The 72,089-nt window shown below is 36.3% G+C and overlaps 1 protein-coding gene across 1 annotated transcript; it reads left to right on the plus strand.

Annotated features, from left to right (window-relative positions):
• Positions 1 to 5,185: 5,185 nt before the first annotated feature.
• Positions 5,186 to 45,229, plus strand: si:ch73-62b13.1 (Carbohydrate sulfotransferase 1-like). Its single transcript, XM_028816016.2, has 3 exons — positions 5,186 to 5,305; positions 16,641 to 16,814; positions 43,809 to 45,229. The coding sequence occupies exons 2-3, from the start codon at positions 16,664 to 16,666 to the stop codon at positions 44,930 to 44,932; spliced, it is 1,275 nt and encodes a 424-aa protein (XP_028671849.2). The 5' UTR covers positions 5,186 to 5,305; positions 16,641 to 16,663; the 3' UTR covers positions 44,933 to 45,229.
• The last annotated feature ends 26,860 nt before the right edge of the window (positions 45,230 to 72,089 follow it).

The following is a 72,089-nucleotide window of genomic DNA, read 5'->3' on the forward strand; positions in this document are numbered from 1 at the left end:
TTACCCCCCGGATTCTTACCACTAGCTATAATGCCAGCAAAGAGTCTCTTAAGAGATGTGTGCAAAGAGAAATATGGTTGGGATGAAGAAGCGTAAGTCAAGCGTATTCAGAAATGGAAAAAATGGATGACTTACAGCTACTGATGAACTACTAAGTAAGTTGATTCATCAAACTTGTAGGCTTTGGAATTGTAAAGTATGCACAAATGCACCATTTTGCAAATGCCAGTGAAAGTGGAGATGGCACTGTCACATATCTTCTCTTGACTAACGAAAAAGACAAAAAATATTGTTCATTCCTAAAGGGAAAATCAAGAGTGGCATCACCATAGCATGTCACAACTCAAAGACTGGAGCTAACGGCAGTCGTTGTAGCAGTCAGAATGGATAAGATGCTAAAAGGTGAACTTCAAATACCCTTACAAGAATCTACATTTTGGACTGACAGCACCACAGTGCTAAAATATATTTTAAATGAAAGGATTCACTCTATTCAAGACTTTTGTTACCAACAGAATCACAGATCATTCACTACCTTCACAATGGAAGTATGTTACATCTTCCATAAATCTAGCAGATGAAGCATTAAAGGATCTAAGCATAGAAAGCTTCCTCAAAAGCACAACATGGTCACAAGGCCGAATGTTAGTTAATGAATCCAGAACAAGAATGGCCAAAAACACCAGATCAAGAAATTAAAATCCCTGAAGTTAACATGCTAAATTTAGAAGAGATTACTGAACCCGTAAATAAACCTATCACCTACTTCTCAGAATGGCTATGCTTAAAGAAAGCTATGGCGTGGTTTCTCAAGTTTAAAGACATACTGCTGCACTTAAAGGATGAAAGAAAGACACTTCAACTTGAAGTCAGTCAATCTGAAAGTAACCCAGAAAAACAAAAAAACGCTCATCACAGTGCATGTGAAAAGGTACAAACATGGAACATTGAAACCAAACCTGATTTCTTCAGAAGATTTGGCTAAAGCTGAAGCAGAGCTTATCCACCTCAGTAAACTACAAGAATAACCAGAAAAAATAATGGGTTTAAAGGAAATTGCCTGTGTAAAAAAGAACGGTCAAATCTTCAAACTGGACCCGATCATACAAAATGGAATACTAAGAGTCGGAGGCAGACTCAACAAAGCTGTTATGCCACAAGAAGCTAAACATCCTGAAATTCTCCACAAACGTTTACATATTGCTTCACTTATATTGTAGCACATCCACAAAAAAAAAAAAAATGGGACGTTGTGGGCGCAATTATATGCTTGCACAGTTGCCACAGAAATACTGGATACCTCATTTACCAGACAAATCATTTTAAAGTGTGCAACATGCAGAAGGTACAATGCAAAAGCAGGTAGCAAAAAATGACAGATGTTGTTACCTGACCAAACACCTTTCTCCAGTTGTGGAGTTGATTATTTTGGACCTTTTCAGGTTAGAAGAGCAACGAAGTCTAGTCAAAAGGTATGGAGTAATTTTCAGTTGTCTAACAATCAGAGCTGTACATATAGACATTGCACACAGTCTGGACAATGATTCTTGTATCAATGCCATATGTCAATTCATTTGCAGAAGGGGACAAGTTAAAAGCATGTGCTCAGATAATGTAACAAACTTTCTTGGAGCAGAAAGAGAGCAACATGAAGCAATTAAAAACCTTGACCAAGAAAAAATCAGCAACACTATGATGAAAAAAGAAATCAAATGGATTTTCGAAGCACTGTCAGCCTCTCCTCAAGGTGGAGTATGGGAAAGACAAATCAAAAGCAAAAGAAAGATTCTAAACTCAATACTTAACCAACAAACATCCATCCATCCATCCATTGTCCAACCCGCTGAATCCGAACACAGGGTCACGGGGGTCTGCTGGAGCCAATCCCAGCCAACACAGGGCACAAGGCAGGAACCAATCCCGGGCAGGGTGCCAACCCAACGCAGGACACACACAAACACCAAGCACACACCAAGCACACACTAGGGCCAATTTAGAATCGCCAATCCACCTAACCTGCATGTCTTTGGACTGTGGGAGGAAACCGGAGCACCCGGAGGAAACCCACGCAGACACGGGGAGAACATGCAAACTTCACGCAGGGAGAACCAACAAACACTTGATACTTAATCCAAACAATAATGTGGGAAGTTGAATCAATCATCAATAACAGATCCCTCATAAAGACATCAAATGACCCAAATGATTTGGAGGCACTGACACCCAATCAACTTACTCTTACTGAAGACACAACCCAACATGTCCCCCCTGACTCTTTTCTAAAAATGACCAGTACATTTGAAGATGCTGGAAGCAAGTTCAATTCATGGCTAATTTGATTTGAAAAGTTTTAATAGTAGATGATGCTACACCCCGCAACTCTTTGGTAATGGGTCAATTGTCAAGAAGATGCCATTTGTCAAAGGTGCAGTTAGAAGAGTTTGTGTGCTACAGAAACAGCTAATAACTGAAATAAGAAATTCTTAAAACATTGTTTGCCGATAAATTGCTATTCATTTGAAAATATTATTTACACAATAAGAAAAGTTCGTGGCTCTTTTTGAAGTGAAATATAATAACTGCCTATGCTCCAACATAAACAATTAGAGGCCGGAAATGTAAGAGTCAATCTTAGAAAGTTAATGTTAATGTTCAATTAACATCTAATTTCAGTTTCTCATACTTTGATTATGGTATAGTCTTTTACCCTCTGTAAAATAACATGACATAGAACTTTCTTTGCTGTATCTGTAAAACTGAGTATTAATTAAGCCAGTTAGGAAATTAGGTCTCACTGCTAGCATGGGCTGTTAGATAAGTTTGCAAATAGAGGAGATTGGCAGACAGTTTTCTGACTGTGCTTAACATTCTACACATTTTATGACTGTATGACCAAAATTAGAGAGAAATTAAACAAGAGAAATAAGCCTTAAACAGAATTATCCTTAAACAAGTATCTTTCTTTGTAATATTAATTTTTCTCTATTTTTGTGAGAACTGTTTTGCTTTGAATTTTTACTAGAACCTTTACAACATATACATTTGGTTTGTGGAATTATTTGAGAATGCATCATACTATTGTAATTTTGAACAAATGCAGCTACACAAACAAAAAATGATTTTTCTTCCTCCTCCTTTACATACAAGACCATAATCAAAGGGAATGAAAAAAAAACAGTTATCAAAAGTAAAAAAATGAAAAAAATGGCATAAGCAGAAAGGGCAGGGAAAAAAAATCAGTGAAACCCTATATATACAGGAATTCTACTGAAAAATCACAACACATTCGGTTTGCAATCTTTCCTTAAAAAACACCACACAGTCAAAAGATGGCCCCTGCTTGATATCTCTCAGTTTTATATGCCAGGCTCAATCATCTGACCAAATGCTAACGATGGCCCGGCATAGTTCATTCAACAACTCTTTTGTGATGTTCCACCCATGAAGCCTTATTGTACGAGGAAGTCTCCTATTTCCCAGTGTCTCTACTCACACGCGTATGTACGTGAATTACTGCAAGCATGCATATATGCACATGCCCTCACTTTCGGGTATCTTCCTGATCTTCACTTTCTCTTTCTCTCGGGGACTTTAACATTTTAAAGCTCCTCTTCTGCACAACCCACACACATGCATGCACTCTTTTCATGTCGGTAATTGCAACCACACTCAGTTATAGGCTGTCCTTCTTGGCATGAATGAAGTAATGACAGAATATTGGTGTGCCAGCACTCAAGAAATTCAAGACTAATGACAGGCCTCCATGCTTGGTATTAAGCCACCCAGTGACGCTTCTTCCCATGGTGTCTCGTCCAATAGATAGATAGCTCACTTTTTTACCATTACTTATTCACATAAATCTCCAATCCCCCTCCTGCCTTTTCCACACTATCTGACTATATCAGATGAAACCCATAGAGCACTCAAACAGCATCTGAAATAAGAAGATTAAGCTGTTTCTCCGCCATACCCAAAGTGCCACAGTACCTGGACTTGCCATGACTAGCCATGACTTGTGACTGTTCATCCAACTTATTTAAACGTGCTAGAACATTCCTTATGAGGCAGGTCAGATCTTAATACTGAACGTAGTGCATTATAACATAATACAGAATGTAATATTGTAACTGTGCTGGATTTGTTGAGGTCCTTTAGATATTTAAAATCTGTTATGCATACTTCTGGGGTCCTTGTGCTCTCTAGAGTATTGCTTGCACTTGCCATATTTCTTCTTGTACTGTTCAGCTGTTATTGTAGATAAGGCATTATACTGTAATCTTGTTAATTCTGTGGTGATAATACAAGCTCTTAATGTGCATATGTGAAAACATTGTTGATTTATTGGTTACGAAATAAAACATTTAAGTAGATATAATTAGTTTTACTTTTGTCTAAAATGAAAGCAGTATTAAATGTACTTTGAATGGGGGATTAAATGTTGATAACATTTTGCTTTGTATTATTACATCCGTATGTATAAACATATTTTTCAGTACATAATATAAACAATACATGTAGAACAATGAAGGGTTGCTGTATTGATAACATTAACTTTAAAGTAAACATTGTTTGTATCGTTCATGCATGTCAGTATTACATGTAGTCCTAAAAATTAACTTGAATTTTTCTGATGTAAAGTATACTGTATAATGGGAGATATTTTAACATTTAAATCTAGATGCGTCGTGACCTTTTAGCCTATCCGATGCCTATATCCTTTCTTTCATGTTAGCCTACCCCATCTTCTTTCTTTCTTTCTTTCTTTCTTTCTTTCTTTCTTTCTTTCTTTCTTTCTTTCTTTCTTTCTTTCTTTCTTTCTCACGCACATATATGAGCACTTGCTGAAATTTCATACGCAGTGTCACATATTCTCCTTTAAGTAGAATCGTCTTTACATATATTTCATTGTGTTCAGTTTTCTCGTGACAGACATGTGCATTTCACTTTATGACAGAAGCCTTAAACTGACGCCCAGCCTCGCGCGGTCATTTCCCCCGCAGCAGTCTCGGCATCTCCGCCAATCCCCAAACGGCATATTAATTATTACTGCATCCCCCGCCCCCAACACACACACGCGCGCGAGCCCACACACGCTCACACACACACACGCACACACGCTAACTTTCCATCCTTGTGTTTTCATTGGATTGACTACTCTCTCTAGTGATTGGTTCGTTTTGGTAATGTAGAGTACGGAGCAGTATTTAAACAGGTGATGAACCTTTATTGAGGAAAGACGTACATTTTAAAGGAACCATAAAGAGATGTTCAGAAATCTGGATGATGCCCGAGAGAAAACAAAAAGGTAGGAACGACTGTAGACTGCGTTTGGTGTCGTTTCTGTGAAATTGACATTAAACATCTGAAAAACATCAGCAAGCTATACGCAGGAAGCCCGCCAAGTTCATGGTGTTTAGAAGTTTATCTCGATGAATTATACATTTGGTCCAGATATGACAATTCATTATGTTTGTAAGTACTGTAATTCTGTGCTTGAGAGTATGTGCTATTTGTGTCTTTTTTCATGCACGATTTAATGCATATCCACGTAAGATGTCTCAAGTTGTCAATCGATAGAAAATTATGCACGTTAGTGTGTGCGCAAATAGGAAGAGGCAGCCGATTACGTGTGTAAAAGAAAGAGATGCTCAGTTTAACTGTTTACGAAATCAAAATAATACCGATTATAATACGTTATTAGCTCTTACGGCTTAAAAGCTTGGACCAGCTTGTGTTTCTACACGCTCGTGGTATCTCTCGGTCGCGTCATCAATGTGAAATTCTCCATAGTTATTCTTATATTAGTTGCGTTAAACCTGCATGCAGTACTTTAACTTAATTACAGATTCCAGTGGGGGATGCAGACCCATTTACTCATTCCTACTGATTAAATCACAATTATTTGTATACAACTCAAATACTCGGCTCCAGTCTGCAAGCGGTAATATCGTCACATTTCTGTCACAAGTTAAAACTGCGAGGAATATACTCGGATGTTAAATATCTGAGAAAATCAAAGAATTATTTTTAATCCACCGTTGGGATGCTACTTTAATTAATTCCTGGCGTGTTCGGTAGCAGTTCGAGGAATGTATTTAAAAGTTTGGTAGGATATTCGTGTCTTGAAAACTTGGAACTTAGTCGTACTTTTGGATCTCAAAATATTATTGTACAGGCTTAAACTCTGCGCAACTTTACATCTTAGCTTTTAAAATAAAGGATAAACATTACTGTATTGCTGATCGATTGAAAACAGCTTTAACTGTCTAGTAAGCGTTTATTGACCAGTTTAAAGGCCCTAGTGTCTCCGAAAATGTCTGACTGTTTATACTATATATACCATGTAATGTTAAATTTGCTTTTAATCGTATTGCTGAAGTTTGAATGAAATACAAAAGATCAACAATTCTTCAAAGTCAACAGTGACTCTTAAACTAAACCTGGAAAAAAATCATTTAATGATGTACATTCACATTGAAATTAAAATTAAATAAACAAATAAATAAATGCATGGCATCAAAATGCATACATTCATATTCTAAATCTCGTTTTTCCCATGATAACGTTTGTGTCAGGTCGGAACTTATTCCAACTATTGTGAGCGCAAGATAGGGATTACCTTCGAACTGCATGCTTGTCACAGTCTATTGCTTTAGAAAAAAATAGAGCCAGTTTAAGCTTTACACTTGCGTACAATGAAATCGGAGTATCTGAAGGAAAATTACGCAACACCGTAAAGCTCCACACAGGAATTATTGAGCGGACAGAGAATCGCACCCGCTCTCCGGAGCTTTGCAGCAGCGACGAGTGCCGTGGCTCTTCCGCAGCTGAACGATTGTTACATTTGTACTCCAAGTAAGCTGTCCAGTAAATTATCATTTCCACTGCCGTGTATATCACAGGGGAAAAGTCTCTACCCGCATCTAATTCAAGTACAATCAAAGAAAATTATACAGACATCAATTTAAAATGTGAGATGTAACCGCTGATAGACATGCACATGCCTTTGGAAGGAATGTTTTATGTTAAAAAAGGATAGACGTATGAAATTTAGCAATTTTATAGTAGCAAAAATGATTAGCAGTTAAACTCCTTAGAGTGTTTTCCGTGTTATTTGACTTTAATATTTTGAAGAAAAAAGCATTTCAGATTATTTTTTTTAAGTAGAACGCTATATAAGTACAGAAAGCTAAGAGAATAAGTTCTAATTTGTTTTCATTGTCATTGTTTTTTTCAAGCTGACTTTGCTGAGATGTTTAATCGTTTAAAAAACAAAATTAGATTGTTTCTGAATAAAAAATCTTTTGCCTTCTGTTTCATGTAAGCGAATGCCACCGTAAACAATTGTATGTGGGTAGTTTTGTTTCTATCATTAATCAAAATAAATGTTTATTTTTCATGGCATAATAAACTTATGACTTACAGTACTTAAAACTACTATGTGCCCTGCAGCATGTCCTGAAGTGTATTTATTAAGTCTATAAAGGAGAATAAAGCATGAGATTTGGTTACCAGAACTAGTGATGTTTCAGGTACTGTTCCATTAAAATTATATAATATATATTCATATAGAAAACATTAAGCTAACATTAATTAAAACATATTTTATGAAAGTGTCTGCTAATTTATGAAGAGTTAGCTCTGTCCAAGGTGCTGAAATTATACTTTTCTAAAAGAGTCGAGGCGTTAGACGCAGAAAAACTATTAAAAGTATGTGAATTCAGTGTTATATGAGTTCATGTTTATTTGCAAATATAATATTCCACTAATTATAGATTTTAAAAATTTTATATATACGTAGTTGAATAACATTATAACTAAGTGTCTGCTTTTTCATGAATCTCAAGTATGGTTTAAGATAGTCATAAACCAAATTGAAGTCTATTTAAAACACAATTTATATATAGTAAATGCTTAATTAGGATAAATGCATATGAAGAGGAAATCTCAAATTTCACAGATCTGGTAGCCCCACATCAGAATGGATTTAAAAAAAAGTTAGCAAACATAAAATTATATGAAATAGTCTTTAGGAAAATAATATCTACTTGATTTGCTTTCTTATGTATCAGCATATTAGTTGGATAAACCAAACATTTGACACAAATCCAGATTTCCAGGAAAAAAAAGATTGTTTATATGATTGGTTAAAATAAAAGAAAATAAACTACTACTAACTTGTTTTTGATTTTGTGGTGTGTAATACTCTGCAAAACAAATTCATATATAACAAGTAATTTTATGTGAAAGAAAAAAAATGATTATAACAGAAACACACTTTACAGTCTTGAATTGTTTTTGTCTTTCTGTGCATTGTGCACCTTGTTGCCAAGATACAGAGAGTTACGTGGAGGTGGAGCAGCTATGAAACTGGTTCCGGCCAGGAAATGGACCTGATTTAAAAAGGATTCATACTCAAGAGAGAAGAGTATCTGTGAATTAATAGTGGGCATGAAGATGCTGCCTACAGTGATAGCCCCTACTGGTTTCAGTAAATGCTCCAGAGGTGATTGATTGGGAGCACTAGATATAAGCCAGTGCTCTATGGAAATGGCAATTAGCCTGCTGTATCTCATCTTTGTCGGTTCAAAGATTATGTCCATGGGATTCCTCAGTATGGTGTTTTGGATTAGAAGACTGGTCCCAAGAAACTGCTTTGAGTAGGTCAGCAGAAGATGTGCTAATCCAGCAAAGAAGAAGAAGAAACCAAGAAAACAAAAAGTAAGGAGCACAGATGAGTGTTTTTCCAGAAGGTAGAATTACATATTTAACAGCTAGTCCATGAAATACAGTACATGCAGTAATATAGCTAGGGCGCTTATGGTAGTATATAGTATCCCTGCATCTTTCCATCTGGTTGGCAGCATACAAGACTCATTAAGACAATAATAGAGCTTTGCAGGATTCAGTACAGGGCTTCATTATAACTAGTGTTAATAAACTATTGTCATTACAGATACAAAGTGCAATATAGTACAATAATGTTTTGAATTAGTAGTCTCTATTGGTCATGTCCATGTTCCTATATAAAGTATGCCTCTTTACATTGATGTTAAGAATGCCAATATATTTAACCTTAAAAATGTTTCTGGAATGCATTCAGGTACTTGTTATATTTAACCACAAGCTGATGTGAAGGTTATACTTGAGACGCCAGCTTGCTCCAATGTACAGAAAAGTAAGGTGCAGCAATTACTACAGTCCATCACTCATTGTATTCTTGTGTAGTTCAGTTAAATCACCAGTTTTAAATTAGCTTTAGGGGTCATTCATGTATACAGTCTTGAAGTGGCACAAGTTGTATTAACATTTTTGGTACAAAGTGTGCAAGGATGCAGTGACATTGCTCTTAATATTTAATTGAATAGGCAGTGGTATCAGCTGAGTGCAAGTACTACAAAATGACCCAAAAATCTTTGCTATAATTAGTTTACCTTTGAAAGAATACAACAGAAAGAAATGTGAGATGAGTACTGAAAGTTCTTACATTGTAGCAGGTTTGCAGACTGTAGCTGTTAGTGGTGAAAAAATATAAAAAAATAACTTCTAAATAGTGATTACAATATTTATTAACTATGACTTTAAAATAATTACATAAAATACTAAAGTGACAGGTCTAGCTGTAACTGTAATGTACAGTAATTCCCCATTTTGTTTTTTGTGTAGTCATTTATGATTTTCAGAAACCAGCCCATAAGAGCTTTCCAGGATTTCCTGTTAATGTCAATGCCTTTAAGTTCAGCTTAACAGCACTCGTCTGTGTAATTTTCTGCAGTGCTAATGTTTTTTTTACTTCTTCCAAGCTCCAGCAACTTCCCCTTCAAACTTTTTTTGACACAATATGACCAAAATATTTTAGCCTAAGCTTATCATTATATGATTTATTTGTGCAATTGGGTTGACTTGTTATACACCGGACTGAACTGTGTATTTTAAAGTCCAGTCTTCTCGTATGTGTGACCTCAAAAATTGTGATATTCTTTTGTTCTCTTTACTGATGCCACAGCTTTCAGGGACATCCTTTGCGAATGAGAAGATCACTATTTGATGCCAATGCATCATTTCTGGATATTATTGTCTTGCCTTGTCATTGTTTTTGGTATCTATTAGAGGCATTGTCATTTTCCTTAAGTACAGTATTCATTTAAACCTCTGAGTGCAAAAAGATGAAGTTTTCAACAATCTTTTCTTTATTGTCTATCTTCACATGGTCAGTGAAGCCACCATTAACAATTTTGGTCATTTTTGCTGACCAAAATTCAGTACAGAATAATGCAACACAAAGAAATAGATAGGTAGTGTATAGTGAGATGCTGTCTGAGCATAAGAAAAGTTACCAAAAAATCATCTTCATAAATGGACATTAAACAAATGAAAGTGAGAATATTAGTTCATTCACATAATACTAATATATATTTGAAAAAGATCAAACCACCATGCACAGAATGTGAGGGTTAAGGTATACAATATTTTGTAGGGTGCGATTTACACTATTATAAAACTCCATTAAAATTATTGTAACTAAAATAATGTTTATTTTATGTCTCGGCAGATAATGCAATCTATGGATATTGGAGTGGAGAGGGAAAATCAGCCCTTTAAAATGCAAACAGACTGAGCATAATAAGTACATGAACATTATCAAGTTTAGTTCAGCCTGCTCACACATAAGATGTTTGCCCCAAATGGTGCAATTTTGGTTCTATAGAGCAAGTTAATTCAAACTTCATATGAATAAGAAAAGGATGCTCTTGTAACATTCCTCTGACCCAGAATAACATTGAAGTCAAAGTATACAAAAAGAACACCCTTTTATTAAAAATTAATGCAAGTTCGAGATTAAAAAAAATAGCAGATAAAAATACAAATGTAAAAGAGAAAACAAAAATTCTGCACTCCTTCATGCCTATGTTAACTGGTCTTAAATGCCTGCCTGATTTGTGAAGTAGCTCCTTCACTTGTACACCACAAAATCCCACACCAGTCACTCTTGTCTTCTTCTCTTCCACTCAATGCCACAAAATTCTAGCTTTTCCAGTTAGAAATTTAGTGATTGCCCTAAATAATTTCTGTAAGCCATCTAGGGTCACTTTCAGCCAAGTTTTGGAATCATTGCTGGGGTCCTTTCTTCTGCTCCAAGGACAACAGGTTAGACCTTTCTCTAGCAAAACCAGCTGTTGCTGCATGAACCTTCCAATGCCCTTAAAGTGTCAGGTCTCTAAGGTCTTGATTGCACTCTTCTCTATTAAAATGGCAGTAGTCTCATATGTTCCCTTTTGGGGCAAAGTACCCTCTTGTGGCAAGAAAGTGCTGCCACTCTTAACGGCTCCTTCTTCACATCACATTAACTCTAGTCAGAAGGCATCCATTTAGATTCTGTCATTTTTAAATTTTGTCTCTTTATAATGTGGAAGGGTACAAGTGTTGTTCACTTTTAATTATTGTTTATGTCTTTCAGTGTGAGAAGAGTGACCTATAACAAAACCAAAAAACACCTTTGTCCTACATTTCAATTTTGCATTTTAATACATGCCATGTATCAATTAACAATTGTGTGAAAGATACATTAAATTACAGTATAAAATGTTTTACAGTATGTGAGAAGATAATTTCTTACACAATGTTTGTTTGTTGTTATGTTGCAGTTATGGAACTAGAGTGCTTTACCAGTTTGGTGTAAACACCAATTTCATTTATGCAACTTCTGACTCCTTTGTTTTAGGTTAGATAATTTTATGGATTTTCTTATACATCTATGCTATCACTGTCACCTTGTTTCCAAAGTTGTTCTGAATTCAGTACAAATTATGTAACACTGTTAAACCTTCTTAATCCAATCTGCAACCAATGTGCAGAAGAGGGTTGCAGGGAGCCAGTGCCCATATGTGCAAAACTGAGAAAAAAGCAGGACCTAACTCTAAATGGGGTTTCAGTCTATTCTACAGGGTGGCCCACGAAAAAGTGGCCCTCCTCCACCAAGACGACTGCATTACGTGGTGAAGAGAAACATGACCAAATTTGTTACTCACATTTACAGAAGATGCTGAAAGTGATCTCCTTGTGTGTCAATTCATCACTGTGCCAGTTTTTGGCATGTTCACGTACACTCTTTGCACTCTCGGTGGAGGCGGGCCGCTTTTTCATGGGCCAACCTGTATAACCAACTTACACTGAAATCTAATGAATGTAACATGCATGCCATTAAAATGTGGTAGAAAAATGAGTACCTGAAGAAAAGCCCTCACAGACATATGGAGAATGCACAAACTACACACAAATGGCAAGTTCTACACTAGATGTGGGAAAAAGTAAGAAGAATTATTAATAAAAGATGGAAGACTCTGCTACAGGAGGCAACATCTGAATAGGATTTTGGGGTTTACAGTAGTAACATAGGCTTCTCTTCTAAGCAATTTGCAAAAGAGATTAGCCCTTAGGCTGTATTGTAAACACAGCAGAATACACATTGAGGAATGTTATGCTCAAACTATGTAATGCAAAAGTGAGATCATAACTGGAGTACTGTGTAGAGTTCTGGTAAGCACACTACAAAAAGGATATGACAGCACTTGAAGGTGTGCAGAAGAGAGCAACTAAGTGAACCCAGGACTTAAGGACATGTCCTACTACAACAAACCAAGTGATCTTACATTTGTTTAGTCTTGAGCAAATGAGGCATTATGGGGACCTAATCCACATCTTCAAATTCCTCAAAGTATATCCAGCAGAATTCTTTTGACTAAATGGTGAATCATGTACACAAGGACATCAGTGGACATTAAGAGGAAGTGTGTTTAGGACTGAAGCCAGGAAGCACATCTTTACACAAAGAGTTGTAGGAATCTTGAACAAACTACTGAGATGTGTAGTCGAAGCAGAAACCTTCACAACCTGAAATATCTGGGTGAGATATTGGGACAGCTTAGCTATTTACTAAACAAATGAGCCCGAGGGACTGAATGGTCCCCTCTTGTTTATCAAATGTATTATGGTCTTTTTTAACCTGGTGTACAATTCATGTCAAGTACACTGGATTCATAAGGCAGCATCCATAATCACTATGCCAGTGTACCACCCCATTTGAATTATTTATATTTAAATATTAAGACAGTTTCAATATGCCAGTATTGAAAATGGACTGGTTACACAAACATATGGCATTATGCTTTTCCATATCCCACCTACCCAATGTTAAAAATTAAAAACAATGAATAAAAGTGAATATGTTTACAGGTGGGACAATATAGGATAATTTCTTCTGGACTTGCTGATGGTCACATAGTGAATTATCATTAGGTATGGCTAAGTGCCTGAAAATCACTACTTAAAAAACAACAATTTAAAATACATGGTAGTAAAAACATTTGCAAATGTTCAATGCAAAATTATGAGAAGAGAAAGATATTTTTAGTTTTTTATAGGAATGCAGAACTGTACACCATGATGACAAATGTGGTGCCAGGACTGAAAGCAAGAGAGGTTATATTTAAAACTGCTATAGAATGAAGACAAAGGACTTGATGTGGGGTTTTATCATGCAACAACAACATTTATTTATTATGTACATTTTCATATATAAGTATAGGTCAAAGTGCTCTACAAGTAGTAAAAAAACAAAGTTATATTAGAGAGGTATGTGACGATGCGGGTTCCCATCTCTGTTTTGGGATCTCTTGAACCCGACACTGTCGATAATGTAACCAGATGAGCTGGACAGTGAGGACACAACGAAGCTAGGGAATGGTGCAGTTGTAGACGTGCTTTTATTAAAAACAATCAAAAGCAAAAACAGTGTCTAAAGTGCAATGCAATCAAAATGTCAATAAATAAATAATCCGTTAAAACCAGTCAAAAAGTGGAGGTTAAAATCTAATAAATAGATCCTTTAAAAACCTAGCTTAAAACAATGGCTGGAAGCAGTCCTTTCAAAAACAAAACCCGGTGCCTTCTTTCTACTGGCAGCTCCCCTGCTTCTCCCATCCAGCCTTTGCACCAGGGGAGTCACCCTACCTGCAGCTGTCCTCCCTCACATCCGTTTGCCTTTTGGTCCCTGGCTCCGTCAGACCGAGACTTAGGTTCCCCAAAGGCCAGGGTGCTTACACTGGGGTTCACTCTCTTAAGCCTTCCTGACTCCTGCTGCCTACCATGGCCTAATGTAGCGAGCCAACCACCTTCTGGGTCACTATAGCTAAATGACTGCTCAGCTGGAGTGACTGCTTCCTTCAGCCCCACCGAGTGTCGGCTAAACACCCTTTCCAGGGGGCTCTCCTTCCAGCTGCCTGCAAAACATCAGTGAATCTGCTCTCGATCTCTCACTCTCTCTATCTTGCACCGGCTCTTTACTTCTCCAGCCTTGCCTGTCTTCCTACTTCTAACCTCCGTTCGCTCCAATCCTTTTTTTGTTCCCCCCTGCACTCACGCTCCTACTATATATAATGGGAATGTGGCTCAGGTGTGGTGATTAGCAGTTCCAATTACAGATGTGGACGATTCCTCACCTGCGCACTTAAGCGAGGAAACGCCCACATCACGAAGCACACGAGAATCGCTCTGGCCACATTACCATGCCCCCTCTTTAAGCAGCGAGTGTGGCGATTATTTATTTAAAACTGGCCTTTTCTTTTGAGCCATGGACCCGCTATACCACAAGGTAGAGTGGAGAAATCCCCTATTTCCAAGTCCAATTAAAGTTAATGTCTGATTTCCTAATATTGCTCTATAGTTAAGTCAACAGAGAGAAGCTGAAAACAAACTACAGGTGGCACAGATGCTGAAGAAAGTAAAACTCTTGGGGGTTCCAAGGCCATAGGACTCACCACTCCTATGGAGACAAATGTTCACCATTTGCTGACTTTGAAAAATGACATTTAAGATTAAACTATAAGCTTCTTTAGATAACTCCACTCAGTAGAACTTCCAGATATTTGGAAACAGCCGTATATACAGTAACTTTTAAATTAACCCAAAATCCATACTGAACCATCACAGAGCAGCCCTTGAAGTCCATTGTAATCACATCTATAAAACTTGAATAGGATAGATGGGAAGTCTGCCTTCCCTGCTCATGACTGTCTGTAGTGACTTCTCAGTTAAAGGGGTCTTAATTTAATCACCAGAGTGAACAATAGTAAGTCAAATTGCTAATACTAAGTTGTTGAACCATAAACCACACAGTGGCCGACTCAGCCCAGACTTTGTAACTCTGAGATGTCATATAATCTGCCATATTTTACTTGTACAAATACAAAACAATTATAAAATGTAAATGGGACTTGGAGGTCATATTGGTTAAAAAGAATATGTTAAGTAATAATAGCATCTAACTGATAATCATCATAAGTACTGTGCATTCCCATGCAAAGGCTATAAAGTATGCTGAATATTTGTTCTTACTTCTTTTTCTCTTCAAGTCTATATCTCCTTGGGTAAAAGAGCAACTATATAATTAATAGGCTTAAGTGTAATGCCCAGTGGCATGGTGGCACAGAGGTTAGTGCTGCTGTCTCATGGGTCCAATGTTCTGGATTTGAATCCCATGCCTGATCATTGTCCTTGTGGAGTTTTTATGTTCTGCCTGTGTATGCTGACTTTAATTCCAGGTACTTTGCTATTGTGCCCATATCCCAGAGATGTACATATTAGAATTCATTGGGAAGCTGCAATTGACATTTCATGAGTGTGTGCAATAATGGGCCCTGCAAAAGACTGTCACCCATTCCGTGTTTGATTCCTGCCTTTCACCTGACACTGCCAAGTTAGACTTCAGTAGTGTGTCAGCCCTATAATTAAATTAAATTGGTACAAATAATTAATGTATGCTTAATTCTGCCCAACTTACTATGATCTTGAAAAGCAGAGGTGATATCCAAACCAAAATAAAACCAAAAAAAAAAGAAGGACTGGAGAGTGCAATACTTAACTATGCGCAGAATTTAAGAAATCATAAGGGCCACTGGCCAGGTTCTGTAAGTGAGAAAGTGGCGACTGATTGACAGCTTGATAACAGGACGTGAGCAGGCCCAGGGTCCTCCAGGGACACAAGTGGGATGCTGCAATGTTGAGATGACATTCAAAAGTAATTGCCAGTTTGAAATGGAGAATTGTTTTCCTTTCACTTTGCTTGCAGTATTCTTGAAAATATTGATCTGATTCAATCTAAAGGAAAATATACGGCTAGCAATTTCAGTACACCAATGATTGGCCATTTTAAAGTGTATGAAATAACATGGTTCCACTCAGAGCGAGTATCTGCTTTCAATAATGTCCCTTGTTCACTGAAAAGAAAGCACTCATTGGATTGCATATTAGGTGCACTCAGGCTCAAATTACAGGGAACGTATATGAACAAAATAAGGGATGAATAGTGGAAGAAGAGATGTAAAGAACACAAATGTTTGCTAGCACTTACCTATCATTGTGTAATCTAAATCTAAATTTGGCTTTGCTTCAATGTATTTACTGTACCCCAATTGCTTGTTTTGGATGTAACCTCCTGCCATGTTTCCGATGATGACACCAGACTTGCGTTAGAACCATATTTCTGGTAGAAATGAATGAGCATTTTACTTAAAATATTCTTATGGATTCTTTACAAAGCTTAACACTCCCTGTGCACCTCCTTTTTTGTTGTTCTGTAACAGGGTGAAGAATGTAGATAATTTGGATGTGTCTCAGCATGGAGTGCTCTTGGAAAACTGTCCTGCTTTTAGTGTGTACCTCTCTTGGGATCCAATATACAGCCATTCGCTCCCTAAGGGATACATTTAGCGCCCCTTGTTCAGGAGGGGATCTGTGTCAGCGCAGGGAAGTTAAAGGTGAGTGTAATATACAGTCAATCATTTTTAGAAGGGAAATGGGTGAGTGAAGTTCAGGGCCTTCTTTAAAAAAATAGCTTACAGTATTAGTAATCAGACACCATATCAAATTTGTAGTGTAATTACATTATTAGTAGCAGGAGTTGTAGTACAAGTAATAATAGTATTGTCACATGTACAGAGTTTCCAGTGGCATGATAAACAACAGTGTAATAAAATGAAAAGTAAAAACTTGGTTAGTGCTGCTTGCTTTCAGCCCAGGAGTTCTAGGTTCAAATTATATCCCAGATACTGAATGCATTAAGTTTACACTTTTCTTCCCTCTAAGTACTTGTATTTTCATGCCATAACTCAAAGAAATGTATGTTAGGCTATTTGCTGACTCTGAATTGAGGGTGTACCCTGTGGTAGACTGCCCTCTCTCCAGTTTTTCTGCCTACCCTGAGCATGATGGTGCTGGTAAAAGGTCTAGCCCTTTTCTACCTCAAGCTGGATTAAATAGATGGAAACAGAATTGTTGCATAATTTGTTTGATATCACCATAATCACCCAAAAAACATTTCACAGAGTTTTGGCAGAGTTCATGTTCAAATACTAAAAACAGGGCAAATTTTGAGCAGATGTGTCACAGCCTAAGATAGATAAATTGTTAAAGAGTGGAGGCATTCCCAAAATGTAAAGCAAGTTTAGAAATGTTCTACAGTTAGTGCAGGACATGTTTATCCCAAAATTTAGAAGCAGTAAGTAAATAAAAAACACACACACACACAAGATGATAAATGAAGAGCTAAAAAGAAGTTTTTTTAAGCTTCCGGATGAGATAGTGGGACAATTTAGCTATTAGCTAAAGATACGAGACTGATGGACTGAATGGCCTCCTGTTGCCTGTCAAAGTCCTTATCTTCTAAGGAAAAGAGACATATTAGGGATACAAAGACTAATAACTCCATCTCTGACTATAGGGCATTTGAGAGTATCAGTTAAAAAGAATATTAGGAAGACTAAAAGGCAGCTGAAGAGAAACATTTCAGAAAAGGTGAAAGGTGAAAAATTACCCAAAGAGATGCTTTCATTGTTTTCAGAAGTAAAAGAACAGTCAAGGAGGAGGTGACAAGTGTTAGGAATGGTAAGGGTGAGCTAGAATATACAGACAGTGAAATATCAAATGCTCTGAACTTGTATTTTATTGAAGGTTATACATGGGAAGAAGTCGATAATCTCCGAAAAGTAACAGGGACTACTAAGGAAGTACTTAACTGTTTTAAATTGTAGAGGGAGAATTACTGCTTAGCATAAATACAATGAAAATCTAAGAAATCATCAGGATCAGGTAACATTTTTCATCAAGGGCTTAAGGAAGATTGTGAGTACTTATATAAACTCTTGGCACATGTCCTTTAAAATTCTCTGCACACTGGGGAAATTTCAAAAAACGGGAGACAACAAATATTATTCCATTGTATACAAAGGGTAATCAGGTTGATCCAAGTAATTACAGGCAGGTAAGGTTAATAATGAGCATCATAGGTAAATTAAAGGAGGTAATTATTAAGGAAAAGAATGAGCAGCACATGGCATGAGCAAATAGTCAACATAGGTTCAGACGAAGAAGGTTGTGCTCTGCTAAGATACTGAAATTCTATGTGGAAGCAACTAAAGCATGTTATTAAATAGGTGCATATGATTTGATATATCATGATTTTCAGAAGGTGTTTAGTAGGTACCACATGAAAGGTTAGTGATCAAACTAAAAGTAGTGGGAATCCAAGGTACTGTGTGCATGTGGGTACAATATTGGCTCAAACACAAGCAAATGATTATGGTGAAGTGAACTTTTTCAGAATTGGGTAATGTTAAAAGTGTTATCCCCCAAGATGCTGTGTTGGGGCTGCTGATCTTTTTAATACACATAAACAATCTGGACAAGAGTATATTCAATAAGTGAGTTGCATTTGCAGATGATACCAAACTAGGTAGAAGGGAAGATAATGTAGAATCAGCTAAATTGTTACATAGAGATTTAGATAGCATACAGGTTTGGGTAGATTTGTGACAGGTGAAATTTAATGTAAGTAAATGTAAGGTATGACACATAGGAAGCAGAAATGTTAAATTTGAGTACACAATGAGAGGTCTGAAACTTAAAGGTATCCTTTTTGAGAAGGTTCTAAAAAGTCATAGTGGACTTGTCACAATCTACTTCAAGAAGGCTAATAGGGAGCTAGGTTATATAGCACAAGGTCTGGAGTACAAGTCAAGGGAAGTTATACTTAAGTTATATAATGAAGTAGCTATGTCTTTAGGAAGAGTAGGTAGTTAGGAAAAAACAAGCAATCAAGAATGAAATTTTAAAAAAGGGAACAGGAAAAATAGAAAGCAAAAGAATCAGGAAAATTTGTTGTCATAGAGCACAAACAAAAGAGCAAAACAAAATCAAACATCAAAGCCATAATGCTGTACAAGAGTTGTAATCAAAGTATTAGAAGCAAAAGGTTCTTACACTACTTGTTTTTTCTTTCGATTACTTACCACTAAAAGGTGAGGTTTGCTTTGACGTTAATTCAATGGTCTGTTCTGGAACATGTTGTTGAGTTCCTCCATCTTGTATAGGTACAGGGTGATGACATGGCATATCATATAATCTACTTTTCATGTGGCAAAAAGGGCCATAGCAACCATAAAAAGGATACACTGTTATTTGAAAACTACACAGAATGGTGGACATACAGCGGGTGGTTTTTGGTATGATATGGGAGTTTTTCCCAAACAAAATTTACAGTGGCCTCAGTCCCAGAACATACCTGATGGCTTCATGGGGAACAGACCCTCAAAAATGGAAACTGGCCATAACAGCTAATAAGTTCCAAAATACTGTAGCTAATGCCCTCAACAGAGAAGGGTTCTAAACAAGGGGTAGACAAAGAACCTTTAAAAAAATAAAAGATTTATTTCAAATCCGGTGTGAATGTCCACAAAGCTCGAAAGAGCACAAAAGGCATAAATGTATTTTCATGGAAGCAATCTGATAACAAAGTCCCAAAACAGAATCCAATAATCGTTGTCAAAACAAAGAAGACGTGATAAATCCAGAGAATCAAATAGTCATAATACAGTAACTCACAAACATCAAGAACTGACAACAATGAACTACATTAGACCAGTGGGTCTCCTCAGCCTTTGTAGGAATCTTCTTGGGTACCCCCACCTCCCTCCATACCAACTCCAACCCTTCCTGAAACCACTAAATTAGTATTTCTTATAACAGCTTTAATCTGAACAATAAATGTAAAAATAAATAATAAACAAAGAAACACACATCACAAACTTTTTGATTTGTTTCCTTTAGAAATGAAGGCATAATTAGTAATAATAATAATAATAATGGTCCTCAGTTATCAATGTTCTGTTACTCTTTGCTGCTTGATACAGCCAGAGTTTCACTTGCAACATGATACAATAACAATAAAAATAATTGTAATATTACCACTACTAATAATACTACTACTAATAATAATGAAAGATAATAATATAAAATACAACTACTATTACTACTACTTCTACTACTAATATTTAAAATACTGCTACTACTACAATAATAAACTAAAAACTAGTAATACTACTACTGAATATGCTTAATAAACTTACTTAATACAGTTAATACAGGGTCAAAATGAAGCTGAATATTTAAATATGTAAAAAACTAACATGTAAATACATCACCTACACTTGTGAATTTATCTAAACTTCATTTTGTCCTTCTAAGGACAGCAGATAGCAATAAGGCATTAACTGAATCTGTAATGTTATCTACCAATAAAATTAGCCAACAATTGAAGTTCACCAGAGCTATCTGCTCTGGTGTGGTCTTGATGACATTCCTCTATTTGCTAATGGAAAATTATTGTGACTGTCAACAATGTTAATTTGAGTATTAATGAAACATTAATAACCCCAATAGAGTCAAGCTGTGGATCTCCAGAGCTCCACTCTGTCGAGGAGGTTATCACTTTACATTACACTTCAGTGATGTTTACACAATATGCCTGGTTACTCTATGGTTAAAATTAGGGTAGGCCCTGCATACAGTATGTGCTCTGCGTACAGTAAGGGACAGCTTAGGGGCTAGGGATGCTTCAAACATGAAGAGACTGTTGGCCCTGCCTCTAGGAGCACCACCCACAAAGCACAAGGAACCTGAAAAAATATGTGACCTCACAATCATGTATATAATTAGACACATTGCATAAATAAATGTAATAAACATATATAAAATACTTGACGTTAAAAGACATAAAAAAGAAACTTAAACAAAGAATATAGAACACAAATAAGCAGAACCATGACAGTTCTGAGATGACATCACAATTAAAGCATTTACATGTGCAGCTCCAATGTTAGGATTATAACCTTGTTCTTGTGGAGTAGCTTGTTCTTAGAGGTATGCTGTTGAAACCATTGTGGTTCTGGTAGCATTAACAGTCATAAGTTGGTGCAAAAAAGGGGACTAGACAAAAAACAATCCAATATTAGAACCTTATAATGGTTTTTAATTAAATCTTGCCTAAAATAGAGATTCTGGGACCTGCTTGTGAAGTCAGAACTTGGTGTAGTGTTCATAGACAAATGCTTCATGAAAAGGTGAGAGGTCCATCTAGAGGTTATTTCAGATCCTTTAGAGAAGTAAAAAGCAGTAAAATGTATATTTTCTCTGATTCACAAATTTAAGGGAAGCAATAAAAATTCAACATTCTAATACTTAAAAAAATTCTATGAATGAGCAAATGAATAGTAATGTTTGGTAGAATAGTCATAAATCATAATTAATAAATATCTAATAAATCATGAATTATTCAGTTAGTCTCAAGATTACAAGCACATAGGGACACAATTCAAATTAAAATGTTGACAAAATTCACACATGATAAATCACCAATAAATGGCAAGAAAAATCAACACAAATTAAATATAAAATAGGTGCTCAGATTCCTGCTGTTGGTTTTCACTGCGACAAGACAGACATTATTGATCAGCTGACAGTTTCAGACAAACAAACAGGTTCAGGTTTATTGTCATGGGTGCATTGTACATAGTGTACACAGTACAATGAAATTCTTACTTGAATGTCTTTACAGAACAGTTTACAATAATACAATACCAACAGACACACACACACAAAGTATACATAGCATTCAACATATATACAATTATATTTGCAAGCATTTCTTATATAGTGTTAGTTATATTACAATATTTGCTATTAGGACTTGCAGATACATAACCTAACAATCCATTGATGGATAAAGAAACTGTCCGTGAATATACTGCCAGTGCTCCTTTATCATTTGCCAGAAGGAAGGAGTAAGCAACCTTTTAAGAGGTTTCCATTAATAGCTCACACTTTAGACAATACAGTTAAATGAATGTACTTGAAGAGAAGGCAAATTTTAATGCAGGGTGTATATGGTAAGCTGTTTAAAATAAAAGGTTTGATCTCTCTTTATTGTTTGACATTATAAATACATTTTGCTGTTCCGCAAGACAGTCAGGTTCAATTTTACATATATACTGAAATTCATTGACATTGTTTGGGGAAACCATCATTAAACACCATATCCATCAACAATATTTTTAAATATGGTGAAGATTATATCCTTCATTTTGTGGGTAGTGATTCTTTATATCTTCTCTCATGACAATGCCACTCCACATAAATTCTACCATCTGCTTGTGCTGATCTAAAGGTTCTAATCTTTTATACAGAGCCTGGATAAATGCAAAACAAACAAAAAAAATCATCACAATTTATCCACCCTCATTTATCATGTCACTGCGGTTAAATTAATAGCAAAGTTCATTTCCAATAAGTTTACCTGAGAAAGCATGGCCTCCATAATGTTCCTTCTGTTCTTGTTCTGAGGTGCTGATGCAACTAGCAAAAGATTCAGGCATAGAAGATGATCCAGTGGTGCTAATGCTAGCTAGCTGACTAATGTTCAGTTCCTTCTCCCTTGCTGCCAAGAATAAGAAGGCTGCTCAGTTGGTTGGAGGAGAAGTTATTCAGTTAGATGCAACATAAAGTGTCAGTTTGTTTTCAGAACTGCTAGTTTGTTTTTTTTTAGTATTTAAAAGATTTGTAAAGAAATCAATTTTTCGCTTCTGTACTGCTATGAAATAGGTTAACCGGTCCATAGTTTATTGAAAAAAAATTCAAGGAGGAACCTAGAGAACCTACCACTTGGTCTTGAACACTTCTGATATTTTTTTCAGCATGTCTTGGTCGTGCATCACTGTATGTTCCTTCTTGTTCTTGGTCTCTATCTCTTTTGTTTCTCATTCCATATCTTTCCAATCCTGACTTAGCACAGAGTAACCAGTGGTCTAATTCATAAAACTTGTGTGGATTCAATCATGAAGGTATACTTATGGCAAAAAACAGGAAAATGTGTATGCCAAAAACAAATATGATTTATAAAACCCATTGTACACACATCTACGCAATTTACCTTTATAAATCACCATCATCTTATAAATGTGCATACATGAATGCACCTCAAACCTCACCCAGTTCCACTCTGAAATACCATACATGGATTGTGCTAGTGAAAATCATACATATGCTGTCACAATGCTACAGATCTTCATTGACTGATAGAGGACCGTTCCACCTGATGAGTCCATTCACCACCAATTGCATTTAAAGAGTTGTACAGCATGCTCCACACGGTGTTGTAGCACCTCTCCTCTGCACTTTGGGGGTCATGGAAAGGCATAAGTGGCCAGTGTCTAAGTGGTAGTGACTGTCCCCTATTACAATGAAAACAACAGGCCATAAGAAAAATAGGGTTCAGCCAGTTATGTTACCAACAAGCCAGCCATTAATACAGCAACATCACCAAGTCGTCTGCTTACACATAACAAAAACAGCATCATTTTCGCTAGGTGCCCTTATCGCATTTTGAATGCTGCCAGTTGCCATGATTAGGTTAAGAGAGCCGCACTCTACTGTAAATTTCCTTTTTGAAATTGGTATGTACAGCCAAACTATTTGGAAAGTTAATATAGCACCTCATCAGTCATTTATGGCTTCCAGCACAGTGGCAATGATGTAGCAGAAACTTGGCTGAGATATTCCTGATGTGTCCACAGGTGCCTGTTGCTAGAAAGCCAGTCATTGATAAAACCTGCATATGAACAGGCTGAGCCCAATTTCTGGGAGTCTGCATTTGTAATGCCAGGGCAAACACAGTTCATAGTCCCAAGAGAATGGGTCCTGAAAGTCTAAATCAGCTCATAACCCAGTCATCATCATGGGGTCCCTAAACTTTTGTTTCCATTGTATATGACCATTTGCATGGTCCCCCAAGCAGTGCCGAAGAAGACATATTGTGTCAAACCATTAGACTATAAACAAACTGTATGCTATAAGATCTAGAGAGTAAATTATGCCTGTGTTGATACTGCACTTTGGTTTCCAATCCTTAGAAGTGACAACAGGTAGCCGATACATACTGATGGAAAAACATAAAAGTTCTTCAGTGCAATTAAGCAGCACTGGCCCTCTTAAAAATGAACTACAATTGAGTCTATATATCATACTCATCAGTTTAGTATGTCTTGTCAAGTCAATGCACATTTTAATAAAGGCTGGGTGATATGAATTATTACACGCATGACACATCAAGTAGCTGGGTTGGCTGCATTTCCATACTTGATCAAGGGTGTCATCATTTCCTAGTTTCTTGGAAATATTGCAGATGGATGAGTCAGATTTGCTGTAAATATACAAAAGACTTCTTGTCAAGTTTAATTTTATAAAATCTGATGTTTGTGTGGAAAGCTGTGTACACTCATTTTGAGCTTTTTTTGTATACGAAAGTTAAACAAAATCTGACCCCAGGTGTGGAATTCTAATCCAGGATTTTGGATCTGTGAGATAGCAGTACCCTGCACTACACTGCCAACTCGGACATATGAGTACCAGGTACAATATTGTGAATGTTGCAGTTCACCTGTATAGGCACATACTTTGACATGGTGACTGTATTGTCAAAATGAAGAAATCCAGAAAAACAGTTTTAGGCTTTCTGCTCTGATTTTCTATTAAGTTCACCAGTTAAACATTGGTTTATACTGAAGCACTAGTTCAGTTAAGGGTTGAAGGAAATGACAGTCTATTCCAGTACTTTTGGGTATAAGGACAATTCTGTGTGTGATGCAAGCAGATTGCAGGGTGTGCTAATATTCACATATATGCTCTGTCACTAAAACAATGTACACCCTGCAGAAAAGGAATGCCTTTGCCCTGAGATCTGCACCCATGCATAATGTATATCACTGAAATTTCTTTTGCACTCGCATTTCACACACTTTGTTTGCAATTTAATCTCATGGAATCACAGGAGAATTTAGAAAATTTCTTATGAATACTGAATCCCAAAGGTTTATCAATATTCAACCAGTGTAAGAATTTACAAACATATTTCCCTAATTTGACTTTTAACTCAGGATTTATTTTACTTGTCTCCTTATAACTGGAAACCCACCTTTTGCAGGCGCCAAGCAACACATATAATAATATATTCACTGAAAATCAAGTCTGTGTTTTAGCTTCGCTTTTGCAAGTGGTAAATCCTGCTAGACAGAGCAAAAAAGTGTCAAGAGCATTAAATTTCACTCACCTTATGTTATGCATGTAGCACATTAACTTCTGCATCAGCTCAGTCCATGTGCCTGGTGGAAATCCATCTTTACCATCAGCTACCATTATTAACTTTTTAACTGCAGGTTTTAGATGTAGATTACCTGTATTATGAAATTCCTTCTCAGAGTGAAAAATGTAATGTCATATCTGCAAAAGTGCTCACAATTATATTTGACGTATTGGCTTATGAGCACCATGGTGTCTCAGAGTTTAATGCTACTGCCCTGCAACTCTAGGGGTTCGGGTTACAGTCTCATTCATTGTCAGTGTGGAGTCTGCACATTTTCCCCATGCTTGCTAGTTTTTTCTTTTTTTCCCCAGGTAGCTACCATCATCCAGCATCTCAAAGATGTGCATATTAGAGTAAGTGGTAACTCTAAATTAGTCCAGGGAGATTTTACCTTGGCATTCTATTTACAGCTCTTTCCTACCTTATGACACATAACTGCCAGGATAGATTCACTCCCAGTGACCTTGCCATGGAAAAAACAGCATTTTATAAAATGCAGGAATTGATGTACAATTTGTGGTCTTGACTAGTGTTTTAATTTATTTATTCATTTTACTTTATTTAAATCACATTAAGAGTGGACTGGGACATAAGTTAAGTTCAAGTCTATTGTCTCATGTGCATAGTGCAACAAAATTCTTACTTGCATGTCTCCTCTGACCATACAATACGATGCAATAATAACAAAGGCATACACACAACACACACACACAAAGTTTACGTAGCATGGATTTTAATTTCTTGCCTTCTTTGGGGCACTCCCTGTATTTATGAAGATACTGTATGTTGTACACTCCAGGATTCCACCATAATCCAAATATTTATTTTTAGATTGAATGGCCCAGAATGAGTGAGTGAGTGTGTAAATGTTTTCTTAGCTTCCTGCCTTGAGTTCAGAACTGCTTGGGAATGCTCTGGATCACAGTAAACCATTACTAGAAAAGAAGGTACATGAAATAGATGGATAGATAAGAGTTAAATATATTTTTATTAATAATAATAATAATAATAATAGAATATTATTATTTTCATCTTACGCGTGGAAATGCAAATACTGCTTCAGTTACCTCAGTGCCAGGCTGCCTACCATCCTCCTCCAGCTCAATACGTACAAAAGTGAAAGTCTTGGTGAACTCGGGGAGCTTGATTTTGATTGAAAATTAGCCCTTCTTTTTCTATGGCCAGACTGGATTCATAGCTGATATTACCCTAACCTTTAAATCTCACATCTCTGCTGCAGTCAAAACTTCATTTTATCACTTATGAAACCTCATTAGAGTCTGACCTTATTTCTCAAAACTGGATGCTGCTGTACTTTGCCATGCTTTCATCATTTCTTATCTAGAATACAGTAATTCTGTCTACAAGGGTCTTGCTGTGTGATGTGTCAGCAGTTGACCACGAGTTCAGAATGCAGCTGCTTCAATAGATTCTTGGCTAAATGAAGCATTGTAATCACATTGTTCCTCAGCTGGCTTCCTGTCACATGCTGCATCATCTTCAAAACTCTGTTAGGTCTGTTCACAAATCTCATCCAACTCCAGACTAAAGACCCCCTAAGTTCTCTGTAATTCCTGTTTATATATGAGTTTCCTTTGTTCGTATACCTTGCTATTCTAGCCTGATCTGCTAGTTTTGAAAGTGATAGCCAGAGTTTATCAGTTTATCCTGTTCCTTTACTGTATACTTTTTTGTTTTATATTGTATGTGTACAAAATTTGTATGCTTTCTGCTTGTAGTACTAAGGTGTTGTACCGTGTTAACCATTACAGGTGTAATGAGAATTTAAGCAAAATGACACCTTTTATTGGCAAACTAAAAAAGATTACAATATTCTTTTGAAGCAGCTCAGGCCCCTTCTTCAGGCCAAATCTTGCCTCAAGAAGGGGCCTGAGTTGCCTTGAAAGCTTGCATATTGTAATCTTTTTAGTTAGCCAATAAAAGGTGTCATTTTGCTTGACTATGCTTTCTGTTTAAAAGCTATTACATCCTGCTGGTATCCGCCAGTTGTGCTTTTCATTTGCTGCATTTCATATTTAATTATACTTTTCAGTTTTTGGCCTGGCATAATAGTGCAGTGGTTGGTCCTCCTACAGTATGGCTCCAGAATTCTGGATTTGAATCTGGGCATGGACACTGCATTCTCCCTCTGTCTGCATGGGTTGTTCTCAGGGTTCATAAGGTGTTCTCACACCACTCAAAGATGTGCAGTTTAAGTGAATTGCTGTCCAAGAATCATTCTTACCTTGCACCTTATGGTTGCTAGAATAGTCTCCAGCTACCCTATCACCCTTTTCTAAATAAACAAATTTGGAATATGGATAAACAGAGTATTAAGTGTTAATAATATGTTAGTCTTCCACTTTTCTCTATTAGTAATATTCATTTGAGAAAATATGCTTGAAAGAAAACAAAAATATTTATTTGTTATGATATAGCCATTGTTATTTGTCTCTTTATGACTTTGGTGTCACTATAATAATAGTTTTCTTGGGTCCCATTACAGTACCAATTTTCTAATTTGGGTCCTCCAATTAAAACATTTTAATAACCCCTGGTTTAGAGATTTAAAATTCATGTGTGATGTTGTCACCCTCTTTCATTTGGGTATTTAAAGAGCAAGTGAAAGTAGCGCTCATCTGGTTCGTGATTCATTCTATTTAGAGGTAAATCATCATCAGCAAATGAAAACTCTGTCATTGATTATTCTCTTGTTCAACACAGAAGTACAATACAGTAGCAACACATTTATATTAGAATGTACTAATTGTTTTGTACAATTTGTCATTGAAATTGTTTTAAACATAGTATATAAACATATTACCCTAATATGTTTATGCATGGCCGGATCTACCAAAAAGGCTAACAACAGGAAAAGTCCGACAGTACAGACACTCACAGCAACACACTGCCCAGCACCCACCATTGCCACAATTCGATCCTCATAATTATCAACTTGTCAAATTAGATCTAAATAAAAAACTTTTAAAACAAAGGTACGAGTGAGTATGTCATGATAACAGCAGAAGTCATTTTTATGAGATAGGACATTTGATACGTTACCACGCTGCAAAAGACAAAGTAGATTGTCATTCAAAGAGAGAGCCTAGTCTTGCAACGAAATGAAAAATTAGAGATACATTTTGAGGATATGAATTCAGCCGAAATTCAATTTATGGACTCTTCAAGTCCATCTCTTCAAAAGGTAAGTTCAGTGGTTTAACAACTGGCTTTATACAGCAATATCACGCATCAGTCTGGTGTAGTTTTACTTAAGTATTAACAGCATATTATGGCAGCATGTAGTGCTAGGCTGAACTATTTTTTACATGTTTCTGTTGTGTTTTATTTTATAATCTCATGTTGCACCATGCTGTGTTTTGAGTGCTGTACATTGGTTTTTGGCATGTGTGTTGGTGGCATGCATTTGATTTACACAACCTGCCTTTGTCTTATTATCATGTGAAACAGCAGCATTGCATTCTATATGACAATGGTCTGTATGCACTTGTCTATTTTGCTTATTTACAGTCAAGCATATTTGCTGTGAATTGAAAATACTTTATTTGTACTATAACCACACATCGACACCTATGAAAATCCAGTGCCCCACCTGCTAATTTTATGTGGGTGTCAACCCTATAATGGTCAAAAAAAGAAGGTCAAATTGATCCAATATAAAGTTTTGGATTTTATATTTTTACTTCAATGACTATACCTGATTTATTTTTGACATATGTGATGTAGAGGTAGTGATGGTGTGGTTTGGAGGAAAGGCCTTTTGAGTTTGAACACCCTGGGGCCCGTAAAGGTCTTAAACAGGCTTTGTTAGTAGCATAATCTGCATCATTCTTAACTAAATTGGCATAACCGGCGCTATTTTTGTATTTAACAAAATGTACATTCAGTAGGAACACCTAAAGCCATATTATACTATTGAATTGGGGAGTACATTCGACAAGTACTTTAACTTTAATACTTTATATGTTCCAGCAAGTACTTACTTACTTTTACATAAGTGGTAAAGCCAATGGGGTACTTCAACTAAGGTACTACTACTGTACATTTTTTCTTGTTTATTTGTACTTTTGCTTAAGTAAATTGTTTGAGTACCTCCTCCACAACTGCAGGTAATGTAGTGTTAGGTTTGAACATTACTTCTATTTAATCAAAGCTTAATTGTTTTTGTTGCTTAGATAATTATTATTATTGTTTGGTTGTGATTTATCATTGAAATGTATGTTGTATATAACAAATGGTACATTTTTTCTGTAAGAGCTTCTTTATTTGCTGGGTTTTGTAATCCTAGTATGGGATTTTTTGTTAATTTCTAGGTGTTACAATCCAGTTATGATGGCTTCTTTTTTGCTGGATTTTGTTTTCCTCAGGGATATTTTGTTCTTGTAGTTTTCCCTCCTGGTGGGAGCCCAGTCTGTTTTTATAAAATAAAAAAATGCATAAAATGAATAAAATATGCCTGTACTAGCATGTATCCTAATACTTATAAAAATTAAATGAAAAAGGGTTATTTTGTAATGCTTTCACAAGAATATGATTTTTTTTAATTTAGTAGAGATATAAAGAATATTTTATAAATGAAAATTAAACTATTTCAACTATTTTGCTGCAGTATATGCATTCAACATTTATAATCAATATCTTAAAAATTATTTTAAATGTTATTCATTTTTCCATTAAAACACATTTCTCAATAAATGTCATAGTAAGAAAAATATAGTAATGAATAGAATTAGTACATAATTGGTAAAATTATATAGTATTTATAATAATGTGCATGTAGAGTGCTTTGTGCCTACTGTATTATATATTTACCAGCTGCTAAAAGCTGGTATGAATAGGAGAAAATGCAGCCAGGAAGCCATAATTAGCTGCTATGAACAAAGATAATTGATTGACATTTTAACAAATAAATGAATAACCTAAAATGGAAAATGTGTGTCTGAATCTAAAATATTAATTGTTTTAGCTCCCTGAACATGAACGCCCTAGTAATAGTAGCAACGTAAAATCTAATACTGCAAATAAAGAACGCAGAATAACTCTGACAAAAATGGAAGGTTTAAGCAGCAGATTAAAAAATTAATGTGTTTTAAATTGTATGCTGAAACATATACTCCTGTCTTGGTGAGGTTAGGTTCCAGAGTGCATAAAGCCAGGTCTGAGCTACATACAGTACTGTACCACTGAGAAAGAATCCAAAAGAGACCATTTTTTAAATAATTACACACTAACAAGAGGAGAACACCTTCAGAAGCTGGCATTGAAAATAGTCACTGGCTGTGCAGAGCTCACCCCTTACATTTCAAACAGAGAAAAAATGTATTTTGTGTGGCATTTGGCCTGACATATAGAGAAATACCAGGGGCAGTGTGATCTCGGTGTACAGCTGACTCTTTCTGAGAGATCCATAAAGAGCACTACTGGCTATAGTATAGGCAGCCAGAGATCAATTACACATGCCTGGCATTAAAAAAACCTTTTAAAAGACTGGTGCCTCATCAAGGACTGGCTCCTGCAGTCTGTCTAAATCCCCTACAACCTTTAACTGGATTTGAAAAATGGATGCATAATATGGCTTAAGATTGCCAGGCAGCAATGTGGTCTTCTGACCATGGAAGTTTAAAAATGACACCTGTAGTTAACATTTTTCTGGTCCTACTACAAACATGAGATAAAGAACAGGCTCTAAGACGGCATCCTTTGACAGTAGCATATAAACTTGTTGAGAGATATATTGAGATAATAGACTTTCAAGAAGTTGCAGGTGAGGTGTGTGAAATACTTGAAAATAGCCATTAATACAGTATCGCACAGGGGGATAATATGTTGAACGTCTTATGATGGCTCCTTTGTCTGCATTTTTATGATAGTGGTGTGTCAAAACCACACACTTAAATGCATTGCAGGAAAGAATAAGAGAAATGTGTTTCTGTCAGTTCCAGTGCCAGATGAACAGAACACAAAAATCTAAACCACATCAGTGTAATATCACTTGTGCTCAAAAATTAAGTGCATCTGCAAGTTAGGCTCTGTAGGATGAAGACTTCTGTGTTGCTCCACATGAATGCTTAAAAGGAAACCCTTTTAATTTAAATATAACATTTAAAGAAATCAGGCAGCATAGTGGTGCAGTAAGGAGACCAGGGTTCGTGTCCCAGGTCCTCCCTGCATGGAATTTGTATATTCTCTCTGTGCCTACATGGATTATTACTGGGTGCTCCAATTTCCTTCTACAGTCCAAAGACATGCAGGTTAGGTGGACTGGCGATTCTAAATTGGCCCTAGTGTGTGGTTGGGATGTGTATGTGTACAGCCCTGCAATGGACTGGTGCCCTGTCCAGGGTTTGTTCCTGCCTTGCACCCTATCTTAAGTATCCAAGCTGGGATAGGCCCCAACACCCCCTGAGACGCTATTCAGGACTAACAGGGTTAGAAAATGACTGATTTATAGAAATCTATATCATTACAAATGATTCAGAGGCAATAATAAAGTATTGTTCACTTAAAAACAAGCATAAAAATGTTCGGATGAGTGTATAAAGATTTCCTTCATCTAGCAAACGAAAACGAGTTTTATAGGTTTCAAAAAAACGCTGGTTACACAGCGAGAGCTCCATCAATGCCTCCTTAGGATTAAAGGGCTGCATCTGCACTAAGGCATGCTAGTCAATAACAGTTTTACAAGTGAAACTCTTTGAATGGTGGGTTGAAGAGTTTCTGTGCTTTATCACTAAAAAATCAGGGTTGGACATGCTTGATTTTCAATTTGTGCTGTTATTTTTACGTTTTTTGGGAGTTTATTTTATTTTATTTTTTGGGTTATTTTTGCATTTTAAGTGTTGTGCATTGATGATGTCACATGAATTTTTTTTTCTGTGTGAATTGCAGCAGCTTTCTTATTTTAGCTTCCAAGACTCATAATTTTCATGAGGGACCCAAACCTAAATACACCGATACTGTTTTGTCAGGGTCAGGAACCGGAAGTTTTATTAAGTTGTTCTAAAAACAGACAATTTTTCTTTGGATCTGAAACACCTGTGTATATGTTTTCAAATAGTGTTTTCTTAAAATCACATTCTTTAGGTTTTTGGTCAGTTTTAATAATAGCACATTGTAATTTATCAAAGGCGCTATATAAATAAAATGTATTATTATTATTATTATTATCATAAAGAGATATGCTTAGGCCGAGTTGGCTTATCTTTCATGTTCACGGGAGTGGAAAAAGTGAAGTACGATAGATAGATAGATAGATAGATAGATAGATAGATAGATAGATAGATAGATAGATAGATAGATAAAGAGAGAGAGATAATTTTATTTGTCCTCAGGGAGAAACTGAGAAAAGCTCTTTAAATGAATAAATAGGTACAGTAAATAGATAGAAAAACAAATAAATACACACGCACACACTATGGTATGAACACACATGAGAATGGCTAAAAAGCAAGAAAATTAAAAAGAAAGAAAGTTTACAATTTGGCAGTCTCAGTCACAGTGAGGCTTTATGTAGACATATTGCTGTTGGTATAAAGGAGCCCCTGTAGCGTTTCTTGTCACACTTCTGCTGAATAATTTATTTGCTGAAAGTTCTTAGTGTGTCAGAGAGAGGACAGGCAGCATTGTTCATAATGGCACTCAGTTTTGTTTTATTTCTCACCTTTCCTATTACTAATGGGGGGTCCAGAGTGTGTCCCATAACAGAGCTTGCCCTTTTAATTAGTTTGTTGATTTGGTGGGCCCCTCTAGAAGTGATGTTACTAGCCCAGCATACCACAGTGTAGAAAATCACACTGGCCATCACAGAGTTGTAGAAGAAGTGAATGGATGCCACTTCTCACATTAAAGGAACACAGTCTCCTAAAGAAAAAGAGCCTGCTATGCCCTTTCTTATATAGTCCATCTGTGTTCCGAGAACAGTCCTACCTATCATTAATGTGAACGCTCAAGGACTTCTGTCAGTTAATGTTAAAAATAAATGTTAGAATGTGTGCTATAGGAAAAGGACAGACAAACAAATGTCCAAAATCCTAAGTACCTCAACCTTAGTGATCTTTTACAACAGTCAGTTTCTGTCTAAACTAAACTAAACAAACAGGAATATTTTAAAGATAAACACAGTGCTGTTGCTTAAAAGAATCAATTCAAGCTATTACCTCCATAGGGAGCTCAGAACATTGTAAGGATTTGTTGTTTTGCAGCCCAGCTTCTACACACAATGTTCTTTATTGAACTAAATTAATAAACAGTGCATTTTACCTATTACATTTTTTACAACACTGTATATCATTTTAAAATCAGTTTACTTATGTTATATGTAACAGCACCTTTCAAGATACTTGACACCATCAATGAGAAATGTTTTAATGCAATAGTAAATCTATAACATACTGATCCTGTAAAATAAAAAATAACTGTTGAAAATAGATGGATTTTGAAGTCTTTTTGAATTATTTTTGCTACCTCCTTGGTATTATGTAATCCCGCTGTTCATGTAACATCACGTTTTTTTTTGTTTGTTTTTTAAATTCATATTTAAAAACATAACCACAGAAACAAAATGAAGAGAAAATTTCATAATTGCAAAAAAAAATGTAATCAATGACATTTCAGTTTCATACTTCTTTGTCTGTGTTAGACTTTATTGTGTTATTATTTCTCAGTTAGATATTTTACATTACTGCCAATAACCTGTATGCCTTATATGTTTCCATCTGCAAAAAATCAAACAGAATTGATTTTACTGTTTCATCAGGATTATAGCAAGGTTTACATGCATGTTTTTATCATGTAAGGGATAAAGAAGAACCTTCCAATTAACTATGTAACTATGTATTCTATGTAGTTATTAATTTAAAAAAAACATATAAATTATTAAAAGCAAGTAAATCTTGACAAAACTAATTTCAATTCAAACTCCACCCATGAGAAAGAGAAAATCCTTTTTCCCAATTTAAACTCTTATTCTAAAATGTTATTGATTAGATCCTGCCAGGTTTTAAAAAAATGTTTTGCACAGATCTTTTAAGTGAGAATTTGATTTTTTTCAAATTTCAAATAGTATGTAATATCAATTACCCACTGACTTAAAAGAGGTTGTACAGGATTCTTCCAGTAGAGCAAGATAAGTCTACATGCTAATAGTGAAGTAAAGGTAATTACAGTTTGTTTGTCCTTCTCTACTTTAAGCCCATCTACGAGTACACCAAACACATCTGTTAGTGGATTAGGAGGGATTGTAACACCAAGGCTGTCTGAAAGGCATTTAAAGATTTTAGTACAGAATGATGTTAATTTGCTGCACACCCAAAACATATGGCCCAATGAGGCTGGAACTTGATTGCAACATTTGCAGGTTGGATGTTACCCTGGATACATTTTGGACAATTTAAAATGAGAAACATGTGCTCAATGAAAAAATTTTAGTTGAATAATTGTATGCTTTGCGTATAGAGAGCTTGAGTGAATTATGTGCATGGCTGCCTTCCACTCCTTTTCCGAAATGTTGAGTAAGAGATCTTTTTCCCACTGTACTATGGGATCTTTAAAAGGAAGGGACTTTAAAATGTTTTTAGGTAATACAGAAATGCTGTCTGAGTCTTCAAGACTGATCAATATTTCTTCCAGAATAGAAATAGGTGGAAGGTAAGGAAAATTGGGCAGATATTGTTTAGCAAAGTTTCTAATTTTGAGGTAATGAAAGAATTCTGTTGATGGAAAGTTAAATTTGGAGTGTACAGTAATTGTCCATAGGATGCAAAGACGTCATCTGTGTACAAAGTTCTAAGTGATTTAATCCCGTATGTTTTCCAAACCTTAAAAACTGCATACATTTGAGAGGATGGAAAAAGGTGGTTATCGTGCAGAGGTGCCACAGCTAAAAGCTTCTCTGTCTTGAAGTACTTCCTGCATTGGTTCCATATTCTAAGTGAATGAAAAACAATTGGGTTGTTAGTATATTGGCGGTAACTAGTATTTACTGGGGTACAAAGCAAGGAGTATAAAGAAGTACTGCAGGATTTTATTTCCATTGCACACCAAGCCTGTGTATGTTCATCTGTTTGTGTCAATGTCCAAGTTTTTATAGCTTGTATATTTGCCTCCCAGTAATAAAACTGAAAGTTAGGTAGAGTCATGCTACCTTCTGCATTAGGTCTTTGTATATGCGTGGATATTTTTGAATTCCAAATAAAATTAGGTTATGATTGAATCTAACTTCTTAAAAAAATGATTTATTAATGTATATCGGAATGCTTTGAAATAGAAAAAGAAGCTTAGGAAGGATATTCATCTTGACAGTGTTAATTCTTCCAGCTAAAGTGAGATGAAGGGTAGACCATCTATGCAAGTCTTGCTTAAGTTTTTCCATGCACAGAGCAAAAATTTGCTTATAAAGAGCTTTATGTTTACTTGTGATGTTTACCCCTAGGTATTTAAACTGATCTGTGATGATAAAAGGGAAGGTGTCCAATCTAATATTGTGTGCTAGAGAGTTCACTGGAAAGAGCACACGTTTATTCAAATTAATTCTGAGTCCAGAAATCTTTTGATATTCTGCTAGTGCTGTTAGGACTGCAGACACAGTATTTTGTGGATCTGTTATATATAGCAACATATCATCTGCATATAGTGATATTTTCTGTTCAAGTCCTTCTCTGATAGTCCGCTTTATCTCATAAGCATTTCAAAAGTTAACTGCTAGTGGCTCAAAGGCAATTGCAAAAAGCAGTGGTGGCAGGGGGCATCCTTGTCTAGTACCACATTCTAGTTTGAAGTAGTCTGAAATAAAGTTGTTAATACAAATTGAATCTTCTGGACTGGTATACAGTTGTTTGATCCATGCACATATGTGTGGGCCAAACCCAAATTTCTCCAATGTAGTGAAGGTAGACCCATTCAACCATATCAAATGCTTTTTCTGCATCCAACAATAATAATATTTCCGGGGTGTTAGACTTTGTGGGTGAATATATTACATTAAACAGGCATCGAAGACTGGAAGCTAAGAGGAGGTTAGGAGCACGCACTGATACAGTGCACCATCCTGGGCATGACATTAATCTGCATCCAGCCCTGTATGTAGTCCCTCCAACCTCCAGGGAAAGACCTGGGGTTTGGTGGCAGAATTGGCACTCAAGCCACCATAAAAATTCTTGCACTGTTCCATTCCATCTGAACTAGTGTGGTGTTGAGGTGTCACCCATTGCATGGCTGCACTCAGGTCCTAATCTGGGATCCTAAATTGGTTTATCATGTGGTGAGTGCTCCTAACCTCTAAGAAGCTAAGTGTCTGTCTTTAATAAATCCAGTTTGGTCTTTTGATATTACTGAAGGAAGCTAGAACTTTTTGAGAGTATTTTAACATCATTCTTCAGTAGTGAGATTGGACTGTATAATGCACATTGTAATAGGTCCTTATTTTTCTTAGGAAAGACAGTAATTAATCCTTGGCGAACAGTTTGAGGTAGAATTTTATTGTCTCTAGCTTCTGTAAATGTTGCTAATAAAAGGGATGCTAACTTATTTGAAAAATTTTTATAACATTTGGCAAGGTAGCCATGAGGGCCTGCTGTGTTCACACTCTGAAGTGAATTTATAGCATCTAGTAATTTTGAGAGTGTCAGAGGTTTATCCAATTTCTCTGCACTGGGAGTATCTAGTTGTGATATGTAATGCATCAAAAAATGCATTAGGTGGTGTCTTGTCTTCTTTAAACTGAGTAGAATATAAGGACTTATAGTAGTAGCACTGCTGCCTTGCAGTTAGGAGACCCGGGTTCACTTCCCAGATCCTTCCTGTATGGAGTTTCATGTTCTCCCTGTGTCTGCGTGGGTTTCCTCCGGGTGCTCCGGTTTCCTCCCACAGTCCAAAGACATGCAGGTTAGGTGCATTAGCGAATCTAAATTGTCAATAGTGTGTGCTTGGTGTGTGTGTGTGTGTGTCCTGCGGTGGGCTGGTGCCCTACCCAGGGTTTGTTTCCTGTCTTGCACCCTATGTTGGCTGGGATTGACTCCAGCAGACCCCCGTGATCCTGTAGTTAGGATATAGCAGATTGGATAATGGATGGATGGATGATTTTGTCTCCATCTGTGTTGGTAATTACTGGTATTGCATTGCGAACTTCATACTTGTGGATTTGTTGAGCTAAGATCTTATTAGCGTTCTCTCCATGTTCATAGTAATGATGTTTCTTCAGTTGTCAAGAGGTTGAGTTCTGTATGCAGAACCTGTCTTTATCTATGAAGTGCCTCATTTGGGAACCTGCCATGATCTTGATCTATTCTGGTCGTTTCACTTATTAGCACTGATGCCTTCTTGGTTTCTGATTTATTTTTGCGGGAAAGATATGTAATAATCTGTCCTCTTAAGAAAGCCTTCAGAATTTACCAGAGTATTCCAGAGACCTCTGAGGATATATTCCAGAGACCTCTGAGGATGTATTTATCTGTAAAAAAATGATTTGCTTGGAAACTCTGATAAACTCTGTACAGTTCTCATGTGCTAATAAAAGTGGGTAAGATGTCAGCTGCGAGATGAGTATGTGGGGCATAATAATTTGAGCTCCATGATCAAAGGGTTGTGGTCAGAGATAACAATAGTGTTGTACTTGCAAGATTTAATTGTGGGCAAGAAATTGTTATCTATAAAGAAATAATCAATTCTTGAGTACCAGTGATGTACTGGTGAGTAGAAGCAATATGCTCTTGAGTTTGGGTTTAGAAATCCCCAGGGGTCTAATAAGTTGTGATGAATTACAAATTGTATTATTGTTGTTTTTGCAGTGTTAAAAGACCCATCCAAGTCTGGATTTAAAACATAATTAAAGTCACCAGTCATTATAATTATATGAGTGTTCACATTAGGAATGGATGCAAATACAACTCACAGTATGAGGGGGTCAGTTATAGAACCACCATGCCTCAATCTCAGATTCACATTTTTGATAAATTCTTAACCGACTGTCTATGTACTAATTTTAAATATGTGCTAAACTTGAATTAATCATCCATGGTAAATATTGTAAATGATCATTTGAGATTTATTGGTGTTTTTGGTGTTGATAGCAGGTACGGTACTTTGTGGTATTTTGACTGAAAGATAAGTTGAGATTGTAGAATGGGGAGTAATAGACCCAGAAACAGCAAGAAAAACTTTTAGTTAAGGTTCTTTTTATTTTTATGGGCAAAGCTTTCAGATACAATTTTACAAAGTTAATTATCAGGACTGAATTTTACCGTTTTAGATACATTGAAGAGCCACTAGAAACAATTACAAACTGTCTCTTTGGTAAAATGAGCGCGATTGGGGGTCCTCCTTGGTGAAACGCACTAACTTAGAATTAGGGAAACATATCATGCAGTGGTTCTGAATGGTCTGGCACCCTCCACATCCCACTAGCAAACCCACAACAGAAACACTTGACCCACCAGGGGCAACCAGGGATGTGACCAAGTGGTGGAGAAACACTGGCTTATGTGACCCACCACAACCCAAATGTGAACCAACAATAGGAATCCTTGACCCACCAGTGGCATGTTGAAGTGCTGCCTTAAGCAGACCTGGCCTGCAGCTACTCAGACATGTTAAAGATAGATTTGTGATAGAAGATAGATTTGTGCTTCTCCATATTTCTCAGTTAAAGTATGCATAGCAGTGACTCACATCATACCCACAATGCCTCAGGTTTCAATGAATTGTACACTATGTGACTGACATATGGCCAATTTGACTTATGGTCAAGTGGCCAGCCTCAAATAGAGCCATAAGTCTGCGCTATTAGATTTGTCTTACTTTAAATGTAGCCTCAGTATTTGTCTTATGTCTTTCCTCTGTATGCACATGTGTCCCAACTTCTGTTCCTCTCTCCATTATGTTCCTGTAGAACCTTCTTCTCAAAATCTGTTATTTTGAAGTGTGTTGCTAGCTTTCTGTCCTCTTTTTGAATTCAAGAAGTGATAGATGGTCCCCCATCATATTCTTGCTAATACTTTCAGTATTTGAATGTGACTTACATTGTTCCACCAACAACTTTCCTCAATCACGTTTGTCTGAGCAAACACAGCAAAACTGAGCAATCAGACCAAAGACAAAATTACCAATCAGATTGCCCCATGGGATTGGACACACACACACACACATACAGACATTAGTGCTCTATTATAGAGATACTGTAGACATGGCATGACTGCCAATATTATATAACGTTTTAATTATATACTGTATTTAGAGAAGTAAGCTTTCATCTCTGTTAGATACTGCAAAGCAAGTAAAAAGTGGAAAAATTGATTTAATACTGTAGAACAGGGGTAGGCAACGTCAGTCCTGGAGTGCCACAGTATGTGCAGGTTTTTGTTCCAACCCAGTTCCTTAACGAGAACTCAATTATTGTTGATGAAGCACATTTTGCTTAAGTGACATTTTAATGCTTCATTTTAGTGGTCTCGCTTGTTAAGGTTCTCCAACCTTAATTGCTTATTTCAATCTTAAACTGCTGCATTCAGTGTTTTAATTGCTCCTTATTAGCAATAAGATGTAAAAGACAAAGCAGCCAGCAGTTCTCCAGCTAGCTTTTTTCCAATTACATCTGTGTGTGTTCATCATGCACGGTTTGATTTAATAAAACACTTAATAGAAAAATGTGACAGACTGAAAATGATCTGTTTTAGGCTTCAAATCATTTGGATGATATCCTTGGAAAGGAAAAAAATCTACGATATAAAAGCCTTACATTGCACAGACTAACAAGCCATAAAATTAAATAAGGTCTGAGATTGGCAATGATTGGTTTCTAATTAAGCAATTGGGTTGAATGAAAACCTGTAGCCACTGCGGCTCACCAGGACCGACATTGCCTACCCTTGTTTTACATCTTATTGCTAATAAGGAGCAATTAAAACACTGAATGCAGCAGTTTAAGATTGAAATAAGCAATTAAGGTTGGAGAACCTTAACAAGCGAGACCACTAAAATGAAGCATTAAAATGTCACTTAAGCAATATGTGCTTCATCAGCAATAATTGAGATTCTCGTTAAGGAACTGGGTTGGAACAAAAACCTGCACATACTGTGGCACTCCAGGACCGACGTTGCCTACCCCTGCTGTAGAATGTCTAGGGTTTAGTAACTAAGAACCACTTAGCCAAGAAAATGTTTAATCACTTTATATAATTTATGTTTTCAAGGCTTTACTGTAAGCTTTTTGAAAAAATGCACTTTTAGCAGGTTTGGAACACCATACAACATAAATCTGGATAGTTTTTTAAATCCCATTTTATTGAAGTTGAACAAGAAAACAGACACAATGAAAATTAATATACATCAAAAAATAATAATGAAAATAAGCAGTAAAACAAATCCCAACCATGATGCCTAACCACTATGTAAATAAGGTTATCAAATGTAATTTCTGTCTGTGCAGACCTGGAGAGCGAGGCACAACAGAATCCCCAAAGAGGACAAATTAGACATTAAGGTTGGGGACAAAACACCAGTCAACTAGCTCCCAGTGAAATATACAGCAGACTGACTGTTCTAAATAGTGGAGTGGGTTGATCTGTTGATCTGTGCTGTTCAAGGTTGAAGTAAGACTGGGTTGAAAAATAAGGAATTCAAGAAATTTAAGCTTTCGAGGCTAATTGATTACATCTTGCCTGAAGAAGGGGCCTGAGTTGCCTCGAAATCTTGCATATTGTAATAATTTTAGTTAGCCAATAAAAGGTGTCATTTTGCTTGACTTCTCACTATATTCATAATAGCTAACACGGTACAACACCCTAGTATAAGAAATTTACAAAGAGAAAAACAGGAGATTTCATACAAGAGACCAATATTTGTTTAAGAACAATTGAATCCATAGAAAGTAACCTCTGCTTGATAAAAGTGGAGGTAAAAGTAGAGAGGTCCAGAAGAAGAAACACTTGAGGTTAAAAGGAGATAATAGCAGAGAGAATAAAAAGAGACAGTTTAAGACAGTAGACCAAAAACAGAAACTGAGGAGCAATTCTAAAGAAGAAATCTGCCAGAGACATTTAAGTAACAAAAGTGATCAATGTGATCAGCTGCCAAAGACATAGCATAAACTTATGCAATGTATATATTCAACATGAACATTTTAAATATTTCAGTTTTTGAGGATGCAGAAATATTATTAGATGTATTTTTTTAAGAGAATTTGGTGGGCGTCTAGGGCGGCAACACTACCAAACTAAAAACAAAACATAGGGGGGCCTGCAGATATCGGAATAGTTTTAAAGAGTAAAACAGATATCACTGAAATAATAATTAACCCAAGTGAAGGTAGCTAAATGACATATTTGCCAATCTACCAATAACTGCATTGTTGTCAATATGCCACCCATTACAGTAAAGATATGTTAGTACTTCTTGTACAACATTTTTATTGTAACATTTTGTGCCCTCAGGATATCAGCATTTTTACATTAGAGATATTCATTGCTGATCATTATAACTCCAAAGCAGTAAACGTCGTGGTCTCGTACTTTCACAAAGCTACAGCTAGAAACTGGGGTTATGGGGCGGGGATGTTAGATACAGGATGTTGGATATAGAAGGTGTTAATAAGACTAACTTATACAGTTAGGTCCATAAATATTTGCTAAAAAAAATGCTTTAGTTGCCTCACATTTTTATGCATCGTTTTGTTCACCCCACTGAATTAAAGCTGAAAGTCTGCACTTCAACTGCATCTGAGTTGTTTCATTTAAAATTCATTGTGGTAATGTACAGAACCAAAATTAGAAAAAAGTTGTCTCTGTCCAAATATTTATGGACCTAACTGTATTTCATATTATAATCAAGAAAAAAAAATGACTGCAGTATACAAAGGCACATATTTATTAAGTAGTAAAAACCTGCACCATTAAACATTCGGAGTATCATTAGGTTTTTGAAGTATTTTTATCATGTATTAAAAATTAATTTTATTGACTTATTTTGTATAGCAACTTACTTCATTTTATATCTCTGGCAGAATAGGGAGGCAGTAACCACACAACAGTCTCATTGATACAATACCAGTACAGAAGAATAATCTATGTGAACTCCACATTAGTTGTGCAGTGACCAGACTGTACTTTAACCTCAGATCTTTATGATTGCAAGGCAGCACTATTTACTCTACCACCATGGTCTTCAGCAACAAAACCATTGATCATAAGATTACAATTTTATAGCAAGAACTATTAGAGGCATTATAATGTTACTCAGAGTATCTTGCAGGATTAAAGTATAAGAGGGAAAAGAAACAGAAGAAAAATTTCAGCACAGGATCAATCAAGAGATATTTTTTAAGGCAACTGAATAAAGCTTGGAAACAGGCTGATATTCAGTAGTACAAAAGAATATGTTTCAGTAATCCTTACTATCATCAGTTGAGTGTAGTGAATTGCATTTATGAAGAGTTAAAAACAAGAACAGAGTGAAGAGCGGAGTGTTGAGCCTTGAAGGAAAAGTGATGATTGAGGACTCCTAATAGAGAAAAGCACCAGAAGGAATGAGCCACAAGGTTGAGTGACTGTTCATCAGTTGTGCTATAGTTATGGATTCGGGATTTTGAGAAGACTGCACTGAAAGGTATCATTTTCCTCACAGGTATAAGGGTGTTAAGCACTGTACATAGTCTCATCTGTTAGAAATTATATACTGGATAGAAAACCACCACAGTTAAACCAGATAACATGTAAAGCATGTACCGCATTTAGTTCTTGCCAGCACTCTTTCAGCAGCATTTATACCCTATTCTTCATGCAGTAAAATCAGTGAGATTATGAAGATGTCATGAAGTTTTTTAGCTAAGACACAAAGATAATAAAGAGCATTTTGGAAGCGTCTTAACAATTTTGCAGTGACATTTCATTACTTTGTCATGCTTTCAGTATTCTTAAATGCAGTTTGCAGTGCAACTGCACCATTTTTCCAACAGGTTAATATGTCCATCAGTTGAAATCATTGTCCATTGAGCAAGGCATCCATCATATCATAGTTCTGCTTTTACCAACTATAAGTTTCCCTCTTCAGAGACCTGAAATTACAATCTTGCACTTAATAATAATTAGAGACTTAATAAGTAATGGAATATTACTTTACCCCAGGAGGCTGTTCTTCTTCTTGTTCAGTGCAGGTTGTTAGGTTTGGCTTACTTATGGCTTATTTATATTTAACTCAATGCAAATAGCAGTTTTGTCTTTAACATATATGTCACTTAATATCTGTGTCAATAATCAGTTATCTTTTTGCACTTTAGAATATCAGTGGAAAGTATTTTGTGATGATGGACACCAGACTCCAGAGTCATTTCATTCTCCTTCAAGGAAACATATCGTCTTATTTGCAACAACAAGGAGTGGTTCATCCTTCACAGGGCAGCTGTTTAACCAACACCCAGACATTTTCTATTTGTTTGAGCCACTGTACCATGTTCAACAAGCATTCACCAACTCAAGTGCCAGACTTCGTAAAATCTTAGATCGCCGTGCCCTTCTGGGAGCCTATAGAGACTTGCTACACAATCTCTACAACTGTGATTTTTATTTCTTGGAGACTTACATTAAACCAGAACCCAAAGATCATGCCACAGCTTCATTTTTCAGGAGAGGATCAAGCAGTGCCTTATGCTCTCCACCAGTGTGTGAAGAAAGTCATGACAAGCTTGAGCCAGAAGAAATATGGTGCTTTAAAAACTGCCGTACACTCAACCTCACTTTGGCCACTACAGCATGTCAGGGCCGGAGTCATATGGCCATTAAAACAGTCAGGATTCCAGAAATTAAGGACTTGAAGATTCTTTCAGAAGATCCCAGACTAAATCTAAAGATTGTGCATCTAGTGCGAGACCCAAGAGGAATTTTGGCATCAAGGATGACTGCATTCATGGACCAGTTTAGGGCTTGGAAGATTTGGAATGCTACTGGTAGGAGACCACATTATATAGACCTTTCTCAAATAACCAGGACTTGTACAGATCTGTCTGATTCAGTAGAAACTGGTTTTAGCAAGCCTGCTTGGCTAAAGGGGAAATATATGCTGATTAGGTATGAAGACTTGGCAAAGGAGCCTGTGCAGAAAGCCAAAGAAATTTATAAGTTCATTGGCCTGGGCATGGATCCCAAAGTGCATACATGGATATTACAAAACACAAATGGAAGCAATAATGCAGAAGGGAATTACAAATTTACGACTACAAGAAATTCAAAAGCAACAGCAGAAAGCTGGAGACTAAATCTGGCATTTGATATTGTGCAAACAGTACAGCGCCTGTGCAATACCACATTGTCTCAACTTGGATATAAAAGCGTGGGCTCAATAGATGATCTGAGGAATATGTCCAATAGTTTGGTTGAACCAAGAACATTCATTCCATTTTTATGACGTTTTGATTCAGCATGGTATTTTGAAATCACAAATGTAATAAAAAAAGATTAACCAGAATTATCATGGTATGTTATATGGTGTTAATTACCCATTGCAGAAGAGGTGATATTACTCCGTTGCAGGAATTCCCACCAATGCATTATTCAGGGATAGAATATTACAAGCTGTTTCAAAAAAGAAATGCAAGATCTTAAAATAAACTCATCAAGGGTGATGATTATGTGGTCCATTAAATAATAACTGTGACAGTAGAATAATACTAAACATGATTTTGAATTCTAAAGGCTTTTTTGAGTGGTCTTTTAGGCAATAAAACAATGACATACCAGGTAATTTTCATGAAGATAAATACTGTTTTGTAATACTACAAAACAATTTTTTTAATTAAAGAAGTAGTAAATGTATAACTTTATAAAAACAGAGACTATTTTATACTTTTTGGTATAATTGTGTGTTTTGGATGATGGAGGATTTTGGCTTTTTTTTAAGATTTTTACAATATTATGATAGAATATTACATTGTGTCTAAGTGTGTATAGACTTTGTTTCCTTTCTATATTGCATGATCCGTGTTGAAACACACAATCATGAAAGGTTATATTTCCTACGACAAATTCCCTGGGGTAGATGTTTCCAATCCATAGATCGTATATGTTCTTGTCATTGTAAGAAAATTACCAGCCGCAGTAGCTGCCAGCTACCATTTTTTAAGATACAGTATATCAAAGTTACCCAAGAGTTTTCCAGCCTTGCAACCTTAAAACCTAACAACCTATCTTATTCAATAATTTTATTCTCTGACTTTTAAAAGATTTACGATAAATATAACAGAGGACAGTGAAAATGTTGGTCAGTATGAGAAAAAGTAAGGTTATATCAACCGGTGTTAATTCATATATAAAAATTGATGATGGAGAAATAAATTAAGAAATCGTCTAGTAAAGGATAATAAAATTATACTGACAATGCATTGACAAAATGAAGATGAACAGAGAAACCAATAGCATTTTAGTGTAGCTGTAAAGGATGGAGCATCAAGAAAGCTTTTGAGGCCAGTTTGCTTACCGTAGATTATTACCTATCAATTTGTGATGAAATCAAAGGAACTGCAAACTAAAACCAACTACATTCAAGCTGAAGCTAAAACATTTTTAACAGCAAAAGAAGAAAATACTCAGTAGAGATGATCCAGAAGCTTGGGTGAATACCAACAGAGAAGATGCTGAAAGGAAAGTTGAAAATGATAAGAGTTTGTCGCTATTAATGAAGCCTAATCAGATACGCTAGGGTTACCAGCTCATGACGGACAAAATCTAAAAATCTGACTTTCTGTGGTCATTAAAGATCCCCAGGCAACCTTTGTAAAGCGTAGGGTGTATTCTCCGGTCTCTAATTGGCTGTCTCTCTCACCACTTCATCATCTAATAGCTCATGTTTGGTGAGCGTATTAGTGCAAAAATGACTGCCGTCACATCAACCAGGTGAATGCTATATATTAGTGGTGGCTGAAGTGGCTCCCCATTCACTGAAGTTGAGTATTGAGAAAAGCGCTATATAAATGTAAACATTATTATTATTAATAAAGTTATAAAACATTTAAAATATAAAGAAAGGAAAATTGTGCAGAGGGAAAAGAAGATTTAAAATTATTCCATTTTTAAAAGTAAACAGCTTTAAGCAGTTCATTAAAAAAATCTGCACTGTACAAAAATTTATGATGTGCTTTAGAGCTTTACTTTTTAAATATAAATATATGTCAACATACAATAGTTCATAGAAATTGCTATATTTTATAACTTAATTGTCAGGTGACTAATAATTTGTTCCATATACTTACCAAAACCTGATCATAAATGTAGACAATCACTATTTACTGAAACTGGAAGCGTTTAATACTTTTATTGTAAATGCAAAAATGTTTATTATGGTACCAATATGTCAATGGGCAAATTAAATACATTTTTCAAAGCTAATTAATTGCTTACAAAGAATACTAGGCAGTTGAAAATGTGATATGATCTTCTCTAACAGGTCTGTGTGTCTGCTTCATGGAATGGAAAAGTGGATCTAGATATTTCGCACAAAACCAAATGAGAATGCACTGATTTAACTGATTATATGAATGATATTGGTGGCCAGTGCTAATACGTTACCTCAAGTATTCTCTGCATGGCACCTGAGTGCTTTGATAATACCTCAGTTGAAATTAATACAGAAATCTCTGGGACAGACAAACTGTTTTTACCCTTGCAGGATTGACATGTTCTATGTAGAGGATGCAAGTAAAAGCAAGAGGACTTAAGTAAGTGCTAACACTAACACACTAGTGACAACGTTTTGTTTTACAGACACTACCGTTTTTGAGTATTTTGTTAATGACAATGGTGAGCCTACTGTTGATGAAAGATATGACCCATGATGTCAGTTTTGTGCTAGTATATAAACTGCAGATATTATATTATATTATATTATATTATATTATATTATATTATATTATATTATACATCCTGTAATATAAGCAAGTTCTGTAAAGTTAGGGGTGGCTAAAACACTTATGACTTTACTTGTGAGGAGTATTTTAAAATCAGTTGTCACTTCATTTGAAAGCTAGTAAGGTGATTTTAGCACTGGTGTTACATTGTTATACTTCTTTGTTCCAGTGATGATTCTTGTCAGCATGTTTACATAAATCTCTCAAACAATGTGACTGTAAAGAAACAGGTTATGAGTATTTAAGACAACTTAATCATCAAGCTTTTCAAGATTATGCAACCAAAGAAAACTTAATTTTATAATATTTTAAGATGAAGAAAAAAGGCTTTAGAAAAAACAAAATGTGACATCTGAAGGTTCGATCAGGGTTAAAGATAACATTTCTGATAAATGTAAGCCTTCTGAGTTACAAGAATTCTGCATTGCCTTACTATTTACAGAGCTGCTACGAAAAATAAAACTTTTTTATTGTTTTTCTCTGAATTTAAACAAATAATTATCATAGATGCACTGTTTGACATCAATAAAGCAGATCCTTGATGATGTAAGTGAAGAAGTATTGATTTAATTGACATACAGCTGAGCATCATCAACATATGAGTGAAACTTATTATTGTGTTTGTGAATGACATCTCCTAGTGGCAACATATTTGACAGGGTTGAGGGGGTTCTGTCTTCAGACTTATTTACATACTGAAAATGATTTGATACTCTAGAATTGAGGGTTATTAAAATTTTCAACTGTTAATCTGTGAAAGTAACCAGAATCTCATAAAAACCTTCATAATAATCTTTAATCCTTTCAGCCCATATAGACTGATAAATGTTTTACTTTGATGATCTCTGTTTACAATTTCATTTACAGCTTTCTAATTTAAGACAATGTTTGCTTTACTAATACATACAATAAACAAATGCAATTAATCAATAAACCTCCTCCCACTTTTTGAATGTGTTAAATCAAATCAGGATCATGGTAGTCTTGCAACTCCTTGGCGCTGTCTTTGTGGTGTTCTTTGCTGGGAGTTCGTGAAGGTTATTTGGATCTTTGTGTCTTCAGCTTTTTTTTTGCCTTTTAGTTTTTTTTCATATTGCTTTTTACTATTTTTAGTAGCGAGTGTTGCTTTCAATTTGATGTAAGCTAGAATTAGGGCTAATTTCTGTTTCATAGTGCTTTTTTTTTTGTAGGTAAACTAAAGTTGTGTTTTTTCTTTGGCACTTAATAATTAGGTAACTATTTAAACATTGCAGTGCAGTCTTCTTTCGTGAATATATAAATACATACATAAATATTCCAAAAAAATAAGTGCACTTTGTGAAAGATAAAATCTATCCATAAATAAATAAATCAGTACAGGGGTTAATGTAATAGTTATAATATTATAGTAAAGGAGATTAACTCCATCACCAATCCACCGCATTGGCTCACACTCCTGTTCCTCTCTCTCTCCTCATCTCTCTCAAGATCTCCCATTTCTTTTTTTTTCTGTTCTTTCTTTCTAAATCCACTCTCAATCCTTCCATTCCACTCCAACTTCTTTTATACCTTTTTGTGTGAAGGTGCTTTACTTAACAACCTGCAAAGTGTTAATGAGGAACAAATGAGCCAATCATGCTTTCACTTTAAGAAGTATTCAGCTAGCTTCCCCAAAGAAGACCCCGTGGTTGCATAGCTTTATAGCGGAGCACACCCACAGTTACAGGCCTGAGCTGCACTGTTTTTTTAAAAAAACTTGCAATGCCATGGACTTTTAACACACACTACAAAAATATTGAGAATTGAAGCTCTAAAGAGTCAGAAAATTTAATAGGAATAAGACTAAGAGACTGTGATACACATAACAAATACATTCCATTCCCCAACATAAAAAACAGCTATAGACAACCTCTCATAAGATAACACTAAAGATAATACTCTCATTTTCATTACTGTGGTATATATGCTTTTCATTCTACCTAATATAGTGCACATCATTTAACTATGGAAAGCAATTTTATGCAGTAAAATTCACATAAAGAGCCTATAATTTAGATTTTGGTACAAGTGAGAGTGGGTTAAAATTACTGCCTTACAGGTTCAAATGATAGGGCAATAAAGATGGGGTAGCAATCTGTCACATTTTCATGGTGGAAAAAATATAATTAATGATTCTTCACAGAAGTAAACTTTCCTGAAAGTAGACATATATATATATATATATATATATATATATATATATATATATCAGTCATTATCTGAGATATGTGTTTAGCACCTTTGAAACCTATCATCCATGTTCTAGGTTAATTTCTTGGCATGGTCATTGTCTATGTGCTGTTTACATATTCTCCACGCTTTCATGTGGGTTATGTCTGTGTTCTTGTCTTTTTTCTTACATGCAAAAAATATTTGTCCTGCAGTAATTTGACATATTTTAATAAGTGAGGCTATGACAGAGGAGTGCGTTTTGCGTTAAAACAGAGTCTCCTCCATAGTTGTTTCTGCCTTGTGCCCAACACATCAGGGGTAGGCGTTGGACCTTTGGATGAATATATGGATAATGGCTGTATAAACTCCGGCTCTCCTATGATCATGAACTGGATTAAGTGGTATGTATGTACAGTGTGTATTTTCTGTTCTATGTTATGTTTGTTCTATGTTATAGTTATTCTTATGTTACCGTTATACTGGTAAGATTTATTGTAGTTATTGATATACAGTACAAGGATCATGACAATTTGAATGTAGTGGTGTCATATTTTTACAAACAGTGGATCTAAAATTGTTATTTCAAATACACTCTGATGGATTTAAATGTTCCTTTTAAAATTATCTCCATAAATGTCATTTAACAAATATTCTCACTGGTTAAGTATGGACTATACTGCAATTCTGCAGCTGATGTCTCACTAATCTAACGTCTCCTCCACCCCTAACATTCATACTCCATCAATATTGCTTGCACTTTACATGATTTTTGGCAGGTAGTAAAGAACTATATTATTTTCTCACATTAACACCAAAGGAAATTGTGCATTGGTTATGTATTGATTATGTATTGTATTGGTTTGTTTTTTTTAAGATGCAAACACAACTTTTGGTAGTTTAACATGTTTCTGTTGAAAAATAAAATCTTTTTGTGATCAACCACCTTACAAATATTTTTCTGATAATTCTAATTTGTTTTCTGTTACTCCACAAATAATGAAAACTATTTTCAAAATCAAAAGTATAAACATTCATTTTAGGGAATAGCTTTATTTGAGAGTCAACCCTAATCATTTACTGGCTCACCATCTATGCCAGAGTGACACATTTTGATTGGTATCACAGATATTAAAGTTTCAATTAAGCCTGTGATTCCTCCTGCTTTGGCTTAAGACAACTAACCTTTCACTAGCTTCCTGTGACTCCATCTTATGAAGCCCCAGGGAACACAATATATGGAAACATTTTTGAATCTTTGGCAAAATTTACCACTTAAAGTAACACAAAATGATCAGCCAATGAATATATAAGATGAGATTTGAAGATGCGCATGGTATTACCATATTGAAATATACCTGTTTCCATGCAACAAAATTCTTAGTGTGGTGCGTTCTACAATTTGCATGAAGTATACCATTAAACATTTTCCATTTGGACACCCATGTCCTAATGGATAAGCATATTTTACAGAAAGTGCTAGCATCAACCTTAGTTATTTCCTTTATGATGTGACTCTCCTCAGTTCAGTTACTTAGGGGCAGGTTGAAAACACAAAGATGCGAGACATAACAAGCATTGGAATTCCAGCTAGGTATACCCTGTTTAATCGCCTCAAGGCAGAGGGAAAAGGGAGTTATTGCAATGCACAAGTAGGTGATGGGAAAAAATCAACAGGTCATTTGTAGCCACTTCACAGTAGATGACCTCTGCTTTTTGGCAGATTCTGTTTCAAACTAAACACAGTGCAGAACTGGAAGAACTTGGATGCCAGGGAGGAACTGACATTATGATTCCTCTGTGGCATCTTCCTTCATTCTGATGGCAGACAAAGAAAGGTAGGTTAGAGAATGTGCATTTCAATTAGTTTTCTATTGAGTTCCTTAGAACAAGATCCAGTAAGACACTCATATCACTATTTGTATGACAAATGACAATTGAAAAGGTCACATTGCTTTTAGAATGGGCACATTATTATTACTAGACAAAGAGCCCGTTTCGACAACGTAAGATGAAACGGGCACGAGTTTGTGTCAGCAGTGTATGAAGAACAAATGATAAGTAATGAAGAAGTTGTTTTGTAATGACTGTAGTCCACTTTACTCATTACTGTACAGGTTTGTACTGTTAGTTGATGAATTTTCCAGGCCTATAGTATAATATTGAATGATGAATGTTCCAGTACAATATGGAATAGTAATAAGTATAAGCACCACAAACCTGATATAGGTGTATTGAATGAATGCGTAATTGAATCAGAATGTGTAATTAGGCCTCGAGCTGTAGTCGAAATTGCCTTTCAGGCCTCTAGAGCTTTAATCGAAGTCGCCTTTCTCTTTGAATTTTTGCGGGCGTAAATTCGCCGCCTGCTGCGATGTTGCGCTTGGATGTTGGTCTTGTAAGGTTTTTCAGGCAGCTGCGCAGAAGGCGACTGTGCATTCGGCTTCGGACGTGCGCAGAAGGCGACTACGCATTCGGCTTCGGACGGACGTGAGTGAGTGAGGAGGCAGGTGAATTATGTATTAAGATTATTATTAAAGACTAATAGCAATGGGTACATAAAACTTATGTTAAAAGAAGGATGCATTAACACCTATTATGACATACTTGTGCCTAGTATTAGTATAAATATTAATGAATATTGACATAAAGAAAACAGCTTCTGTAAAACTACTGCATCTAGTCAGAAGAAGGGCTTGAAAAGATCAAGTAAAACATATACTGTGAATGAAATCAAAATACATGCTAATATGTTGTTTGATTAAATTAAGATGCCCATGCAAGCACCGAAGTGCCCTAGTTAAAGAAATATAGGAGGTAATATTTATCATACTTTGCTTAAATATTATGCAATCTGTAAAATAAGAGACAAAATGTTAAAGTATTCTAGTCCCAGATGGGAAAATCCTCATTTATTAATCTTGGTTTGGTTGACTTGTTCTAAAGCGCACCACTGGAAATCTGTCAGAAGGTAAACACAGGGAAAACAATTCTCAAAAGGCCTGAAGAAAATCCTAGTGTAGCCAAGACCACCAGCTTTTTTACCTAGTCAAATAAAGCCCATTGTTGTGTGCAGTGGTAGCCCTACTGTCTCACAGTAAGGAGATCATGGGTTTGTGTCCCAGGCAAGTGCTTTGAGTAGTGAGAAAAGTGCTATATAAATATAATGAATTATTATTATTATTATTATTGTTAATTGGTTACTGTATAAATGTTTATACAAAAATATATATAGTTACAATTTGTTACAAGTTGCCCACATAATAATTTTATTTACCTCATTTTAGTTTCCATAAAAAATAGGTACAAGGATGTAGTTTTTAGTATCTGAGAACCTTCTGTGAGAGATAATATCCCACACATGTATTAGACATACATTAGCCTATTGGGTCCTAGATCTGTCTATCTGACCCCAGTTTGCGAGGCTGAAAGACTGTGTCTCTGATATGAATGTGAGCAACACTGGGGCACCACAAAGAACAGTCTTGTCTCCTTTTCTCTTCACTCTGTACACACCAAGTCATGTCAAATGCACAAATTATGGGATGTATCAGGCATTAACTATGCCTAGTTAATGGTTTCCTTTTTTAGTAAATTTCTTTCTTTTTATTCATTCTGGTGTGTGTGTCTGTGCATATCTATCTATCTATCTATCTATCTATCTATCTATCTATCTATCTATCTATCTATCTATCTATCTATCTATCTATTTCAGCTTGAAAAGACAAATGGATATCTGAGCAACAAAGAAACCTGTTATACCATGTTTGGATTATAAATGATTCTTTTTAGGATCCCTATATGTAAGAAACAACACTCATAGCTGGGGAAAAAGAATATTTCAAAATACCAAAAAAATCCTAACAAATGTTTTCTACAGTGACTATATTTTCCTAATCCAAACAATTTTTCTTCTGTTGGAGATAAATTTGTAACTGCAAACCAGGCCAGAAGTTCATAAATAAAAGGGCATTCAACCATGCATCAATACCATAACACTGTTCAAAAGTCGTAGGCTAAAATACATAGCAAATGATATCTTCACCTTAGGTTTTAAATTCAAATCCCACACACTTTTTTTTTTGTGTTGAATCTACAGTCTTGGACAACATGGAAATCCATGATGCTGACCTATATAATCTACACTATATATATAAAATCCTAAGTCTAAAAGTGCAACGATTTTATGTGACGTTTTTATGTCACGTTTTTTGTCACACTTTAAATCAGACTTATTTTAAAACCTACATATATATGTTTGGTATCATTCTTTATTGAACTTTAATGTGATGTTGTTAGATTTTCAGATTCTTATTCCGTTTTTAAATTATAAACTAAAAAATATCAAGAACTCACGTCCCACGAGATGAGACTTTGTGCCAATAGATTTAACCACGCCCGGGGCCATAAATAAAAGACAAAGTGTAGGACAGCTGCTGTACAGGCTTTTAAATGTTTGAAGCGCCGCACGAGATGCAGATCATGCGGCTCGGCGGCAGCAGCAGCAATCCAGCAGCTGATCGAGCAAAGAGGAAGTAAAAAAAAAACTATAGTATTTGTTTCCCATTGTATCACCGTTTAAGAGGGGGTTTCGGTTTCCTTGGGGTGTGTTCAGCCCACCTCTTCACAACGCAAGTGGCAGACTCGCGAAGTGGCTGGCCCATAGCGCAGGGCGGGGGGGGGGGAGGTTGGCAAGTGAAGCGAGCAGGAGGCGAATTCCCTGGTAGTATATAATAAAAGCAGGATTTTCCTTCATTTTTGTGTCATATGTCATAACACATGAGAAATTCACAAACATTTTGCTATTGGTGCATCAGTAATTGTAAAGACAGTGTTTTGAGTGCATTGGAAGGCTGTGAAGAAAATGGAAAGAACCCTCAACTGGGTTGGCAGTGTTCCTGCACCAGGGAGCGAAGCGTGAGGGCACCAAACTGCAAGATCAGATGTCAGTGAGTTCATCTCTTTTTTCATGTTCTTGAGAGTTGCACCACAGAATTAACTGAAAAAAGAATTTGGCTGAGACTACACCAAAAATTCAGTTATTAATCTGACTCCATTACTACAGGGAGGGAAAAGCTTGGATAATCTGCAGTTCATATTATAAAATGTGTTGCCTTTACATTTATGCTATACACATTATCTTTGTTACTCTGACAAGTACCAGTATAATTTCCAACCAATTAATTTCTACGAAAAGTTAAGTTATTTTCTAATATTATGTGATTGCTCTTTTGTTTTTATTGCCCAAGCCTTTGCTTAAGTTACACGTACTGTGTAAAATAATACAAGAAAATGAAAGTGAGTTTACTTAAGTTACTATAGTTGTGTAAAGTTCCTAATACTTAACTAAATCTATTACATTCTCTTTAAAAGATTACATTTTTTTTATTTTTTTATGACTTCTATGACTGATGCATGTGTAATGAAGAAGGGGCCTGAGTTGCCTCGAAAGCTTGCATATTGTAATCTTTTTAGTTTGCCAATAAAAGATGCCATTTTGCTTGACTTATCATTACATCCATAATGGCTAACATGGTACCAAGGTTATTATAGTTTTGCCTTTTTATATTAGTTTTTATTTCTATATATATATTTTTTTTACCTTACTTGGAAATTCAGTTTAGTTTTAGTTTTCCTTCATTGTATATTTTTAGTTTTAATTCAGCTTTTATTTTACAAAGACATTTCTATTTTATTTTTATACAGTATATATTAGTTTCAGTTTTAGTTTTCAGAATTATGGTACAGGAAAGAGCTACTATGGAGTTTAGTTTTTGTGTCACAATGAGACAGAACTATACACTTAACGGGTTTGGATATAAGTTTAATGTTAGTGGAAGCTTATTACACGACATAGTATACTATTTGGTTTTGTTTTTGTCTGATAAAAACAAGCATAATCAAAAACAGGTACTGAGTATGAAAAATTTTACACAATTTTATAATTGAGCGTAAAGAAAGGCGGCACGTAAATCGCTTTCTATTCCACAGGCTTTACATACGTATTCAGCTTGCACTATCACCGCAAATGTTGTGTGAACACCCGCCAATCACTGGATGAATATGTGCGGGCGGCTCATGGTGGATGACTTTCAGTTTTAGAATTAAAAGTTATAAGGGTTAACAACTAAGAGGAAGAATATTCATTCAAAAATGAAAACTAAAATTATTTTTAGTAAATTATTATTTTATTTCAGTTAGTCTTTCCAACTACTTTAATAGTTTTGTTGAGTTTTAGTTTTTCATTTCGGTTTTGTTAATTATTTTATTTCAGTTTAGAAAATGTTTTGTTAATAATAGTTTCAGTTTTGATTTTATTTTAAGTTAACTATAATAACCTTGCATGGTACACCACCCTAGTACTGCAGAAATCTTCATAAGTTACTTATGTCTCTATAACACTGTGATGTTGCTATTCTTACAAATATATAATACAATAGATCATTAATGAAGTAAAATAAAATATAAAGATGTTCATTTGAAAATAAAAACAGTTTTTTCATTTAATTAAGCCACATATTTTTGAGATTATCATTACTTAACCTGATACAAATTCCATTTCCAATAGTTTCAAATATTTTTGCTTATCAATTAAAACAGAATTAAAAATAAGTAGAGTAAAACATGAATTTGGTAAATTAATGGTGACTGGGATAGTCCAGATAGGTAATCAAAAGTAGTTCAGAAAGGTGGAAATAAAAGTAGATTAAAATGAACTATACTAAAGCCATCACATATTTTAAAATGTGATTTAATATTAGCAGAATGTTAAATTATTCATTGAGTAGTTTGTAAAATAATAATGCATTTAGATCTAAAAATATAAGTTGTAATAGACAACTTTACTTGACATATCTTTTTTTGAAGATTAGAAAATTGTTGCTCCACTGAGATACGGGAGGAGGTGCACCAGTAAGTGTCCTTGCACTAGGAACTGCCAAGACAAGAACAGTAGCATAATTTTGCAGAGGACAGGCCATTCATCCCAACAAGCTTGCCAATCTTATTCACCTAAATTCCACAAAAGAACATCAATTTCAAAGTTTGAAGGTCCCTAAAGATGTACTTTCCACCACACTACTTACTACGTATGGTAATTTATTCAGTGTGTCTATGGTTCTTCGTGTGAAGAAATACTTTACAACATTTATGCTAGCTTTTCCCTTAACAAGTTTCCAACTGTGTCCCTGTCTTCTTGATAAAGAATTTATCATAAAGTTACAGCAGGTATCCACTGTACAAATTCCCTTCATAATTTTAAATACTTCATTCATGTTTTCTTGTAATCTTTATTTGGTTAAAATGAAAAGGTTCAACTCCTTCAGCCTCTCCTCACAGCTACTCCTCTCAGTCCTGGAATCAGCTTAGTTGCTCTTCCACAGACTCTCTCTAGCACTGCAATGTCTTGTTTACAAATTGGAGTCCAAAATTGCACACAGTACTCCAGGTGTTGCCTCACCAGTGCATTTTATACTGTATTTTAAGCATGACCTCACTTGTCATGTACTCTACATACACTATATTGTCAAAAGTACTGGGATGCCTGCCTTTACACACACATGAACTTTAATGACATCCCATTCTTAATACATAGGCTTTAGTATGAAGTTGGCACACCCTTTGCATCTATAACAGCTTCAGCTCTTCTGGGAAGGTCTTTCCACCAGGTTTAGGAGTGTGTTTTTGGGAATTTTTTTGACCATTCTTCCAGGAAAGTACTTGTGAGGTCAGGCACTGATGTTGAACGAGAAGGCCTGTCTCCCAGTCTCCGCTCTAATTCATTCCAAAGGTGTTCTGTTGGGTTAAGGTCAGGGCTTCGTGCAGGTCAGTCAAGTTCCTCCATACCAAACTCGCTCATCCATTTCTTTACAGACCTTTCTTTGTGCACTGGTACGCAGTCATGTTGGAACAGGACATCCCCAAACTTCTCCCATAAAGTTGGGAGCATGAAATTGTCCAAAATGGCTTTGTATGCTGAAGCATTAAGAGTTCCTTTCACTGGAACTAAGGGGCCAAGCCCAACCCCTGAAAAACAAACCAACACAATAATCCTCCCTTCACCAAACTTTACACTTGGCACAATGCAGTCAGACAAGTACTGTTCTCCTGGCGACTGCCAAACCCAGACTCGTCCATCAGATTGCCAGAGAGAGACATGTGATTCGTCACTCCAGAGGATACGTCTCCACTGTTCTAGGGTCCAGTGGCGGTGTGCTTCACACCACTGCATCCAATGCTTTGCATTGCACTTGGACTTGGTGATGTAAGGCTTGGATGCAGCTGCTCGGCCATGGCAACCCATTCCATGAAGCTCTCTATGCACTGTTCTGGAGCTTTTGGAGGTCTGTAGCTATTGACTCTGCAGAAAGTTGGCGACTTCTGCACATTGTTCACCTCATTGTGCGCTGTCCCCACTCTGTGATGTTACGTGGCCTACCATTTTGTGGCTGAGTTGCTGTTGTTCCCAATTGCTTCCACCTTGTTATAACCACTAACAGCTGACAGTGGAATATTTAATAGAAAGGAAATTTCACAAATGGATTTATTGCACAGGTGGCATCCTATCACAGTACCATACTTGAAATCATGAAGCTCCTGAGAGCGACCCATTCTTTCACAAATGTTTGTAGAAGCAGTCTGCATGCCTAGGTGCTTGAGTTTATACACCTGTAGTCATGGAAGTGATTGGAAATGAATTCAATGATTTGGAGGGGTGTCCCAATACCTTTGGCAATATTGTGTATAATGCTATATAACCTAACATCCTATTAGCCATCTTGATCACATCTGTACACTTCTGTTTGTAAATAGTGACAAGTTCACTAGACTAATGCTGGCCCCACCCCTCATCATTTGTATTGAAGATCTAACAAAATAAAAAACAAATAACTCAAAATAATTTTCTATTCATTTTCCAAGCCCACTTAGTCTGAAACACTGTCATATGGACAGCATTGAGCGCAAAGCAAGAAACAATGGGTCACTGATCCATCAAAGAGCACATACTATCATACAGAGGTGATTTGGAAATACCCTTTTGAAATTCACCTGACAACCACTTCTTTAAGATGCTGAGGAAACTGTAGTTCCTAGAGAAAAACTCATGCAGACACTGAAATCGTGTTGTTGTATTCAGTATAACCCTCCAATTTTCCAACCACTAAGTGCATAGTTAAAACAGTCCCTATTGTAAATGACTTTACAGTATACGGTACTAATGTCTTTGACAATACATATAATATACTGCAAAACCCTGCAGCATGAACTTAATTCATCCCAGAAAACTGGTTGTGGACTGAGTTGGTCGTGGAATGGGGCAATTTATCCCATAAGAAATAATGGAAATAGAATGAATCTGTTCCAAGACCCCAAAAACTCCCATACATAACCTATTTAAAACCCATATTTGAGTTTTTTCTGTATAATAACATACAGTATTGTTTAAGACTCCCATACCTAACCTATTTAGTAACCATAATTGAGTTTTCTGCAATTTAAATTATTGTTTTATAGATGAACAACATGAATAAAGAATAAATTGTACACTACAAGAGATTCACATAAGAATAAGCATAGCATAGCCTACACAATTGAAATCAAAAAAGAAAATGTAGTGTAACAGGACGTTCCCTATCAGCACTCCCTGAAGGATAATCATTCGCAATATCAGCATGTATTGTCCTACCCTTTTCACAAATAATAGCCTCCAATAGTCTATCACCAGCACACTGTCTTTCATTTATCCAAAGTAACAGTAATATTTCAATTTCATCAATTGCTGGTGTCTGCTTTTAAAGAGTACACATGTCACACTTAGAAACTTCAGCTTTTTTAATTTCCTCTTTGTTTTTCAAAATCGTAGATATAGTAGATTTACTCATGCCATACAAAGCTGCAAGATCAGTAACCCGTATACCTCTTTTGTATTTTTCGATCATTTCTTTCTTCATTTCAATTGTTATTGATTGTTATACCTTCTTTGGTTTTGTGCTTATCTCTCTAGCTTTCTTTGGACCCATTAGTATTTAGTAAAAAGCACAAAATAATCACTAAATAACAGTAATATCACGGGCACAGTAAGGAACATTGTTTACAAAGCACTGGGTAAAGCTGCAATTAAAGTTTTAAGGCTTTGTTTATGACGCAGAAGGCATTCATGTCACTGGAACGTGTTTACATCTTTGGTCGTGCTGTGGGTTGTATGTGCATAGGTACATTTATGCTGCGGGGTTTTATATATATACAGTGCATCCGAAAAGTATTCACAGCGCATCACTTTTTCCACATTTTGTTATGTTACAGCCTTATTCCAAAATGGATTAAATTCATTTTTTTCCTCAGAATTCTACACACAACATCCCATAATGACAACGTGAAAAACGTTTACTTGAGATTTTTGCAAATTTATTAAAAATAAAAAAACTGACAAATCACATGTACGTAAGTATTCACAGCCTTTGCTCAATACTTTGTCGATGCACCTTTGGCAGCAATTTCAGCCTCAAGTCTTTTTGAATATGATGCCACAAGCTTGGCATGCCTATCCTTGGCCAGTTTTGCCCATTCCTCTTTGCAGCACCTCTCAAGCTCCATCAGGTTGGATGGGAAGCGTAGGTGCACAGCCATTTTAAGATCTCTTCAGAGATGTTCAATCAGATTCAAGTCTGGGCTCTGGCTGGGCCACTCAAGGACATTCACAGAGTTGTCCTGAAGCCACTCCTTTGATATCTTGGCTGTGTGCTTAGGGTCGTTGTCCTGCTGAAAGATGAACCGTCGCCCCAGTCTGAGGTCAAGAGCGCTCTGGAGCAGGTTTTCATCCAGGATGTCTCTGTACATTGCTGCAGTCATCTTTCCCTTTATCCTGACTAGTCTCCCAGTTCCTGCCGCTGAAAAACATCCCCACAGCATGATGCTGCCACCACCATGCTTCACTGTAGGGATGGTGCCAGGTTTCCTCCAAACGTGACGCCTGGCATTCACACCAAAGAGTTCAATCTTTGTCTCATCAGACCAGAGAATTTTCTTTCTCATGGTCTGAGAGTCCTTCAGGTGCCTTTTGTCAAACTCCAGACAGGCTGCCATGTGCCTTTTACTAAGGAGTGGCTTCCGTCTGGCCACTGTACCATACAGGCCTGATTGGTGGATTGCTGCAGAGATGGTTGTCCTTCTGGAAGGTTCTCCTCTCTCCACAGAGGACCTCTGGAGCTCTGACAGAGTGACCATCGAGTTCTTGGTCACCTCCCTGACTAAGGCCCTTCTCCCCCGATCGCTCAGTTTAGAGGGCCGGCCAGCTCTAGGAAGAGTCCTGGTGGTTTCGAACTTCTTCCATTTACGGATGATGGAGGCCACTGTGCTCATTGGGACCTTCAAAGCAGCAGAAATTTTTCTGTAACCTTCCCCAGATTTGTGCCTCGAGAGAATCCTGTCTCTGAGGTCTACAGACAATTCCTTTGACTTCATGCTTGGTTTGTGCTCTGACATGAACTGTCAACTGTGGGACCTTATATAGACAGGTGTGTGCCTTTCCAAATCATGTCCAACCAACTGAATTTACCACAGGTGGACTCCAATTAAGCTGCAGAAACATCTCAAGGGTGATCAGGGGAAACAGGATGCACCTGAGCTCAATTTTGAGCTTCATGGCAAAGGCTGTGAATACTTATGTACATGTGCTTTCTCAATGTTTTTATTTTTAATAAATTTGCAAAAATCTCAAGGAAACTTTTTTCACGTTGTCATTATGGGGTGCTGTGTGTAGAATTCTGAGGAAAAAAATGAATTTAATCCATTTTGGAATAAGACTGTAACATAACAAAATGTGGAAAAAGTGATGCACTGGGAATACTTTCCGGATGCACTGTATATATATGGGGGAAGGCAGCCTCTTTAGGGCACTGCTTCCCCCAGAATGCTAGATGGCAGCTCCCCTGGATTGCAGCGGTGCCCCAGATTCCCACAGGGCACCATGGTACTTGGAGTTCTATGTCTCAGCCCTGTTGGGTGCCGTGGGTGCCGCCAAAGGGTGCTATGAAAGTGGAGGAGCCGTATGACATGAGGTTTCCACCTAGCCGATATAAGAGGACTTGACTGACCTCACAGGAACAAGCCATCATCCAGTGGAAGGTAGACAAAGCTTCCTTGTAGGAGTGGAGGAGAAAGAGACAGAAAAAGAAGAATAAATGTGTACCTGTGGTTGTGGGAAATGCTTTTCAAAGAGTTTCCAAAAAATATATAAGCTGTTTGTGCTTTTAACTTGTGCCCTGTGTCTGTTGTGTTGGGTTTGAGATGCAACAGTACCCTCTAGTGTCCACAATACCTAATTTAATAATAAGAACACAAAACATTGTGGCTTGACAGTGAAAAGAAAGTTGGTCAATCCAGTCTTTACAAAAACAAACAAAATAGCCACAACAGGCAGTTTAAAGCTATTGGTTTCAGGCAGCTCAGAAGCACCTTCCATTTTCAAGTGTTGGGTCCAAATGAAACCTGGTATTTTTGGCACACCCCTTTTTATTGGGTCCCAACTGGAAGGACCAGAACTCAATAGAGTTGCTACCTCCCATTACCACAACCTTTTCCAGATTATGGAGCAACAGGGCATTCTAAATGCTACTAATGAATTTAATATTTTCAGTCTACACTATGTTTACATTCCCCGGTTTCAAAGGTCAGTGACGGAGATTGTTTATCAATGGAACAACCATGAGCTCTCAACACAAAAATTGGTGTTCTCCACTACAGCTCTGGTATTTACAAATTTTAAATCCTATTTCTTGGAATACAGTAATCCCTTGCTATATCGCGCTTCGCCTTTCGCGGCTTCACTCCATCGCGGATTTTATATGTAAGCATATTTAAATATATATCGCGGATTTTTTGCTGCTTCGCGGGTTTCTGCGGACAATGGGTCTTTTAATTTCTGGTACATGCTTCCTCAGTTGGTTTGCCCAGTTGATTTCATACAAGGGACGCTATTGGCAGATGGCTGAGAAGATACCCAGCTTACATTTCTCTTTCTCTTGCGCTGACTTTCTCTGATCCTGACGTAGGGGGATTGAGCAGGGGGGCTGTTCGCACACCTAGACGATACGGACGCTCGTCTAAAAATGCTGAAAGATTATCTTCACGTTGGCTACCTTCTGTGCAGCTGCTTCCTGAAACGACATGCTGCACGGAGCTTCGCATACTTAAAAGCTCGAAGGGCACGTATTGATTTTTGATTGAAAAACAAACTCTGTCTCACTTTGTCTGCTCCTGACGGAGGGGGTGTGAGCTGCCGCCTTCAACAGCTTTGTGCCGCGGTGCTTCACATACTTAAAAGAAAAACAGCCCTATTGATCTGTTTGCTTTTCTCTCTATCTCTGTGACAGTCACTGCTCCTGACAAGCACTCCTTTGAAGAGGAAGATATGTTTGCATTCTTTTAATTGTGAGACGGAACTGTCATCTCTGTCTTGTCATGGAGCACAGTTTAAACTTTTGAAAAAGAGACAAATGTTTGTTTGCAGTGTTTGAATAAAGTTCATGTCTCTCTACAACCTCCTGTGTTTCTGCGCAAATCTGTGACCCAAGCATGACAATATAAAAATAACCATATAAACATATGGTTTCTACTTCGCGGATTTTCTTATTTCGCGGGTGGCTCTGGAACGCAACCCCCGCGATGGAGGAGGGATTACTGTAGTTCTGTTCTGGATATTATATACTGTGAAAGTTTGTATAATTTTGAAATTGAAATTCATCCTGCACTGTCAGTATTTCAAACAGAGAAGAGTACAATAGTACCCCAGATATTGCTGATCACAAACTACAGACGTATTTAAGTAATAATATAGATCCATTGGAAAATGACAGAAATTTTGACATTGATATTTAAATAAATGTCTGCAATGCTGAATCAATATATACAATGCCATACATTCACCTTCAAATGTAAAAGCTATTCAATGGTTTCTTCTCATTAGTTGATAAGACTTAAAGAGTTTATTTCTTGTTCAAAGAAATTGAATGTTCCTTTCAACTTAATGAGCTTTATGATAGTCACAGTGGCAAATATGTTATGTGTGTCTACTAAAGGGAACATGTTAAATAATCAACTGTAAAAGACCTATAGACACCTGTTGGAAAATGTTTAAATAAAGAATAAACCCATTTGTGTCCCACAAAGTAAAAGCTCTTACTTCCTCAGTGGACAAACATGGATTAGTAGTTTGATAATGTACCAGACATCATCAAAATACAAATAACTTAAAAAATGTATTATCTTGATATTAATATACTGTATTGAATAGTGTCATTAATATTAGTTAGCATTAAAGAAAGCTTCGCTAATAACCATGTAACAACTGTTATCTTGCCATATTTCAGTACACAACATTTATCTCCAAGTTCAAAAAACAATCTTCCTTTATCACATTCATGTCAATATTAAATTTTGTCTTAAATCTGAAAATAAAGTTTAAGATCAATTTCCAAGTAAACAATGTTTAAATGTTTACATCTTGCCTGAAGAAGGGGCCTGAGTTGCCTCGAAAGCTTGCATATTGTAATCTTTTTAGTTAGCCAATAAAAGGTGTCATTGTGCTTGGCTTTTCTCTACAAGTAAACGATACACAGTTTGTTTAGTCAAAAGCAAACATGCCTAAATTTAGCAAAATATATACTCTTGTCTTGTTTCTTTTTTATATCTTTTAATATTGCATCACAGAAAAGTATGTATAACACCAATCAACTTGGAATCAAACAATGGTCTTCTACTAACAAATGTTAAATATATTATACATCACAATAGTAACAGAATTGTGAACTTGCTTAAAAAAATCAAAAAAACTATTCCTTGTAATATAGGCACTGTATTGCGCCCGACCCGGCACAGATTGACATGGAGGTATGTGTAAAAGCACAAACCAAGACTTTATTTTTCTTCACCTGTGGGGCACGTCTTCCCCATGAACCCCACAGGCACAACACAGTCCAGAACAACACAAGCACAAAACACACTTCCTTCTGGCGGCACCACCACTCCTCCCGTCAAGCTTCGTCCTCCTCCTCCTGACTCTGGCCCCTGAGTGGTGGTTGCTGGCCCCTTTTATAGCCCACCCGGAAGTGCTCCAGATGCTTGATCACCTGTTTCCTGTTGCACTTCCAGGTGGGGCTGAAGACTCGTCCAGCCAGGCTCAGGGACCCATGCAGTGCCCCCTGGTGGCCACCCCAAATCCCAATAGGGCTGTGGAGAACTCCATCTCCCATGGAGCCCTGCGGGAAGCTGAGGCACCACCGTCAGCAAGGGAGGCTGCCACCAAGCATCCCGAGGGAGGTATTAAGCATCCCATGATTGCTCCCCCAGAACATACTTCGAAGGGGCGTCCTTGCCGTCCGCCACATCCTTTAGAAAATCCATACGTATTGTGCTATGCAGAGTCCATTTTTACTTTAAATTCCGTATACGTTCCAGAAAATTGTGCAGATGTGCAGCACCACAGTGATGCAAAATTTCAATGGAAGGTTCCATGAAGAAGCCACATGGAGGGATACAGTCAGCACCTGTAGTAAATATAAGTAACTCTTCCATTGTGGTTGACGTCTCCTTTTCTGAAAAAAAAAAAAAGTAAAAAGTAAATGAGAGACTGTCCTCACTAAACATAAAGTGCATCAGTTTACCATAAGTGTAGTTTAAAATTGCATGAGCATTTTTAGTACACCTTTGTAGTCATGATTGTGCTGCCAACAGGTAGTAGGATCTACATCACGGGTGGGCAGTGTCGGTCTTGGAGGCCCGCAGTGGCTGTAGGTTTTTGTTCCAACCCAGATTCCTAATGAGAAGTCTATTATTGCTGATTAAGCATTTATTGCTCAAGTGACATTTTGATGCTTCATTTTAGTGGTCTTGCTTGTTAAGGTTTCCCACCTTTAATCGTTTCTAAACAGCTGCATTCACTGTTTTAATGGCTCCTTATTAGCAATAAGATGCAAATGACAAAGCAGCCAGCAGTTTTCCATCTAACTTGTTTCCATTCATTCACTTAAGAGAAAAATGTGACAGAATGAAAATTATCTGTTTTAGGCTTCAAATCATTTAGATGATATCATCTGAAAGGAAAAAATCTATGATATAAGAACCCAAAATTTCAGACTAACAAGCCATTAAGTTAAATAAGGTCTGAGATTGGCAAGGATTGGCTTTCTAATTAAGCAACTGGGTTGGAATGAAAACCTGCAGCCACTGCGGCCCTCCAGGACCGACATTGCCTACCCCTGATCTACATCAAATCTATTTAACTACATTAACATCAATTTTAACAATGCAGCAATTGTTTAGAAAACTGAGAAACACACAAACTGTTATTTTGTAACACCATGCAATTTATTTTTCATGGTTACCATATATAAAAAAATATTGTACATTTTTAAGTGTCAAAAGGTTGAAATAATAATCAATGTTATAGGGATGCCTTTTAAGAATTCTAGCAAAAATTCAAGTTTTGGTTAATAGAATACATATTTAAATCATGTGTCACTTATGAAGGTCCACAACGTCATAATACAATCAGCAAGGAAAGGATTTCTCCTTATTTCTTATTATGGTGTTAATTTTGACAATATTTTAGGGCTAATTATTACACATGAGTAAACCCCACTTGCTTTAAATCAATATTGTACCAGAGGAGTTAATATTCTACTAACTTATTTCTTTTCACATTTTCTATTGTAAAGACTGAGATATACAGTACATTCTTTCCTTCCACATCCATTAAAAAATACCTACAAAATGCAACAATGGAAAGTTCCGCTGTCTTCTTATTGCTTCTTTCAGGTGAAAGGTGAACTTTAAAGAGATCATCCATTTTTTTCTGTGGTTAGTTTTTTAGATTTGTGACAAAAAATATGGGCAAAGGTTGTAGGATATGTCTAAATTTGCAGTAGGAAACCAAGTGGTTTCAGTCCCTCACAGAGCTTAAAATGAAAAAATAATGATACTCTTAAAATAAAGGCACTAAATTAATGGTGAACCTGTCAAGTATGTACTGTATATCGAACAATACTGCTACAAAGTATACATTTATTATTATTTTATACAAGTGGTATTTTTAGTTAGGTATGCAAGCACTGTAAGCTTTAGCTTCTTTCGCTTTGTTATGCTATAATGTTTCTTCCACTAGATTTCATTAATCGTCCTAAAACTTGACATCATTTGACATGAATTAAATCCAAAACGTAAAGCAAAATTGAGAAAGATACTGAAATGGAAAGCTAGTTTGGAAGCAAAATGACTCCCCAAAAGGTAAATGCAGGAGATTGTTAGTGGCACAGGAAAAGGAGGTTTGGAACAGCTGGGAACATGGCCACATGGCATGAGCAGCAGAAGGGTTCTTAGATATTAAATCCAATCCATGGTTTGTCGAAAGAAGGTTTATAAAAGATGGAGTGGCACCAAAGGTACTGTGCAGGTGGTAAGTGAAAGAAAGTATAAGTTTGGACACCAGCAACAGAGTTTCTTTGCTTCTTAGGTGACATGTTGAGCGAAGGTGATGGGTGAGAGGTGTGTGAAAGAAATTTCATGAGGTGTCTCCCATTCTGAATTCTAAAGGGGTCTGTCTAGAATGGAAGGGTAAAGTGAAGGGTACAGTGCAATAAAGGTATGTATGCAGTGTGGGACTTGACTGACTTGGTAATGCAGAATATCTTTCTAAAGTAATTGTTTTTCATTCAGTGAATTTACTGGCCTTAACAGCCAGCAAAATACAAATAGTCCTTGTTGTCTTTTATTGCAGTTCTGAGTTGATGAACTTGCAATCTTTGTGAAAAATTACAGAACTACCTGTCAGTTTTAGTGGCTTAATTTAGTAAGTTAATCATTTGTCTGCAAATACAAGCTTTTCCCTGACAAGATTAACAACAGTACAAACTACATTTGTTAAAGCATCTCCTAAAAGTGAAACTTCACCTGAAGGACATGTGTACACCTTTAAAAATATAAGTGCTCTATCAAGGTTTACATGTTCTATTTCATGGGTGTTGATGCCTGTTATTCTCGCATAAGCTGCATATGCCATGATGCACAGTTACCTAAATAAAAAATCGGGAGTGGTCTCCCTTAGACTTTCCTCATATACTCAGATATGGGGATGGATATTTGAGGAGTAAACCACAAGACAATGATTATATATTTTTTTATATTATGTACATTAAAGAACCATCAACAACAAATCAAATCAAATTAATAATATATTGAACAACTATTATAAAAGTAAAGTTGAATAAAATGGACTCTGCAGCTGCATGAATAAAATAGTACCACTTTCGGTTAGCAGAAATAGCTCATAACTTGATCGAAATCTACATTTTGTACCTAATACTTGTATGCAAAATTTGGTTGACCTAACTGAAAATGTACTCAAGTTATCGTGTTTACATACACACAGAGACAGACACACAGACATAATTCCAAAAATGGTATTTTTGGAGTCAGGGAGGCCTAAAATGTCAAGATTCATCAAAATCTCAAGGTCAAATTTTTGGACGATTACAATACTTTCTCTATACTTCATATACGAGAAAGTAAAAATGAAATACTTTTTGGATTGTATGAGCCACTTCAAAGTCAGCGGCATCTTCCAGTTTTGGTGTCACTGATTATACAATATATATATATATATAAATGAATAAAAAAGTATTTTTGAAAAAAAAAAAAGAGCTGAGCTCACCATGAATCATTCACATGGCAGTCATTCTGCCTGCTTCATAATCTTCTCTGAGTGCTATCAAATAATCGGCAGAAAAAGGTTTAATCTAAAATATGCAGTTCATTATAAGCATTTTAATTTAAAAATAACGCAATTGTTATAATTCAAACATATATCATTCTCAATAAGGTGCCACAGCCTATCTAATCAAGGAATATAAAAAGTAGAATTAAACTAATCAGAATGCATGAAACGTCATATACCAGCAGAATTCAGTAACAGGATTTTGGAGGTTGATGGTGCTTCAAAAAAAGATGTGTGTTCTAGATGATGACTTATAAGAACTTGTAGAAATTCCCTAATTAGTCCACCAATGTCAGTTGCCTCCTATGATTTTCCAAAATCATCAGAGAATTTTACAGAAAGGCTGTTGAATGGGCTAAATGTGTTTCTTCTAAACCCTCTTATAGCTCCATCCAATACATGATGACAATTTATATGTAGGTTTGATGTTGAGGATGTGGTAACCTTTTGATCCAATTCTTGCAAAATATCACAGGCTGTGTGTTCCACTTGATTGCTCCTTAAGGAAACAAAAAAAAACTGAAAGAAAAATACAAATTTAGGAAGTAATGGTAATACTAGGGGGGCCAAGCCCCCTGGCGCCATTGGCGCCGAACCCCCAGTTGCGACCAGAATATTAGTAAAATCTGTAAATGCACAAAAGAAAAAGAATTATTTATTGGAGTGAAAATCACGAAATTCTATAAATATGTAAAAGAAAAATTAATTATTATTTAATGGAGTAAAAATCATGAAATGAGAAAAAAATATTTACTCTCTTACCGATTGGAGTATTCAGGTTAAACTGAGGTCCACTATACTCGATGCATGACTTTCTTGATATTTTAGTTTATAATTTAAAAACGGAATAACAATCTGAGGGGCGGCACGGTGGCGTAGTGGGTAGCGCTGCTGCCTCGCAGTTGGGAGATCTGGGGACCTGGGTTCGCTTCCCGGGTCCTCCCTGCGTGGAGTTTGCATGTTTTCCCCGTGTCTGCGTGGGTTTCCTCCGGGCGCTCCGGTTTCCTCCCACAGTCCAAAGACATGCAGGTTAGGTGGATTGGCGATTCTAAATTGGCCCTAGTGTGTGCTTGGTGTGTGGGTGTGTTTGTGTGTGTCCTGCGGTGGGTTGGCACCCTGCCCAGGATTGGTTCCCTGCCTTGTGCCCTGTGTTGGCTGGGATTGGCTCCAGCAGACCCCCGTGACCCTGTGTTCGGATTCAGCGGGTTGGAAAATGGATGGATGGATAACAATCTGAAAATCTAACAACATCAGATTAAAGTTTGATAAATTCCAAAAAGAATGATACCAAATCATATATATGTAGGTTTTAAAATAAGCCCGATTTAAAATGTAAAATAAAAGTGACATAAAAACATCACATAAAATCGTTGCACAAAATCATTGCACTTTTAGGCTTAGGATTTTATATACTGTATACTGTATAGAGTAGATAGTCTATAAATGAACATAACACTATTTCAACAACCAAAAAATAATATGCTACAAGATAATGCAGCTTATTTCAGTCCTCCAGTACTCCTACCATAAATAGGGAATGTGCACAATATGTTTGTTGAGTTGATTGGTGACTCTGAATCAGCCCTGGGTATGTGTGTGGCAGCCCATCCAGGGTTGGTTCCTGCTTTGTGAGCAATGCTACTGAAACAAACTTTGGGCGCAGGCAACCCTAAACTGAATTTAATCAGGTTCAGAAGTTGATGGATGGAATTTGACTGCCAGATAGTTACTAATTTCACATAAAATGTTAGTATAACAATATGGTAATCTATTACCTTCCAGTATGTTGTAAGGGCATACATTTTAAAAAGCAGAAAATATACAGTATTAGCAATGATTTTTTTTATTTCAACTGACATACATCATTTGGTCTTCCAAGCTGGCATTTATAACTACATTGATGTCATCTGAATTCACAGAGTTGTCCACATCATCTGGTAACCATAGGACATAGTTTGCATGCCATCAACCATCAGAGTGTGCACATTTTCAGAAATAATTATTGAAACTTGTGCTTCTTCAGTGCAGGATGAAAAATGGGTCATGATCAATATTTTTTGAATGGCCGCCACTTATTTCTGAACAAACTGCAACACTGCAATTAATGTTGAATGCAGCTGAAGATTATTGATGGACAATTGTTGGCTTAGGCAATGCAGCATCACTGATTGTTAAGGTTATTTCATCACTGTGTTGAATATGTTTACTGTGAGGGCTTTGGGAATCAGAAATATAAATAACTTCATTTATAACTCCCACAAAGTGATTCACTCTCCAGTTTAGACTGTGGTGCATTAATTATGCACTTTTCACTTTTCCAGGCGAGGGTAGTGGACAGTGAGGAAAAGGATGTCTCATTTCATCCCTAACACTCCAGTTTACTGCTCTTATGTAGAGCTGCTTGTCCTACCACCTGATAAAGAATCACTGAGAGCTCTGCATACATCTTCTCTCTCCAATATCTGCTCTACTTAATTTTCTGAATTTCTTGCCATAATATGGACAACAAAATCTATTGAAAAATGTACAGTTACTACATTAAAAAGAACGCTTGCACTTTCTAAGTCACGTTCATGGACCAATGACAGTGTCTATCTGTGGTCTTCCCATGCAGAATTTGTGTGTGGCGTGCTGATTTGGCAGGATCACATCAGCCACAACTCACTACTGCTGTCTGAGAAGTGCGATCCTTTAGTCGGCACTGCTTAAAGGCTAGACGAAAATATAGGGAGGGAAAAAGTTAAAAAACTTTAATTTGCAAGAATAAATGTTTTGTTTCCTATGTTTGATTTACTGCCCTTCTTTACTGTTAAATTCTTTTACAAGAAGATAAAACTAACTTCTGTGACAGATGTCAGTGTTGTCTGAATAATGTTCCATACACATAAACTATCAATTAAAATACCTGTATTTTAATTTGTTCAGCTGTCTGTAGTTTCTCGCTACCAATTATTTTATTTTATTTTTCAATGTGTTTAATAAATCAAAGCCAAAAAACTAAGTCATCAATGCACAACCAATTTATCTCTTGGGGAAAACATTCCAGAATGGCACCCTTCTTCAGAAAAAATATTGCTTTCACTCGATTTCAGTGGGTGGTGTAATTAAACCACAAGACAAATTTCAGTATCAAGTGTATATTTTTCACTATAAAGTGTTTGTGTTTCGTTATACAGTGTGTGCAGGGGCGTAGCAGGGAATAGATTTTAGGGTGGGCCTGTGTAAAAATTGGTGTTCTAGTATTTAGTAGGATATATAAAGGCACTTTTCCAAAAAATACATCTATTCATACTGTGGCAAATTCACATAACTGGGTTATTCGGACCATGCGAAATCATTCCCTATCTGTCCTGTAAAATTTTATGCCAGATGCAGGCGTTGGGGCTTTGAATTGAACTGGTTGATCATTTCATCACAGTCTGGATTTTCAGCAAGATCATATTCAAATGATAAGATAGTCAAGTTGCTGAGACGAACTGATGACATTGATGATCTCAAACATGTCTTGGTCCTATTTATGGATGAAAAAACTCTCTCGGCACTGTAAGTTGTACTTGGAAGTGTGACCATTAGTTGCAACAAATCATAAACATTAGGGAAAATGTCTGCAGGGTGGTAATTCTGCTTGTTTTGCCATGTCAGAAATAATCCCTCAGAATAAGAAACTACCTCTTGGTGTTCATTGATAACTTGTCGACAAGCAACTTAAG

This window comes from Erpetoichthys calabaricus, chromosome 1 (assembly GCF_900747795.2).
Source record: "Erpetoichthys calabaricus chromosome 1, fErpCal1.3, whole genome shotgun sequence".
Taxonomy (NCBI): Eukaryota; Metazoa; Chordata; class Cladistia; order Polypteriformes; family Polypteridae; genus Erpetoichthys; species Erpetoichthys calabaricus.

Bases quoted from the DNA above. Each gene is read 5' to 3' on its own strand.
- si:ch73-62b13.1 (XM_028816016.2), top strand. From the start codon at position 16,664: ATGTGTCTCAGCATGGAGTGCTCTTGGAAAACTGTCCTGCTTTTAGTG. The intron at 16,815-43,808 runs GTGAGTGTAATA...TTTGCACTTTAG, and splicing joins TCAGCGCAGGGAAGTTAAAG to AATATCAGTGGAAAGTATTT.